This window comes from Trachemys scripta, chromosome 4, assembly GCF_013100865.1.
Source record: "Trachemys scripta elegans isolate TJP31775 chromosome 4, CAS_Tse_1.0, whole genome shotgun sequence".
NCBI classification, from domain to species: domain Eukaryota; kingdom Metazoa; phylum Chordata; order Testudines; family Emydidae; genus Trachemys; species Trachemys scripta.
Window position 1 is genome coordinate 67,251,167 of NC_048301.1, and position 72,089 is coordinate 67,323,255.

The 72,089-nt window shown below is 41.7% G+C and overlaps 3 protein-coding genes across 6 annotated transcripts in view; 1 reads left to right on the forward strand and 2 right to left on the reverse strand.

The window, feature by feature from the left end:
• Positions 1-5,790: 5,790 nt before the first annotated feature.
• Positions 5,791-41,790, reverse strand: SLC39A9 (solute carrier family 39 member 9). The gene is made up of 7 exons (XM_034769328.1): positions 41,022-41,790; positions 32,558-32,666; positions 28,145-28,336; positions 24,116-24,184; positions 21,589-21,674; positions 16,177-16,311; positions 5,791-11,411 (listed from the first exon to the last, which is right to left on the reverse strand). The coding sequence occupies exons 1-7, from the start codon at positions 41,115-41,117 to the stop codon at positions 11,181-11,183; spliced, it is 918 nt and encodes a 305-aa protein (XP_034625219.1). The 5' UTR covers positions 41,118-41,790; the 3' UTR covers positions 5,791-11,180.
• Positions 41,791-41,965: 175 nt separating this feature from the next.
• On the forward strand, positions 41,966-50,315 carry ERH (ERH mRNA splicing and mitosis factor). 2 transcript variants are annotated; one of them, XM_034769329.1, is made up of 4 exons: positions 41,966-42,102; positions 45,044-45,131; positions 46,819-46,939; positions 49,831-50,315. In XM_034769329.1, exons 1-4 carry the CDS (start codon positions 42,034-42,036, stop codon positions 49,931-49,933), a joined length of 381 nt encoding a protein of 126 aa, XP_034625220.1. In that variant the 5' UTR covers positions 41,966-42,033; the 3' UTR covers positions 49,934-50,315. The 2 variants fall into 2 exon arrangements, with proteins under 2 accessions (XP_034625220.1, XP_034625221.1); XM_034769330.1 differs by lacking the exon at positions 41,966-42,102 and adding an exon at positions 42,107-42,233.
• Positions 50,316-69,384: 19,069 nt separating this feature from the next.
• Positions 69,385-72,089, reverse strand: part of GALNT16 (polypeptide N-acetylgalactosaminyltransferase 16) — a 132,311-nt gene continuing 129,606 nt past the window's right edge. For all 3 annotated transcript variants that reach the window (XM_034769332.1, XM_034769331.1, XM_034769333.1), the window contains one exon: positions 69,385-72,089. This exon is cut by the window's right edge. The gene's annotated coding sequence lies outside the window, so the exon portion shown is untranslated.

The window sequence follows — 72,089 nt, forward strand, 5'->3', positions numbered from 1 at the left end:
AATCCTGTCATGCAATTGCACTCAAATGTGTCCAGCTCTCTCTTGAAACTATTTAAGTTGTTTGCTCCCACATCTCCTATTAGGAGGCTGTTCCAGAACCTCATCCCTCTGATGGTTAGAAGCCATTTTGTAATTTCTAGCCTGAATTTGTTCATGGCAAATCTTTATCCATTTGTTCTTATGCCGTTATCCTTTAGCTTAAAAGCTCTTCACCCTCCCTGGTATTTAAATACCCTTACCCCCAATGTATTTATAAAGAGCAATCATATCCCTTCTCAGCCTTCTTTTGGTTAGGCTAAACAAGCCAAGCTCCTTAAGTCTCCTCTCATAAGATAGGCCCTCCAGTCCCGATCATCCTAGTAGCTCTTCCCTGCACCTGTTACAATTTAAATCCATCTTTTTTGAAGGTGGGTGACTGGAACTGTACAGAATATTCCAAATGAGGTCTTATATTAATGCCATTGGGCAAGGCACAGATTTCTCTCTCTCTCTCTACTGGAAATGCCTTACCTGATGCAATCCTAGGATGTATTTGCCTTTTTCACAGCCACATCACATTGTTGGCTTATAGTCATCCTGTGATGGATCTGCACACCCAGGTCTCTCTCCTCTTCCGTTGCTTCGAACTGATGAGACCCCAGCTTGTTGCAGAAATTCTTCTGATTAGAGCCTAAATGCATGACCTTGCGCTGTGTACTATTGAATTTCATCCCATTTCTGTCACTCCCGTCTTCAAGGGCATCCCGATTTTTCTGTGTAATATTCTGATCCTCCTCTGCATTGATGATGCTACCCAACTCTGTACAATCAGCATATTTCATTAGCATGCTCCTACATTATGTGCCAATATAAATAATAAAAATACTGAATGAGATTGATCCCAAGATTGATCCTTGAGGAACTCCACTAGTAACGTCCTTCCAGTCCGATAATTCACCTTTCAGCACAATCCATTGCCTTCTCCCCTTTAGCCAGTTCCTTAATTGCCTTATAACTCTTGTACTGATCTGTATCTTCCCATATGTAACAAATAATTTCCCTAGTACCATGTGGGGTACCGCACAAACTATTTTCCTGAAGTCCAAGCATGTTAGATCTACTGCATTTCTCTTATCTAAAATAAAAAAAATTCTTCTCAAAGAAGGAAATCAGGTTACACTGGCATGATGTACCTTTGGTAAACCCATGTTGCATTACATCCCCTTTACCATTTACCTCCATGAATTTAATTATTCCTTCCTTCACTATTTCTTCTAAATCCTTACACACTCCTGAGGTCAGATTAACAGGCCTGCAGTTGCCCAGATCACTGTCTTCCCCTTTCTTAAACACAGGCAAATTAGCTATTCTCCAGTCACTCCCACCAATTTGGGAATGGTGCTCTCAAGTCAGCTCCTAATAACTCTCAAGTATAACAGACAAACCAGATTAGTGGCAATGGTGTTGGCTAGCACATTAATTGCAACAGTATCTCCTTTTTCTATCCCCAAATTCCAGTAGGCAAATTACGGTGTTCCGTGGACTCCAATTTAGACTGTGTTCCCACTGAAATAATCACTGGATTAACATATTGTGCAAAACACATACTGTACATCTTAACACTTCTCCCTTATTTCACATTGTTTGGCTTTTTAGGTTTATTTTTATATTCTTTATATTTTAGATTTTAGCCATTGTTATCTCACTTTTCATTATGTAGTCCCCGCAAGCCTTAGGCAATCAGGATTTTTTTTTATCATGCCTTCTAATATAGCTGATAGTTAACGAATAGACACCTTAGGCAACAGAGAAAATGCTCCAAAAAGAACGGTAGCACCTGCTGTAATTCTGGCTGGAGGGATATTTTGTTAAGACTTGCACACATCAGTAATACATTTTAATTTGCACATTGACACAAACTAACAGCTCAGCTCATTCTTCCTGCTTTGCACATGCCCTAAGAGCATCTGAAAAAACGCTGATAAAAATACAGCCGTTGCATGAATGTACACACCTTGTACAGTGATTGCCCCCAAAACAAATGTCACATTTACTGTTGTATTTATAGAAAATACGGCAATAAGTTAAACTACTATGGGGTAGTGAATGTTAACTTGTTAGTGGTAACTACTGTAACAAAAAGGTGGTCTCTTCTTGCTCATCTCGCTGTAATGATTTCAACAAGTGGTTAGGTCTTGCATTCCTCAGACATCATTTTTACAAAATACTCTAACAGTACATTTACTACTATATGATGAAGCATCATAAATAATTAAACCTGAGCTACAATTGTTAATTAAAAGAACAAAGTACATTTTGTCAAGCATTTAGCCTGGAGTCCCCTTTTTATTTGTTCACTAGCTAATTTGCAAAAATCAGTAATTCACCTTGGATCTCCCACTGGTGAGTATACAATAGCAATAAATTACTAGTATACATTATTGTACTTAAGTTTGCATGGAGAAATGCCATTTTTCTAACTGAATGAGTCAGCTTTAAATTTTATGCTGAACTAGCAGAAAAGTCAACCATCTCAAACAATTAGTTCAGAGTACTATGGGTTTATTGCTTGCGGTGGAGCGGGGAGTGAAAAATGGTTTTAAAATATGGTAAGTTTTGAAGTTACAGGATCGCAGATAAGGTTGTGTGCAGTAATTGAACCAAAGGGGATATGGGAGGAAAGAAATCCCTCTTTTGTATAGTTATTGCTAAACTTTCTCTGCCCAGGATGATTTTTTTTTAACCCAATTCATGCAAATAATTTTGAAGAGCAGATGCTTTGCCTTTGGAATGCATACAATGAGAGGTGCTTTCAAGGCATTTTCACAATGGAGGCTATGCCTGAACCTCCTACAAGAGCTTAATTTCCCCCCCAATTCTTCTGGAAATGTATGTATTTATATTACACCTATCCCAATGGTGGCTAGGTGCATGAAATAGAAAAGGGGTTTATAAAACTAGTGAAGTAACCCACAAAACACTCACCCCTCGAGCACTTTTTAAAAAAAGGCTTATCAAGTTTGACTCTGTAGGATGGGATTCAAGTTGGGAGTGACTCCTATCATCAGGTCAAGCGAATGCAACCCCGTCCTCTCAATACTGATCTCCGTACAATGCTTCTAATCTGTATCACTGCAATGCAGGTTAAGTGCAGTTACCTTAGACATGGACTTGGATGTTTCGAGGTGCAATTCAAGGTACTGACTAGGCTCTTTTAGTCCTGAATAGTCTAAGAGTCAACTATCTAAGAGGCCACCTAACTTGGTTGCATTACAGCAGTTAAGATCTACTGGGTTGTTCTTCATGATGATGATTTCTGGAGTTTTATTGTCTAAAGGCCAGCAGTGGCATGTTTTTGGTTGAGGACCCCTGGCTGGTGGAACACACTCCAATCTCTCTCCACCTCTCAGAGCCAAGTATGGTGAGCTTTAAGGAACAATGCAAAGTGAATTTGTTTACATGGGACTTTTAAGCACAACAGCAGACAGTTAAGATGGAGACTTTTGCTTGTGAGTTTTAACTGTTACAGAGCTGCCGCAATGGGTGATGTACTAAAAACCAATACATAAATAACATTCAGAACAAACATTATAAAATCTCTTCAGGGACAGGTTTCACTTTTCGAAAAGAAACGCTGACAGATTCTTGGCTATGGACACAGGAGCAGCTACTGTGCAAAACACATGTCAAGTCTCAGCTTGAGCAAGAGGAGGAGAATAGCAGCAGAACAAAGATTGTGAAGGGGAGAGTGTGCATTGTTGGCAGCAGGAATAATATATCATCACCCTACTGGTTGGGAAGAGTCATAAGGACTGAAGGTTCTCTCTGGCTGGTGACAAATGCAATATAAACATTTAGATATATATCCATGTACAACTCTGGAGAAACACTGAAATGTTGCCTCAGTAACATCCTGTAATAGAAAGTCATGTCTTTATTTGGATCCTGGCATGTGGACCTTCAGACCTTATGCACAAAGTCCCTTAGACTTCTATGGGATGTTGCACAGATGTAAGGGTCCTCATGTATGGATCCTGCATTGCAAATTGCAGGCTGCAAATTGTAAAGTCTTCGGGGCAGGGAAAATGTTTTCTATAGAGGCTAACCCACTCAGGGTACTGTAAAACAAATATTAACATTATACAGATTAGCTGTACACAGCATACAAACATTTCATTTTAATTTTGTTACCTTTTCAAAGGGTCACTCGGGTCAAATCTGGCCCCAAACTAAAGTTTGATAAAAACAAGCTGTTAGCCTGAAGGTGTTGGTTGTGACTCCACAGTTAAGGTTGCACTAAGTTTTTCACTTAAAGCAAGGATTCAACCTGTTTTGTATGACGAATATAGTGTTTCCTCCCCCCAAGTTCATAGCATACAATCTGAGGAAGGACTGAATTTTCTAAGGGTCTCCCATTAAATCTGCAAATCTGTAAGAAGTATGTCCTGGTAAAACATCTTTTTTGTACCTTTTTGCTCAAAAAACATATGCCAAAACTTCTCTGACACCACTTCAAACTTCTGACAACCTCTTGGCTGTAGGCCCACAGGTTATTTTCTGTTCGCCTTTATAACTGAAAATATGCACATCAGCAAATATAGTCAAGAGAAACCCCAGGAAGGAGTCTTTTTCAAAATGGTCACAATCTGCCCCTACTTAAGAGGGCTCCTGTTTCCCTACAGTATTGAAAAGAGGAAGTTTAGGCTGCCCTTAGCAGAGATGGCCACTGCCTTCCATTGTTGCTAGTGGGAATGCCAGGAGCCAGAGAGGGATACGGAGGTGCTGTGAAGGCATGTGTGCTGGGGGAAAGAGCATGTGGAGGATAGATGGAAAACTAGGCTGCAGGGGAATGTGGTGTACACAGAGATGGAGAAGATTAGAATGGCAGCTTCTCCACAGCCCAAAGGTGAGGAGAGGCTAAGTAGAGTCCCCTCCAAAAGTCAGCACAGAAGCTTACATTTTGTTCATGCATTTATTGTTGAGTTTTTAAATCTGCAATGCTCACATGCAAATTGGGGGCTCGCTATTTCTCTCTTGAGGCTCAAAAAAATCAGAAACAGGAAAAAGCCAATGTGATTATTAATATTTAAGTCAGTTTTAAGCCAATCATGATTTCAGAGGTGTCTAATTCATGTTTATTGAATACTTGTAGTTGGTAATACTGCTCCTGACACCCACTCTCATTCCCCTCATTGTAATCCCAACTTCTTTCTGGCTAGTGGGAATCTTGGGTGAAGACGCTCTCTGGGGCTGCCCAGTAACAGAGCTCAGACAGTCTGCCTCTCACCAGCTTTCTCTTGTAGCTTTAATTTCTGTGGCTATGAGCCCCACAGAAATGCCTATACAATAGAACCTCATAATTATGAACACGTTGGGAAGGGAGGTTGTTTGTAACTCTGAACAGAATGTTATGGTTCTAAAAGTTTACAACTGAACATTGACTCAATACAGCTTTGAAACTTTACTATGTAGAAGAAAAATGCTGCTTTTAACCATCTTAATTTAAATGAAACAAAGTTTTCTTACCTTGTCAAATCTTTTTTTAAAAACTTCCCCCCCCTTTTTTTTAGTAGTTTACGTTTATCACAGCACTGTAATTTATTTGCCTTTTTTTTTTGTCTCTGCTGCTGCCTAAATGTGTACTTCCAGTTCCAAATGAGGTGTGTGGTTGACTGATCAGTTCGTAACTCCGAGGTTCTACTGTACATAAAAATAAAATGCACTAGTCTTCAGCACTATCTTGAAGTGCCTCTGCTCTTCACATGGTCTCTAAGAAAACCTCATATGATAAATGAGAAGCCAACTCTTAAGCACTGCACCTAATAAAAATTTAATATAATAAAACAAATAAAAAAACCAACAACATTATTTTTTTTTAACCATTCACAATTAAAGTGGAAAAAAACAAAAAATTATAAGGCAGCCATTCATGGAATGATTTCATGTGTACAAATGGTTTTGAAAAGACATTAAAATTACAGCTCAGAATGCTGAGTCACTTCAACTGCAGTAACCAGGCAATTTTAATCCCTGGAAAGCCTGAGCTGCTGGAAGATGTAACCAAAGGAAAATGAGAAAAGCGGATATTTTAAAAAGTTCAAATCTGAAATTCATGGGACGGGTTCCCCACAAGTCCACAGACAAAAGAAACCAAACTTCTCCTCCCAGATTTCCTGAGGATGATCAAGGAGACAACGCAGAAGAGAGAAACAGCAACATAGTTATTCTGTAGCCTTTCCATGTTATTCTGAGTATAGTTGACAATAAGGGCACAAGTCAGCCACTGTCAAGAAATCCTACAAGACAATCACCAGCCTCTACAGTAGTTCCTGAACAAATATTGTTGTTCTCCTGGGTCTCTTGGCTAATGTTAAGGTTTTACGATATTCCACGCAGGAGTGCTCTTTGAAGCTCAGATGTAGACACTAGGTTCTCGTGCTTAATACATGGTCAACTTACAATACACGGAATAGCCATCAAAACATCTTTACCCTGGTGTGTCTGCCCTGCCACTCTCACATCTGTAAATATAAATGAGGCTCGTGTATCTCAGTTGTCATCAGGTACTGAAAAAATATTTTGCCTTTATTATGAGGAACAAGAATGAAATCAGAACAGTCAATGAAATAGCTGAACTCATTGGGATTAACACAGATGTAACCTTAATTGATTCTTAGTATCAACTCAACCATCGGAACTGATAAATTGGCTGATGTGGAGAGTTCTGGTTTGGGGGTAGGATTTGGAAAAAGAAGGGAAAAATGCAAGCCGATCAGTTACAGTGTTGTCTGGGTATACCTATTTTCCACCCCCATTACAACTGAAAGCCTATATAAGGATGGACATTACAGACAAAAATGGAAGAGTAATGAAGAATTTATTTGCAATTAAGTTTTCTGAGGAATGGAAACTGACAAGAGATGGCCCTGACTACATGTGATAATTGATTTTATTGTGGCAGATAAAGAGGGAGGATGGAGGTATGATCAGAGATGTTTTCACCCCAACTCGTATTTAACTGAAATCTTATGTTGAAAGAAAATAATCTGCTATGGGGAATTACAATTAGGATAGATTTGGTCACTTGAGGCAAAAAACAGTTACTCATCTTCTCGTAACTGTTGTTCTTCGAGATGTGTTGTTCATATCTATTCTAATCAGGTGTACAATGGTCATGGGGGTTGTAATGAGCTGAAGGCACCGCCGGCAGTGGTACCACTGACAGAAGCGCCGGCATTGCCATTGCTCCCTACAGCTCCGGCACCGACCCTCCTGTTAGCACCACCGCCGCCAACTACAGCTTCAATTCCACTGGAGATGACGATATTGGCACCACCGGAACCAGCAACTTCAGCACCTGCCTCGGCACCGATATTTCTGCCTCCAGCAAGCCCGACATCCTTGCACCCCTCGGTCCATCTTGTGTTGCCTTGCCTTTAATAAAGACGATTGAAGAGACGACCAAAACCCTGTGGCAGAGCCCCGCTTCAACAACAAGGTCTGGTTCCTCCACCACCGCCTCCGCCTGTATGCCCAGGTTCTGGGCAGCATGGCTGAAGAGCTGCTGGAGTGCCCCGTTATCTTCCAGAGCTGGGGTCGTCTACGTCCCTGCCACCGCTTCATCCAGAGAGGATGAGGAGGAAAGGCCTGGTAGCAGACCCTGCTCGCTCCCTTCAGTGCCCTGTGGGTCTCGCGACATGCGGTATTCCACAGCATGCGGTGCCGGGCCCGCTGGAGGCAGAAATATCAGTGCCGAGGCAGGTGCTGGTTCCAGCAGTGCCGATATCGTCGATGCCGGTGGAATTGAAGCTGTAGCCGTCGGCGGTACCACTGACAGGAGGGTTGGTGCTAGAGCTGTAAGGGGCAACAGCGGTGCTGGCGCTTCTGTGGCAGTGGCCGCTGCCAGCGGTACTGGCATTGCCTGCGGCTCATTACAACCCCCGTGGCCATTATACGCCTGATTGGAATGGACGTGAACAAGCACTGAAAACTTTACATTCTGCTACATTCACAACAAAACTTTACATTCCGCTATGCATCTCTCTGATAACCCCCAATTCCCTTGTTAACTGCGGCAGTCTCAGCCTTATAAGTTTAAACAACAGTTCAACAGATATATATCATTAAGGCAGCCAAAAAAAACAAAGCTAGTTCTAAGTGGACAGGAAAAAACATAAATCTTATGCCACTTAGTCAAACTGCAAAGTGAAAATTGCACATTACTGGGCCTTCTGTCCCCATTTTGTTTGTAGACATTTTAATTTGTGAACCCTTTTCGGATTCTTGCAGTGTTATATCTTGGCCAATAATGCTTAATGCTCTGGCCTCTCAAGCTTAGTTTGTACAATACTAAACCAAGCATTATCATCACTGGCAATTGCCCCAGAAGTTGGAGACTTGATCTTATGACGTGCCCATGGCAAGAAATCTGACAAAACCCTCTTAGCAATGCCAACAGGAAGATGATTATCACTATAGTAAACCTGCCAGAATCTATGTCAGCAGGGGAGAGAGATTTGGTCAAATGTCTCCTCAATAAGCAATGGTCCATAGAGAAAGGTTCTGGCTGAATATTGCAGCCTGGCAGGAAAAGATGGTAAATGGGACGGTAAAAGTGGATGTATAGGTTTCTGACCATTACAGTGACTTGACATGAAGTGATGGCTGATGCTGAACCACAGATGTTGAAAGATAACCATAAGCACGTGCTGGGGAAAAATGGAAGTAAACTTAAAGTGTGCTTCTACCCCCAAAATATAACTGCAGAAGTGTCACCAGGGAGGTTCTATTTTCAGCCAATGACTACAGATCAGATTTGCTCAGTTTACAAATAGAATTGGTGTTTTTCCATAACTGCCAGCCCTGCAAATTTACCAAGAGGTCTAAGAGCAGGATTCTTTGTACCTTATATGTTGCCTGTCACCACCACCTGTCAAAAAGGTTCTACAAGCTCAATTATGCCCTCAGTGCCACTTGTGCACCATCACTGCCTTCAGTGGATTTACACAGGTTTGTCAGTTGCAAACAGTTCCATAACTGTGGTGGTACACAGAGAACAGAATCCAGCTCTCTAGCTGAGCTGTGTTTGTTTTTCAGAGTTAACGGTATAAAAGTAGATTTGTATTGGTCTCTTGAGAAACTAGGCATGACTAAATACATAGAGGGAATAGATCTAGTCAGTTAGGTGGTGCTATTTTTGCTATTGCTTTTCAGAACACAACAGCTTTTTAAAGACCTAGTTTCATGTACCATGGTTTAGGTCTAATATTTTATCTACCTTAAAATAATTAGTCTTGTGGGAAGGTCTTCTACATTCTAATAATTCTGCATTGATTTTCAAATCCACCTTTCTAACGGTAAAAAAAAAAAAGCAGTCACCACTGTTAAAATCTGATAGTGGATTACTGTTTTTGTGCTGCTATAAAGCCACTGAATAGAGTGATCACTAATTAAACTAACAAATCCTGTTCCAAGACCCATGCTGATACCCACTGCTGAGCTAGAAGATAATGATGTAATGAAGTAAAGAAGTCACAGCCATGATGGCCTGTGTACCATAAGAAACAGATGGCGAGGGAAGAAGGAAGCTCTCTCTTTCACAAGGAGACAATAAGTTCCTTGAGAAAGCAGTGATTTCAAGCTTTGAAGATTTGTTTCAAACAATGAAAATGACTAAACAAAAACATTTTGGCAATATTATATATAAGAAGTGCAGATAGATTCTGAGTAGGGCTTAAAATGGATGCAGCATAAAAGCAATTTTTGTAAAACAAGAGTTGTGTTTTCAATCTGTACATGTCAACTGTTCTGAATTTGTATGCACTACTGTTATTAAAATGTACCATTTCTTGCATAATTAAACAAAAACACTGCCTGACAAGAGAAGGCATGTCTTGATAAGGAGAGAATCTTTTATCATCCAGCTGCAATGGCACTGAGTCCCAGAAGAACATCACTACAACCAACCATAATCAAGAGATGGTGGATTGCAAAATTCCCAAAGGAGAAAGGTATGATTTTAATAGGTTCTCAACAAAAACAAAATGCTTCTTGCTTGTTGGTATGAAGATTTAGCAGAGCAGTTAACTAGTTTAGACACACTGTGCACCTGCCAATATGCACAGAGTATGAGTATTTAACCAGAGATCTTGTTTTGTTAACCTTAATATTTTTTATTTAATGAAAGAAAAAAACTAACCACTAGTTTCAGCCCTTTGTAAATGAGCTAGTATAGTTCTCTGGTCCCTCAAAATCCATTTCCATCAGATCTCCACTCAGAGCCCTGAACAGTTTGATTTAAAAAGACACTGTGTATTTGTCTCTCAAGGATAGTAGCAGTGCAGCCCTGGTGCCAGATTCCTAACTGCCTCTACAGTTTTGGTTGCTACTCTTTATGGACATAATGGGAGATCTGCTTCCAATGTGTGCTTTGTTTCTGTTTTTTGTTAAATAATGTAACAAGCCATTGCATAAACCAAGTAAAAACAGAATATTTCCTTGTTTCTAGGACTTCCTTGTTTCCTTTGTGTTAATCCAGGGAATGCAATGCAAAAGTCATCTCCACTTACTTAACTAGCTGAATTCTGACATCCTAGACTTCCTCTAATCTTTGTCCAATAATGTTTCTTCCAATCCACAGTTCTTTCCTTTTGCAACAAGTGCATTAACCAGAATTTTGAGTACTGCATCTTTACAGCAAGGTTTATGGCATTGATATTACATGGATCAGTCACATATGTCAGGATAACATAAAAAAATTGTAGGGGAGGTTCCCCTATTCTACTGGTAAGAAGATTTCCACATATTAAAAGGCATCCATCCATTGTTTTATTCTCAGCTGTTAACGCTGAGTTGCAGAATACTTTGGTGATTGCAATTTCATGATGAGCCATTAAATTCTTCCCCACTCACCTTTCTTAAAATTCAAAGTCCATCTTCCCTGAGAATAGGGGCCAGAAATCAAAATTAAAATATCAAATGTCTTCAGAAAAGAAAATTACACAGAATTTATGTCCGGCTGCCAAAGTACATTTTGCTACACTAAAAGCTTTTCCAGAATTCTTCATGTTGGAATCAAGCTTCCCTCTGAACTCCACAGGGCAGATGGGGTGGATGATGGGGTACGAGAGACAACGATGAAAAGAGCAGCTGACATTTACTGCTCACACCAGATCAAGGAGAAGAACAGTGACTTTGAACCTTTAGTGCTGGTGCCCAATGGACAAAACTAGAGGAATAAGGCAGCCAAGGACCAGGGCTGCCACCTCCAGACGGCTGAGTCCTTTCCCACCTGTTGATTCAGGTTTGTGGCTATGCCCCATTCCTCCCACCTCTGGGAGGACGTGCACTGTGGCAACATAAAGGAAAGTCCCAGCAGAGAAAAGCATGGCAACTCCAGTGGCGTTGACTTCTGAAAGGGCTTCTTTGCTGCTCTGTGAAAGAGAAAAAGGAGGGGGGAAGAGTGAAAATGAATCCAAACTACAACAGATTCAACAAATAAATAAAAACTCCTTAACATTCCAGCTTTATTATGATTTGGTCAACAATCATTCTTTCAAAGTGACTATCTTTAAAAAAAAAAAATAAAAAAATGATACCACACTCGTGTGAAAATGTTTTAATGACTTATACTTTCAAGTAGCATCTGACATTATAAGATTAGAGAAATTAAATATCTTTTTTCCAGTTTACTTTGTGCATTTGGCAGTACTGTGTGTATAGTAAACTGAACTGTTTCTCATGTATAGTCAGTTACCCCTTTGTGTGAGTCTTTCACACAGCAACAGAGGAGCAAAATATACTTCTTAAAATAGGAAAATTAAATTGTAAACCCACAAAATTTGGCGCACACACAGTGAAGTTATTTTTTTTTTTTTAAATGACTAGATTTCAAGATTACCTCAAGTCTTTAAAGGCCTGGTTCTCTTCCCACTGGGTCAATGTGAGTTTTGCTCTCATTTCAATGAGATCAGATTTCAGGTCATAGATGCCCACCCAGCTGTATTTACATTGTAAGCACAGCGAGCACTGTGCATGTTCCAGGGGTTCTATACAAAATTATTACAAACCTGGGATGTATCTAACATGTTAAGAATGATCAAGAATCCTTCTATTCATTTTATTTCAGTATGTCTCTCCATTTATAGAAGAGGTTCTGCCACACCATGATTAGGATCACACTACACATAACCATAGGGAATACAATGCAAAATTTGTCCATTCATTTTTAAGGACCTTCTTTGGTCAAGTTCCCATTTATCTCTGATCTTATTTCCTGGTATAGTCTCAACCTATCCCTCTGACACAGAAGAGGAAGCCAACGTTGGCCAAGCAGAGGTTGATTCTTTGCATCTGCAACTGCACTAGCTCCATAATTATTTCTGCCTCCCCAATTCCCCATTCTTCTAAAATGTTGCTCAAAACTCAGCTCTTAGCCTGCCTAAAACCAATGACCCATCAACAAAGATCCCTCCCTGGTGTTTTTTATTAACAAACCCATTAAACCTCTCACCATCTACTGTGTAAATGGTGTTGTTGCTAGCATGGTTCCTTTCTAGTTTCTCTCTCCCAGGCTATTTACTCAAAGTCTCTCCCTGTCCTTTTTTCTAGAATCCTTTTCTACAACTTCATAGCGCATCATCTATGCAACCTACAGCACTTACAGCAATGGATTTGTTACAGAAAGGTGACAGTAGATAGGAACATTCAGATTGGGACAGGTGTGATAAGCACATGTGCAATGACCTGGTTGACAGCTCACTGTTTGTAGACAACCTAGATGAGGTGGGGTTTGAGCTGTGCTTTTTACAAATATAGATGGGAACTCAATAAGGCAAAAAGGCTATTTTAGAGAGAGAGTATAAAATTCAGCACCTGACACAGGAGGGATGATCAAAACTGACAGAGCAAAGATTGAAAAGTGAAGGAGCCCTTGAACACGAGGAGAGCAAACTGTAGTGGAAGGGGAACAAGTGGAGACCTTTCAGAATTAGAGATGATGCGATGGCACACATACAGGCAAGAAGGCATGCCACAATGTTCTGAATGGACCTGAATATGAAATCACCTAGGCGTGACATGACAGAAAAATATACCAAATGCTTAGAAAAAAAATCTTGGTGAGAAACAGCATATAATCCTAAATAGACATGTCACTTTGTGGTATGCACAGAACATAAGTCTCCTTTCACATCTCACATATGGATAGCACTACCATTTTTATCCCTTGATTTCTGATTAGTTCTCATTACAATTTTAACACTGGATTAGGGAACAGATTTATGCATCCTAACCCTTCTATTTTAGCCAGAGCTTGAATCACCAAGTGTTTCCTTCACATTTCTTCAACAGAGACTTCAATTCCAAATTGCACAGTCTTTACCTTTTTACTCACTGCAAGAAATGTCAGGCTCGATATTAGGCCAGTTTCTTAGGTCATTATATTAACTATACTGAACAACTGGAGGATGGAAGTTCTGAAATATCTATAGCACTAAGAACTTTGCTGAAGGTTCTACACTTGGCGCATTTTGAGTCTCCACTTAGTCCCTGCATATTGAGCTATATTTTAGGCTGGGCTTGGTGACAGATCTCTGAAGACAAATACAATACACTAACCAAATCAGCCTCCCACAGCCAACCCTCTATAGATAAGTTAACAGGCACTTATATAAAGACTGTCACACATGTGTACACTAGTGCAGTGGTTCTCAACCAGGGGTAGGCGCACCCCTGGGGGTGCACAGAGGTCTTCCGGGGGGAAAAACAACTAATCTAGGTATTTGCCTAGTTTAAACAGGCTACATAAAAAACACCAGCAAAGTCACAACAAACTACAATTTCATACAATGACTTGTTTATACTGCTCTATATACTATACACTGAAAGCTTCAGTTTATATTCTAATTGATTTATTTTAAATTATTGTAAAAATAAGTACACTTTTTTCAGTAATAGTGTGCTGTGACAGTTTTGTATTTTTATGTCTGATTTTGTAAGCAAGTCAGTGAGGTGAAACTTGGGGGTACACAAGACAAATCCGACTCCTGAAAGGGGTACAGTTGTCTGGAAAGGTTGAGAGCCACTGCACTGGTACATTTAAATATATTTACTACAAACTAGTTAAGATGAACAAATGAGGCTTAGCCTAATGAGTAGCTTATTGGGTGTTCATTCTAGGCAGATGTTGAGGTTTTCCTAGGGGAGGCTGTATGATCACTAACAGTGCATCATTTATTGTTGGTGTTGCAAGGGAGGGGGAGGGGGAGGGATAGCTCAGTGGTTTGAGCATTGGCCTGCTAAACCCAGGGCTGTGAGTTCAATCCTTGAGGGGGCCACTTAGGGATCTGGGGCAAAAATCAGTACTTGGTCCTGCTAGTGAAGGCTGGGGGCTGGACTTGATGACCTTTCAAGGTCCCTTCCAGTTCTAGGAGATAGGATATCTCCATTAATTTAATTTAAGTCTGTTTTCTTGGAAAACCTTTTGATTTTTCAAAGGAACACCTGGTCTGTCTCAATCAGAGTTCACACTACACACACAGTACATCCTGCATATACACAACTCTACAATCAGGATTTTCTTAAGTAAATAAATATGAAATGTTTTTAGAAATGTTTAGGTACAGATCACTTTGAATGTTTGGACTGCTATAGTCAAGAATCCAAACCTTGAGGGTGGGCAAGTTGTCCAGTGGTCGTATCAGTGCACTTGGGAGTTGCGATTCCTAGTTTTCCTGTTCCTGGCTTTACTAGCAACTCAGCCTGTTTTCCTATGCTTGATTTACAGGACAGTTGTGAGATTTAATGACTTATGTTTTTAAAGGACATGGATTGTCTTGGATGAAAAGCATCATGTAAATGTGAAGCAATAGCAAAGTCCCAGGGATTCTGTCATGATCTGGTCCCAAGTTCTTCAGCAAGGCCTTTACTTTGAATGGCACGCCAATGCTGAATTAAGTGATACTTGATAATGCTGCAAAATTTACAGTGTGTGTTCAAAACCTGAGATTTTTTTTAATCTTACTAGAAGTACAGTGTCCCTTGTGATATTATATTTTAATATTAAATACTGTATATTGTATGCTTCACCTAAAGTTTTGATGTGCTGCAGATTTTTGTAGTGACAATATAAGAAGTTGTCAAGGGGGAAAACTGGAAGCTTTGGGCAGCATTTGGGGCCTTTGTCACCGCAGAAGGAAAGGGAGAGGCAGGGCCGGCTCCAGGCACCAGCCCACCAAGCATGTGCTTGGGGTGGCGCCTGGAGGGGGGCAGTGCGGCGGGGCGCTCTGGCCGCCAGGGAGAGCGGAGCGCCCCAGCCGGGCTCACCGCCCTCCCCCCGGCGCTCCGGCTGGTCGGGGATTGCGGGCCCACGGCCGGGTTCAGCGCCCTCCCCTGCCGCGCTGGGGGGGGGCGGAGGGTGGGGCGGCGGGTGGCTTTTTTGCCTAGGGCGGCAAAAAAGCCAGAGCCGGCCCTGGGGAGAGGACTTCAGTTTGAGCTCCCAGGAACTGTTTGAGCCTTTGGGCACCAAGGAGGGGATGCATTTCTTCTTTCCCTCTTCCTAGAGACTGAGGTAACAGTTTGTCCCTCAAGGACCTGGGGCTTGAACTCCCGACCCCTTAACAGTGATAGCCACACCACTGCCCCAATATCTTCCACTGAATCCAGTACAGATGGATACGCACAACAACTAAATATTTCCACTAAAATTATCAGCACTGTAACCGTTAATGTTAAGATTTAAATTATCATCATGTTTCAGAGGTAAAACCACTTCAAGGAGAACGGAGACACATCCCCACATGTCAGAGCTACTGTTTCAACTTGCAGACTCAGGAGGTCAACAAAGCATCCATTTGTATTTGTCAGGTTAGTTTCTTAAAGTGAAACTTACAGGGCAACTTAGCTTCTTAAAATGAAAGCTTAGATTCTCCAGCACAATTGTCTGGCAGATTCAACTGCCACAGAATTGTGGAAAAGTATTATTTGTTTAGTTAAAACAAACAGAAGCTTCCTTTTTTGAGAATTTTGTTCATAAATTTGCAACTACATGGCGGGAAGGTCCCAGCTACAGCGGATAGTATGGAAAAATGTATTGGCGGTGGGTGAAGCAGTTTGGAGTTCTACAAGCCCAGTAAGGAGTTCCATGCCCCTCAAGCCCAATTGCTAAGCTCCCGGCAAAATTAAATCCCAAACATTTACCTTGCTTAGCCCCAAGTATGTCACCATTGACAAAACAGGTGCTGCCAATGCAAAGACCAGCAAGTGCTTTCTGATTCGATTCCGTTCCAGCCCAGCATGCATTAGAAAGGAAACCAGGCCAAAGGCAGCTGGTGCCTGTAAAAGAACAATAGTCAATGCAATATCAGCTTGGCTAGGATTCCCTGTAATTTAAGATATCCAAAGGCAAAAAAAAATTGTGGTAAATATGTATTATTCCTACTAACTATATTGAAGTGGAATATTCCCAACCAGAGTGCAGGGATGCTCTACAGTTACTGACCTAGAACGGTTATGCCACTCTCTGCATTCTTTTTGGTTCTGGTTATCTTATTTCCATAATCACTGGATGGTTATTTCATAACAACAATACAGCATATGAATCCACGTACTATTATTGAATGCCAGGATTTTCATTACTGTACTGATTTGATTGGTAACTATAACCCTTTTGTTCTGACTCGCTTTGGTAATCAAAATTTGTTCTGATCAACTTTTGTAATCAGAATTTTTAGGCTACCTGCAAGAAACAAATATGCCTCCTAAGTGACTTTTCTTCAACTGAGGGAGGAAAAATTCCAGCATTTACATGAAAGAAGAAAAAATGCCATCAAAACAAAGAAAAAGGGGCTGTCAAACTGTCAGTAAAAGATTAACAATCTTTTTGATTTATTTCCCTCCTTCAGGCCCAATTCTGATCCAACTAAAATCAATGAGAGCTTTGCTACTGACTTCAGTGGAAGCAAGACCAGACACTTCTTCCCCTCTCCCATCAATCCAGTCCCTTCCGTACAAGCCACAAGAACTATCAGATTCGTGATTACATCGGGACAATCGCAATCTTCCCTTCCCAATTTAGTTTTGAAACACAATGTAAATTAAAATATATTGCAGCTGCCTGCCTGCAGGAGAAGCTTGCTGATCTTTAGGAAGGGAAATACAGGCGGGGAAAGAAGATATGTGTGTGTGTGGGGGGGGAGGAAGTAGCAGTAATTGTGGAAGGGATAAAGAAGAGAAAAAAATTCAATTTTAAAAAAAATTCTTTCAGCATTTCATGGACAACCCACTTTTAAAAAGTTTTCCTCTTTCATTTAAAAAATATTTACTGTACACTTTTAAAATATTGTTAATAATAATTTAAAATGTCAGAATAATAAGTGTTCACTTCCCCTTTACTTGGTAATAACCAGATCCTGACCTATAAAACACTGTGGCCTTTGGCCACAGTGTTGTCATCCCAGAACATGGTTACCATGTATATCACTTATTATACAAGTGAAAACACAGCAGACCTGATTTTTCAAACACTTTACGTATGCATCTACACAGACAAAAGGTCTGAACAAACTGAATGACTAATTACTGTGAATGGCAGTAGGTTGCAATAACTGCACATACAAATTAGGTGTGCAACTGTGTGCTTGAGGTATTTGAAAACTAGATCCAATAAATCTTTTCCATACCATGTACAAATAAGGTCTGAACAAATACATGTTTAATTTAGTATTAATGGGAAACTGAAAGGCTATTGCCCCAACTTTGGAGTTTGGTGTTTCTTCTTTATTGCAGAAGACATATCAAAACACTTATTACAGTGTAAGGAACTGAATTCAATTTTGCTTCGCATGTCTGCGATGCTATAACCCTATCAACCTCAGCATTACCCTTTAATGATGAAAAATGACTGCAGACCTCTTAATATGTTACTCCTGGGAGAATTCTGCACAGAATTAATGTCCCCCGCAGAATAATTGATTCACGCGCCCCTTCCAGGCAGCAGTCCCGAGCAGGTGCGTTTGATTTGGGCATCAGGAACAGCCGGGGGAGACATAAATCACTGCCATGGGGGGGGGAGACTGGGCGTGCATGCAAGACTCTGTCCCTCCTGGTTGCCATCATGGTGTGCCCAGAGCCGGAAATGGGGAGAGCGGGGGATGCCCTGGCCGGTGGCTCCTACCCTGTGCTGGGCTCCAGTTGCTAGTCCCTTTTATGTCCCCCCGCAGCCTAGCCGGATTTCCTCTTCCCCTGCATGGAGTGGCTGGGGATGGGTCAGCCCACCACCAAGAACCGCCCCAAGCTGCAGACGGCTACACACACACTTCCTGCCCCCATGGCTCCCCAGTCATGGGGGGGTGGGGAGTGTCACTGTACAGGTAGTTGCCCCCATCCACTCAACCCCAGATGCTCCCCCACCCCTCTGCATCCTGACCCCCACACCTGCACCTATACCACCCCTGAGCTCCCCGCACTCAAGCCCCTACCCTGACAAGCCCCATCCCCCCTGCACCTGAACCATCCCGCCAAGTCCCCAGCACCCAGACCCCCACCCCACTAAGCCCCAACCACCTACACCTGGACCCCCACCATGCACCCAGACCTCCCGGCCATGCCCTATCCCCACGACACCCAGACCACCCCTACTGAGCTCCAACCACCTTCACCTGGACGCCCCCGCAGAGTTCAATTCCCCCTGCACCCGGAATCCCCCCAAGGAGTCCCTGTGAATCCAGATCCCCCCACACACCTGGATCCCCCACTGAGCTGCCTGCACCCGGACTATCCCACACAGAACCCTCTCATCTCACACCTAGATCCCCCCCACACTAAGCCCCTCCACACTTAGATCCTGCCGGACAGAGCCTGCTTCCCCTACACCCGGATCGGGCAGCAGCGCTGGGCATGTGTGCGAGTGAGACTCTGTCCCTCTTGCTCACTATCACGGTGTGCCGGCATGGAGGGGCAGTGCTACATGGTGTTTCTGTGGCAGACCCAGCCCTTGTGCTGTGTCAGGGTGGAGTGCAGCCTTACCACTGCATCCGTGTCCCGGGGAGGGGATGGGGGCAGCAGGATCCCCCACCTCCATGTAGCCAGTAGCCTGCGCTCGCCACTGCCATGCTGGAGCCTTCACACCCATTGCCCTTCTAATCTATTGTCTGCAACAATTTTAATTCTAGTCCAGTGACTATATGGTGACATGCTGAGTACTCCTTAACCATGCCATTCACTAAGGCCCCAATCTGGCGAAGCATTAGTTTCACTGGGGATACTCAGGTGCTGAACTTTATGGACATATTTAAGTGCTGTGCCAAATCATGGCCTAACTTCACTCCTAGGGAGGTACTGCCCTTTAGGGTATGTTTACACAGCAAAGAAAAACCAGGCGCTGGTCCATGCCAACCAACTTGGGCTCACAGGTCTTGGGCGTGATGGGCTGTTCCATTGTTGTGTAGACTTCTGGGCTGGAGTTGGAGCCCGGGCTCTAGGACCCTGCAGGGTGGGAGGGTAGGGTTGCCAACTTTCTATTTGCAGAAAACCGAACCCCTTGCCCCGCTCTCTGCCCCAAGGCCCTGCCCCTTCTCTGAGGTCATCCCCCCACTCACTCTATCCCCCCTCCCCCCGTCGCTTGCTCTCCCCCACCCTCACTCACTCACTCATTGTCACCAGGCTGGGGTGGTGAGGGCTCCAGCTGGGGGTGCAGGCTCTGGAGTGGGGCCAGGGATGAGGGATTTGGAGTGTGGGAGGGGGCTCCGGGCTGAGGCAGGGAGTTGAAGTGTGGGAGGGGGTATGGGTTTCCTGGGTGAGGCCAGAAATGAGGGGTTCAGTGTGCGGGAGGAGGCTCCGGGCTGGAGCAGGAAGGTAGGGTGCGGGCTCCGGGAGGGAGTTTGGGTGTGGCAGGGGGCTCCAGGCTGGGGCCAAGGGATTCGGAATGCAGGAGGGGTTTTGGCATGCAGGCTCTGGGCGGCACTGACCTCAGGTGGCTCCCAGGAAGTGGCCAGCATGTCCCTCCAGCTCCTAGGTGGAGGGGTCAGGGGGCTCCACACGCTGCCCCTGCCCGTAGGCACCACCCCCGCACCTCCCATTGGCCGCAGTTCCTGGCCAATGGGAGCTGCGAGCTGGCGCTCAGGGCGGGGGCTGCACACGGAGCCCCCATGGCCGCCCCTTCGCCTAGGAGCTGGACGGACATGTCAGCCTATTCCTGGGAGCCAGGCAGAGAGTCTGCCTGCCCTGCTGCACCACCAACCAGACTTTTAATGGCCTGGTCAGCGGCACTGACTGAAGCTGCCCTTTTCGAGAGGGTGTTCTGGTCTGAGGGATGGTCTAGACAAATTTGGTCCAGCCATGCAGGCAGGGGACTGGACTCGATGACCTCTTGAGGTCCCTTCCAGTCCTAGAATCTATGAACCTGGCAACCCAATGGAAGGGTCCCAGAGCTCTGGCTCTAGTCTGAGCCCAGAAAAGTCTGCACAGCAATTAAACAGCCCCCAAACCTGAGCTCTGTGAGCCTGAGTTGGCTGGCATGGGCCAGCCGTGGGTTTTTCTTTGCTGTGTAACATACCCTTAAAGTCTTCTGTGCTTGACATACATGGAAATATTATTGTTGTCTGTTCTGTGGAGCCATATTGATGTGCTAATACACCTAGTAAGGAATCTATTTGACAAAAAACATTTCCTGGATCTTTTTTGTTGCCTGTATTGTTACAGACACACTTGCTGACAGGTATTATGAAATAAATTACCAAAATAATTGAAAATAGTATGATAATATTATGATATTTTGACAAATAAAATATGCAGCATTTTAAAATATTGTGCACAGAATTTTTTACTTTTTGGCACAGAATTTCCCCAGGAGTAATAATATGTATATATTGTTCCCACAGTGCTGAGAACCAAACATACATATAGAAATGAATCCTAGCAGGAGGAAACAGTTTTCCGTACTTTAGCATAACATACATAAGTGCCCCTTGCCATATCCCCAGGGCTTCTTCAAGTATCCCTAGGGGCTGGTCTACACTACCACTTACGTCAATGTAATTTATGTCGCTCAGGGGTGTGAAAAAGCCATGCAAGTTACATTGACTTAAAGCGGTGTCCACACAGCGCTATGTTGTTGGCGGGAGATGCTCTCCGGCTGAGATAGCTTCCACGTCTCGTTGAGGTGGAGTAATTATGCCAACAGGAGAGCACTCTCCCGTCAGCATAGAGCATCTTCACCAGACATGCTGCAGCAGCGCAGCTGCTACTATAGCAGTGTGGCTGCTACATTTCCTCCAGTGAATATACTGTTCTCCTTTCTCTCTCTCCCCCATTTTTGTAGGTCATAGTCAGTTGTTTGGGCAGCAGGGGGTTGGGTTTGTCAATGAACAGCTGAAATGCATCCTCCCACACCCAAACTGACTGGATATAGCTTCCTTTGATACCCATAACCACCCAATATTATACTTGTGTTCTCCAATCCCTTATTTTGTATTACCACCTGATCACTTCACTGCAGCTCCACATACTGAGGTTAACTCAAGCAAGAAACCCAAATAATTAACTCCTACATGCAGTAGAAACTGATTTTTTTTTTTTTAAAGAAAAAAGTATGAATTTATGATCTGGACTTACCTTGTGTAACATAATTGCAACAAACACTATTAACTGGACACTGGTCTGAGAAGTGGAAGCTGCTGCACCCAATGCAACACCGTCAGCTTAATGGGTAGAAAGCCAAAAGAGCGCATAAGAGTTCACTGATTATTCATACACACCACAAGGTTTACTTATTTTTCCATTGGCTACCAATATAAAATTGTGTATTGCTTTAAAATAATTTCCCTTACTTACAAAACCCTTAATACTGACCCAACTGCTCTCTGACTTGCTTCCCCCTTCCTTTCCTGAGCCACTCTGAGGTTTGAGGGCAAAATCCTAGCCCTAGTGAAGTCAAGGGGAGTTTTGCCACTGACTTCAATAGCACAAGGATTTCACACGGAGTCTGCTCAGTCTTTGGTATGTCCTAATATAAAACTGGAATAATTCAGGGAACAGAGATTTAGTAACTAATTTCAAAAGTTATGGAATGTGTTTCCTATCTAAACTTAAAGCTGAAAATCAGTTTTAATCTTTACAAATTTACAAAGAATTCTAGTTATTACTTTTGGAATTGTGAAATGCCTAAATGTTACATAAACACTGTTTTACTGTGAAAAAAATCAAAAGAGAAACACACAAATCAGTTAATTGGCTATTCATAAAAAAATTCTCTTTTTATATAAAACACATGCATTAACAAAACAACATTTTTTGGTTAAAATCTGTTTCATGACGTACATTTACACAGTACCTTTTATCAACAAAAACATTTGTGTATATGTATACATTTATATTACACACACACACACACACACACACACACACACAGAAGTGTAGAGGATTACTTCATGAGAGTTTGAGCTAGACAAATTATATATAAACAATAAAGTAAATGAATGAGTTAAACAGATCATCCCAAATGAGTGTGAATCAAAACCTTAACACTGTATGACACACAAATATTTTGTTTATAAAATATATTTTTAGAGGAAAAACTGCTTTGAAGAAGTTTTAGAGAAATTTTAAATTGATACTATTTTTCACAACATCCCCCTCTCCCATCTGTAAAAGTTAATTATCTTAAGACCATGAATCCAAACTGTAAAGGTCTTGGAAAGACAGGGGGAAAAGTATTAACCAATACATTTTAGAAACTTCTAAAAATTACTTAAGTAGCTTTTTATATACATATATATAAATGTATGACGACGACCAATATCTTCCAACCTACCAGGAGTAGAATTAAGTGTTGCCATTTCATTGGCAAGGAGTGTTTGTTGTATGAGAACATACCTACATTTCCAGTGGTTAAATGCACCATTTTCTAATCCCAGTGGCCTGCAAGATATTGGACCTAGAACCAGTCATGGGTCCAGCACTGAATACTGCCCATCCTGCATGCAAGTCATTCCCCTCCACCAAATATGGATTCCCTCCCCACAAAATTCCACCTTTCTTCCCACTTCCCCCAAAGTGACTGCTCTATGAAAGTTTCTCAGAGGTTTGGAATTTTAGAAGTGGTCCCAGCGGAGACGGATTAGTGGGCATATTGAAGATGAGTTCAATATAAACAAATTGCTAAATCTAACTTGCATTTAAGTGGTAAAATCCCTGGAACAAGAAGTATCTTTTTTATTAAATATGTTTACAGTGCCTAACCCGTTGTGCACTATTGAAATCCAAATAAGTGAATAAATAATTCATTACAAAGATTTCAACCCCACATGTATAACATAACAAATATTTGTATGTATTGCTTCATCCATCACTGATCAGCAGCCACCACTGGAATTGGAGCGGCAGATGGTTAACAATGCACCACAAGTCTTCAGGAAAAGAAATGAAGAAAAATATTGTATCTAATTAAGACTCCCAGGAACATTTTCGGGAGGCAGAATACTATTTTCATATTAGGATTTAATCAAGCCAATCACTCGGCTTTTGTTTTAAAATGAAACAGAAGATGCAAAAAATCCAAGGCTTTCAAAATAGCCTTCATTTTACAGTAAAAGTAATTTACTAAATACATCAAAAAGGGACTCACCAGATCCTAAATGACTGACCAAACATACTATAATACTGTTACAGCTGCAGTTATAATAGACAAATTGGTGTCCCCTGCCCCTTAAAAATTTTGGATGAAGTGTTATTTTGTATTGCTAACACTTACCCCTCAACTATTTATACATTTTAAAAATTCTCTATGCTGTTTCTTAGCATCTAGAGTAGTTTCTCTCCTACAAAATTAAAAATCAGGTTTACTGTGATTAAGATTTCTAAAAACCTCCCTAAATCCTTTTCATCTGAATCATATCTAGACATATATCCCAGTCCGTGTGGATTTTTTCAAACCATTTTTACACAATGTTCAGTTAGCTTACTTAGGAAAAGATGGAAAATGTGCTTCTAAATACATAAAAAATCCCCACAGTGCTAACTTTTTTGGTGAATATACAATAATTATTGCAATTTAAAATTCAAAAGGTTTATTTAAGTTAGACAGGAAAAATGACAGTGACAGAAGATTGCCCCTTACAGATCTTACAGTTATTCAGCCTACCTGCAGCATGGACCACTAGTCCCAGTGTAGTAGTGATTTTGGAATTGCCTGACCTTGCTGCTTCTGGGTCTAAAATAATCATAAGGAAATTAAGCATTAGACAATATAAGATATCAACAAACATATGAATCATGCTGGAAGAAAACATATTACAAACACCGAGGCATAATTTCTCAGCTGTGACCCATTTTTAAACAGTTAAGCAATTACCAGAGGTTTCCCAGGCAAACTAGTCAAGATATCATATACTACCCTTCAGAATTTAAGGGAACATTGACAAGGGGATGCAACAGTCATCTTCCCTCATCTTTTTGAAACTAAACTGTAGTGTGAGATTCTTTACCTTCCCCAGCTCAGCCCAGAAAGGTAGCTTTAAGCCACCTTTGTACTCAGGATTCTGGGCTACTCCAAGGGCTACTGCATCTCCCAGCCTAAATAAGAGCAGCCAAGAGTTGCTCTAATTTACGTCAGCCTCCCAAATGCTGACTCTGGGCTATTCCACAGTCTGATGCACCACAGAATGCCCACACTATCATGTGCTATCCAGGCCTCCTCCCTCCCACTATGCCCCCAGAGCTGGGGCTTATAGGAAGGCCCTGCTATGGCAGTGACTGGACTATGGGCAACTCCCTGCTGGCTCCTTGTGAGCTGTTTATGAACTCTATATGCTGTCCTATGGACTGAAGCAGATGGCAGAATCCTCCCATACTCTTTAATGTAGAAAGAGAACATCATGCGTAACTGCTTAGGATTGAAGGCAGACGATGGGCCATTCATGTCTGTAATTGTTTGATAACTACTTTTATCTCACCATCTATTTGTAAACTAACTTCTTCTGGAGAAATAAAAAAAACCCCACTCCTCTACAGAAGGGGAATTGATCAGTGAAATTTTTTTCCAGTGGGCTGTGAACTACTGTTACAAACATAAAAATATCTAATCCTTTAAATTTCAAGTGGTCAGACAACTTTAACTATATTGCTACTTGACTCTGCTACCTGAACTGGAAGCCCATTCCATCTATTCACACTTTCAAGTTCACTCTCACCCTTCAAGTTCAAGAGACAAAGTGAATGAGGTAATTCTTTTATTGGACCAACTTCTGTTGGTGATAGTAGACGTTTTCTAAAGCTTGTCTTTCACTGACAGATGTTGGTCCAATAAAAGATATTATCTAACCCGTCTCTCTAAAGCCCTGGGACCAACACGACTACAACATCCCTTCAAGCTCTTTTGTCATTTAATTCCTCTTAATTTAAACCTATGTCCTTAGTTCTGGACTATCCACCAAACCCAAACAGATGATCACATTTAAAGGTTATACCCCATTCTAACCTCTATATCTATCGTAGTTTAAGGGAACAGAAAATCTAGTCAACTAAGATAACATTAATGGGTAATTAATACCACTGGTTCAAGGTTCAAGTCAGGAAAAGGATTCTTATAAATCCCTAACTATTCCAGCAACACTTGCAGTTACTCTGTTATATTTCATGTGGGAGATAAAGCAAAGGCTCAGAAAAATTGCTCCCTATATTGTTCAGTTTTTGAGTCTGTGCATCTTAATAGGTCAAAGACACAAGGAAGCCCATTTTCTCCTAACCAGGAAAGAGAAAAAAAAAAAAGTGTTGTAAAATGTAGAAACAAGGATTTTAATACAAGTTGCTCTACGGAGTTTCTTGCTAACCTATTTGCCAAGCCTCCATTTGAGAAGCTAAGCGAATAAGATAACAGAGTCAGTACACAGACATGAGCATCTGCGGGGAAGACTTTCAATCAAGGTGAGAAGTCTATGTGTAGAGAAAGGGAAAGACAGAAAAGCGAGAGAATGTGATAAAGAGTATGAAATACTTACATTAACAAAATCTAAACATAAGCACATTGCTGAACACTGACAAGAAATAAGGATGTAAGTGAAGTATGATAGAATGATCATTTCAACAGTATTTTGAACTACATTTTATTCGAAAGGTTTTTATAGGCACTTAGAGGAGAGAAAAGTGATCAGGAACAGTCAGCATGGATTCACCAAGGGCAAGTCATGCCTGACTAACCTAATTGCCTTCTATGAGGAGATAACTGGGTCTGTGGATGAGGGGAAAGCAGTGGATTTGTTATTCCTTGACTTTAGCAAAGCTGTGATACGGTCTCCCACAGTATTCTTGCCAGCAAGTTAAAGAAGTATGGGTTGGGTGAATGGACTATAAGGTGGATAGAAAGCTGGCTAGATCATCAGGCTCAACGGGTAGTGATCAATGGCTCCATGTCTAGTTGGCAGCCGGTTTCAAGCGGAGGGCCCCAAGGGTCAGTCCTGGGGCCGGTTTTGTTCAATATCTTCATTAATGATCTGGAGGATGGTGTGGACTGCACGCTCAGCAAGTTTGCAGATGACACTAAACTGGGAGGAGTGGTAGATACGCTGGAGGGTAGGGATAGGATACAGAGGGACCTAGACAAATTAGAGGATTGGGCCAAAAGAAATCTGATGAGGTTCAACAAGGACAAGTGCAGAGTCCGGCACTTAGGAAGGAAGAATCCCATGCACTGTTACAGACTAGGGACCGAGTGGCTAGGCAGCAGTTCTGCAGAAAAGGACCTAGGGGTTATGGTGGACGAGAAGCTGGATATGAGTCAACAGTGCGCCCTTGTTGCCAAGAAGGCTAACGGCATTTTGGGCTGTATAAGTAGAGGCATTGCCAGCAGATCAAGGGACGTGATCATTCCCCTCTATTCGACATTGGTGAGGCCTCACCTGGAGTACTGTGTCCAGTTTTGGGCCCCACACTACAAGAAGGATGTGGAAAAATTGGAGAGAGTCCAGCGGAGGGCAACAAAAATGATTAGGGGTCTGGAGCACATGACTTATGAGGAGAGGCTGAGGGAACTGGGATTGTTTAGTCTGCAGAAGAGAAGAACGAGGGGGAATTTGATAGCTGCTTTCAACTACCTGAAAGGGGGTTCCAAAGAGGATTGATCTAGACTGTTCTCAGTGGTACCAGATGACAGAACAAGGAGTAATGGTCTCAAGTTGCAGTGGGGGAGGTTTAGATTGGATCTTAGGAAAAACTTTTTCACGAGGAGGGTGGTGAAGCACTGGAATGGGTTACCTAGGGAGGTGGTGGAATCTCCTTCCTTAGAGGTTTTTAAGGTCAGGCTTGACAAAGCCCTGGCTGGGATGATTTAGTTGGGATTAGGTCCTGCTTTGAGCAAGGGGTTGGACTAGATGACCTCTGAGATCCCTTCCAACCCTGATATTCTATGAATAAAATTTCACATTAAAAGTACAAATATTTATTGGCTTAGTTTTCAGGAAAGATTACCTACATTTTGTTCTGCTGTACACAGAAAACCAGCATGCACTTACCGGGAAACTACTGAGGAAGATTACCAGTGAAAGTCACCATAGCCCTTATCATGCTTGGTGGTCCATGTGAAGTCCACTGAAGTCTACAGGGCTCTATGTGGTTGCAACAGTCAATCTGTGCAGATCACAATGCAGGACTGGGGCCTTTCTTCCATGAAAATTTACAGCCTGAACTAAGCCAAAATTTTGTTCTTTGAAATGTATAATTCTAAGCAAGACAATAAAATAACTAATGAAGTTAAGACTCTGACTCTTCAGTTTTGGATTTTTGCTATGTCAGTGGAATACTCTATTTGTCATATATTAAAACCTACACTGCTTAAAGCCTTTACACACAATGCTGTTGGTCATCTATTATTTCTAAGCAGACTTTCTCTGTCAGCATGGCACAGTCCACACACTTGAGCATTATTAAGCAAATATTCACATTATGCTGGCTTCCAGCACTGACAGTAACACTGCTTTATTATTTCACATAACAGACCATGTTTACATTTATGTTTGTAGAATATCAAGCTAAATAGAGCCCTCATCCTGACTGGGCACTACTGTATTAAAAATACATAATAAATAATCATATTCTGAAAATACACCTTGTTAATTCATTCTGGTTGCTGCACTAGCTCCAAGGCAAGTGCCAGTCTGGCAGGAGAGGCTTTACTTACCATCTGTAGAGTGCACGTGGGAGCTGCCTATCTGGTCCACCAAAAGCATGAAGACAAAACCAAGGACAAGGGAAACACCAATGTACGCGTGTAATTTTGAATGGTCATGGCCATGCTCATGCTCAGCTGTTATTTCTGCTGCTTTCTCAGATTCAATCACATTTTGAGTCTCACTGGCCTGATGGTGCTTCCCTAAAGCAGATAAACAGGTTGATTAGGAAGATCCCAAAGGTGATGTTCTAATATTTTCTAATCCTTCACGGAAAGCTTTCTTCATACCTGGTCTTAACAATATAAAGCAGGAAAGAAAAATAGATTTAGATTTTTTTGTTTTGTTTTTAATGTCCTAGTTTATCCCACTTTGGGGACCAACACTACTACTGTTGTAACTGAAATCAGTATATTTGAAAATGTAGAAAACATCCAAAAATATTTAAATTGTATTTTCTTAATTGCGCGATAAATATTTTTAATCACTTGACAGCCCTACTTAAAATCTATCTTTCTGTAGTTAGTAAACCTGTTTTATATTTTACCTAAAAAAGTGTGTTTTGGTTGAAGTGCTTGGGAAATCTCAGCTCAGTTTACAAAAGGCTAGTGTGTATCCATTCCACATTGAGGGAGTGGCAAACTATTTAACGAACTTACACTGGCCAGGCTTCTCACCAGTGCAAGACAATTTAGTTCTTGGGTGCAAAGCTGGGGAGCTGAGGGGAATTGGCTGGACCCTCCCTATTGATGGTTCATGAGTGGCTGGGAGATCATTCATGTAACACAGTTGAGTGTGTCCCCACCTGTGGATGTCCGTGTAAGTGCAGTGCTTACCAGAGCATGACTTCAGCATCAGTGTGAGAAGCTGCCCAGGTTGGTGGGTTTGAAGGGCTGAGTGGTCCCTCAATCCAGGTTGCACTCCGGGGACCCCATCACAACATTTCAAGTTATAGTATAGCCCCAAGTATAGAAGTCAGACTTTACTAAAACATGCATTTAACCATACTTAAAAGCCCCAAGTATATTCAGAAAAATTAAGCTGTTTCAGTTTCTCGATAATATGACCCCAGTCATCGCAGCTGCCCTTTCGTTGTTTAGGTGGGAAAAAAAAAAACAATAACGGAAGCATGGTGACTAGTTTGAGCAAAGTTGTGGGGGGGGGGGGGTGTCAGAAGTTCTGGGTTTTGTTCCTGACTACAACGTGACCTCAGGCATGTCATTTAACCTCTTTGCGTCTCAGCTAACTCATCTATAAAAATACTGTACACACTGAATCTCTAAAAAGTACTTTAGAGATAGCAAAACAGGTGCAGCTATCTTGCCAAATCAGTGACTGAGTCAGAAGCCCTGAGATATATTCCTGACTCCCAGTCCCCATTCTAGCCTCTAAATAGAACTTGCTGCCTCCATCACAAAAGAGGGTTACTACTTATGAGTGTGTTTGCTAGGTTTACTTAGTATTTGTAAAGCACTTCAAGATCCTCGTAGGAAAAGGTGCAACAGAAGTGCTAAGTATGATATTGAGCTGGACCCAACCTTTGTCTCTTTTAACATTATAATTATTTTGTAAGGTTTTTTCCCCCCAGAAGACATAATTAATGTATATTCAGAGGGGTGACTCCATATTTTCATGAAAACTCTTACGGGGAATTTATTTTAAAATGAATTTAAATGAAGCATTTTGCAATGCTTCAATGCCCTACAAAATGTAGCATGGTGACTTTGAACAGAGAGGTGTCTGTGGCACACAAGACATTCTACAGACTCCTGAAGAAACAGTTTGCTGTGGATGATGAAATTGCTGGGTAAGTCTGGGGTGGGTTTTTTTTTTTTTTTTTTTTTTTTTTTTGGTTCAAACACTTTTGTTTTCTATTATGAGGACTTCTGGCTTAATTAAATACTAATGGCCTCTTGAGGACAGCAGCCACTGTTAGAGACATCTGGGACAACCCTAGCAAAATATAATGATGTCTCACTGCTACTCTTTTTATGAATTAAATGGACCTTTCAACAGATCACTTCAGGGGGAGGGAGTGGAACACTATGTGCAAATGTTCAGTTATACTCTGTGCACAGATCATTTAATTTGCAATTAAAGGGACACTGTCCAGTTTATGGCTGTTTTTTACACTCTTCCTACATCTCCGTCTGGTCCTTTTGCACTGCTCAGGCACTACTCTTGTATGAGTCTCTCACTTTTGTCTTTGTGCCTTCTCTTATGCTGTCCCCTAAGCTTAGAACTGTCTCCCTGATTTTGCATGCCACTAAAACACCCTTTCTTCTTTCAATCTTCCTTAAAAGCACTGTTTCCAGAAGGCCTTCAAACAATAACCCAAAAACAAAATTTAAACCAGCTTTAAGGGGAAACCGACTAAGTTTAACTTTCTGGTACTTATACACTAGCACAAGGTAGCAAAGTTTGTGTTGCAACACTGCAGAGGAAAGTGTATTGATTAAGCAAACTTTCCACTGGAATTTTAAAAGATGTAATGGAAAACATGTTATTTGCTTTGGTTCTGTAAGCCTCTCAGGCTTTTACAAAAGCTTCATTAGAGCCAAATATAACGTGACTGTGTCTCTTTAAAAATAGTCTTAGGTATGAACAGACAATTGGAATAAAGAAGAGAAGACAGTCCATTTCTTAATCTAGCACTTCAATAAGTTTTAGATAGAGGACAAAGGCAAAACAATTAAATTTTAGGCCTGCTAGACATCAATGAGTGAAGAAAAACAAGTCAGATAAGATTCTTATGCTTAATTCTGAATGTCTTATTTTGTAAGTGGACCCTTTATCTTTTATAACAACCTTCATGGCAGAGTCTATATAAGTGGATGCAGCTCTCTACAACTTTATTTTCACATATAATACACACATTTTACGCAGTAATATTAGGATTAACTCATTTTTCCTTGATTTATTAGTTCTAGTTCTCTTCGACTTGTCCTACAAAGGTAGACAAAGGATCAAAGTTTGAGTTATACTGAAGAGACCTAAATTCTGGGCCGAAATCACTATCTGAAAAAAATAACTCTCAATGTTACTTAAATAATTTCTTTACAGCTAGATTGGCTTTGTTCAAGGTATTTCGTGTTAGAAATTTAGTTTAAGATACCATTAATGTATACTGTAAGTTTCCCAGTTATGTATTTTACTTCAATATGGATGGATGAATATGCATGAACTGCTGTGTAAATAGGAAGAGACAGAATTTTTCAAATGCCTCTTATTTACATGATAGTTTAATGGGTCAGATCATCTCACGGAAGGTGTCAAGCCTGGGCAATAAACCGACCAAAAATTTAACGAGAAAAGTAGAAGTGCTCCCAATAACGTTGTCTGCTGCTATGCTAATCATAACAAAGATTAAAATGGAATGGATCACAAATCCTCAACTGAAGTGCAGTATAGTGAGATGCTACAATAAACATACAGATTGGAAAGTGTATGAACACATGAATAAATAGAACCTTGCAATAACAAAACTATGTTTATTAAATATGAATAATTTTAAGTTACATGAAAGACACTAGACAAGCCTAAAATACACAGACTATAAAGTAGGCTAAATAAGTGCAAATGGTAAAAATGAAAAATATATTCTCCTCCAAAGCATGTAAAAGGAAAGCACAGATATATAAAGAAAAAACCCAAACTTACTATAGTGGCATATAGCAGTGGTTCCCACCCACTGATATGCAATAGCAGTACTAGTACTTCAAACACGTTTGAAAGTCCTCTAGAGTCCCCTCTCCCACATCTTGACATTTCTTTGTATTAGGACCCAGTGCGTTGCTGCCACCCACCTTTGACTGAATTACTGACCTTGAATCTACTCAAAACCTGTGTCATACCATTGGAAAAGCATCTGAAGCTCCAATGAGGATTAGAATGCACTCGAATGGGAGATGATGGGCATTACCTGCTATAACTAAGGAATGGTATAACTGGTACAGTTATCCAAGACATTTGGGCTTCAGGTATACCCTATACCTATGTCTCTCTAAGACATGTTCTTTCACTTTAAAAAAATCAGTTGGCATCAAACAATTTTGCTAATTAGTTTAACAGGCAATTTTGGCCTGTTAAACTAATTAGCAAAATTGTTTGACGCCAACTGAGCTTAGAAAGTTCTTCGGCTACAAGGGAGTGAGATTCTTTTGCAAGATAAAATATACGGAGCTCTATAAAACACCACTGATAGTGATTGCAATAACCAAAAGGGAACTAAACCACAGAAAGCAGCAGCTTATAAACACAAATTAAATCTCTTTCAAAGGCAATTCCCATTGTTTGAGGTTTCAGCAAGAGATTAACTTTAATTATTCTCAGAGTAAGATACTCTACTTGTGCCTTTCTGGTTTATCAACTGTCTTGCACAAGGACATATATCAGGCTTTTTTTTTTTTTTTTTTTCTCCTCACCCTCCAAAATGTCTTCATAAAGTGCATGTACTCCTTCAGGCACAATTACCGCCAAGGCAGTTCCGCAGAGGAGCCCAGCACCCAGAACTGTCACCAGCTTTAACCTTTCCTGCAAGCAAGCATAAAACAAGTAACACTCTTTAGTAATGAACAAAAAACTCTCCTATCCCCCAACAAAAACCAGAAACTTTAACATTTGGAATCAATATTTTTGCTCAAGAGTGTTGAAAAGACCAGTAGCATGAGAAATTACAACTCCTGATCCACAGATCAAAGTAGGATGGATGCAATGCATGTTTCCCTTGCAATGTTTTAGAGATCACTTTAACCCAGTGTTAAGTGAGATTTGTTGTCCACAGACTCACTTCTGAGCTTTTTCTGCATACACTGCCAAACACTATTTAACACACACTACTTACTTTACGCTGGAGTAAACTTACTTCATGCAGTCCTGCTCAACAACTCAGTGCTTGATAAGATTTGTTACTTTGAATTACAAAGTAGGGTGGATAGAAGACCATGCTTTTTTAAAAAAAATATAATTGAATTATTTTATTTAAATACATTTTTCTCTTTAAAACTAAACCTATTTAAAATTAAATTTGAAATGACGATAGCTGATATTAAGGCCTAATTTTACCATAATCTATTAAAATAATTTAGATTAAATAAAAAACTAATATTCAAGAAGTATGTTTGCTGCTGAAGTATTAAAGAAAGACAAACCACTGAATTGGTTGAAGTCATTGGCTAAGCACCTGGAACCAGTCTGTTGAAGTGTTAAACCAACTTTTGACAGAACTAGCCTCTTCTGCAGGTGCAGAGAGAGTATTTTCATCATATCAGCTTATTAAACTAAAAGTTCAGTTCAATGGCTAATTCATTCAATGTTAAGAACATAACTGGGAGTTGAAAAGCAAGAGAGCTTGTGAATACAAATGAGATGCAAGAGGGTGAGATCTACTAGTTCTAAAATCTTGAAGGATGTGATGACCAGAAATAATCATTTTAATTCACTAACTACAGATAATTTAGTTTAACAAATCAGTTTGTTTTAAATAAAAAAGTTTATCAAAATGTTTTGTATGTATTCATCGTATTTACAGTAGTTTTATTTAATAAAAACAAAAATCAAAATGCTGGTTTTGTGCATTTTAACTGAATTCCAATTTCCATCCAAATGCAGATTGACACAAATCACAAGTACAAAATTAATCATCTAGTAAAGAAGAAATGTAACTTTCACTATTTTCTAATGTAATAAAAATATAAAAATTAAAAATCTGAATAAATGTATGCTAAGCTATGTAATTGGTTAAATAAGCATGCAGAGATATACTGTATCCTCCTGGATAGCAAAAGAGAGGACCAAATTTTGTGTGAAGGTTATATTTAGTTGCAAACCAACATATTTTAATGCTTACCAATCAATGAGAATCAACCTTTCTTTAGGAAAATCATAAAAAGTACAAATGCAAATCAAGATTAAAATTGATTATTTAAATCAAAATTTCCTGCTTGCTGATTTAAATCATGATTAGAAGCAGTGATTGATATCAATCTACCTTGTCAGAAATACACAATGGGTTAAAATTTGCCAGTCATCATTTAGGATTCCCGCCCACCCCCTTCCCAAAAGTGAGGTCTATTAGACTACAGTACAGTCCCCCAAGATAGCGGTAACAGATTAATAGGTTACTATCCCTTCTCTAATTTCTATGGTTGATTTAGAAAAAGTTCACTATTTTTCATGTAATGCCTGATAGATTCCAAAGTAGTACAAAAAGAGAGATTATAAAAAAGAAGGGAAAAAATGATCTACAAAACTTTACAATATAGGTTTTCATTCCAGAAACTGAATTTCTTAACTTTACATTCCTAAAGGTTAATAAACAGTTGGAATAGGAATGTGTATTGTCAGCATCTCTAACTCAGACAATTTTGAGCAGGAAATGAAAATGAAAGATGTCCTCTTCTTTGATAAATAAGGGCAGCTGAGAATCAATGAAATGGGAAATACCTGCAGTAGAAAGGACTATTTTACTTGACAGTGAAGATTACTCTGAACCTCAGCTGCCAGATCCACTGAGGTGAATACTGTTTAAGCATATATGACTTTTGAAGGATGCCCACCAGCAGCCCAATTTTGACAGATTCAGGTTTATACTTTCAGAGCCATTCAAGCAAGGCCATTTTGAGGTGTCCCCCTACAAATGGTAATCCTTATTTTTGTCCACTGTAAAAATCCAAATGTTTGTCCTACGAAGCCAAAATCTACTCTGCGATGTTAAAACCAATAAATAATGTAGTATTAATACAGTGTACTACAACTTGTTGATCATTGCTCTTTAATGAGGCTAGATTATAGAAACAGAGTCAAAAATTCCCTTTGTAACTTATTTTTTGAATTATAGTAGCACCTAGAATCCCTGATCAGGATCGGGAGCCCAACTGTAGTAGACCAGGGTGTCAAATAAACACCTGGCCAGCCAGGTGTATTTATGAAGCCTGCAGGATACATCCAGACTGTGCAGAAACTCAGCTTTCATTTAAAAAACAAAGGAAATTTCTAGATTTCATGGCTGCAGAGATAACTTTCTAAAAATAAACAAAGTGATAAAGTGATATCTGTCTGAATCCACAGTTTGAAACAACAATGTAGGGGAAAGTCCTCTGTTCAATATTAATCTGGAGTGTCAACATTAACTATTAATTGCTGATCATTTTAATAGATGGATTGGGGAAGGAGCTGGGATTGAAAGCCATGGTGGAGGCAACTGGAGGTTGCTATAGGCAAGGAAAGGCAGAGGAAAGAACAGAGAAGCCTCACAAAAACAAGGAAGAGGGAGAGAAAGAGGATGGAGGATAAGGAAGGAAACAAACAAAGCTCAGGAATAGCAGCGGGCCTAAAAGGGAGCACCAATGTGTGATGAATGTAACAACAAGGCACTAAACAGCTAATAAAAATAAGCATTTGTTTAATTACTACATGAAGGCCACATGCTCCCTTTGAACTCTGTGCAAGCCTCCCATTGACAAGGGTGGGCATTGTGCTGTGAATTATTAGGAATATATAGCCCGGCATTTCTCTCTGCCCATTGATCATAGCTGTATAAGGGGATTTGCCCTCCTCATCTCCAAATGAGTTTCACACCTTGTGCTAACCACAGTACAAAGAGTAAAAAAATGGTCCTAACACCAAAAAACTTCCAATCTAAATGACAAGAGAGGCAACCCAGAAAGAATGGGGAAGGTAGACGAGGGAAATAGTTATTATGTAGCCCAGACACATGCACGGCTAAATGGCTGATAGTTATATTAAAAAAAAAAAAAAAAAAAAAAGAAATCTCAGAGGCACCTTCTGGCCATCTACCTAGCTTATCAACAACCTCGCTAGCAGCTTCCCCAGACACTGTGCTAAAGAGAAGTCCTGAGGACATATTTGAATGAGGACAGAGTAGGGTCTTTATGAACTAATTCAGAATGTATTCCATGCATGAGTGGCAGCATATTAAAAAAAAGCCCAAAAGTCTTCATGGGAGAAGTGGACAAATGGATAACCCAAGCTGACACTGACAGTCAACTGGACACCATACAAATCAAGAGAGGATAAATTAGGAGGTGTTAAATTGTGAAGGGTAAGACTAACAATCTGAAGTCAATATTTGATGGGCAGCGAAGAGGGAAATCAGTGGGTGATTTCAGAGAAGGGAGCCAGATGAACAGAATGATGACCCAGGAAGATTAGTAGCTATATTTTAAATGGAGCTGAGGGATGCAAACTAGGTATAAGGAAAGCCACAGAGAAGGTGGTTTCTATAGCCAAGGCAGTAGATGAATAGGGCTTGGATGAAAGTTTTAGCAGCATGGGCAGAAAGAAAAGGGTAGGATTTTAGAGATTTTATAGAGGGAGATAAGGCAGGATTTGAACACTGCCTACATGTGCAGGTTTAGAGATGATGGAGATGAAGATGACACCTAGGTTGTAGGACTGTTGCTGGTGAATAAACCAATGTGCAATATAGTTTGTTTACCAATAGATGATACTGGTTCTGAATAGCAGTGGTAACAGTAACAAAAACAAATGTATGTCACTCAGATATATAGGGAGTGCAGCAGCAGCCAAAAAAAGCTAACAATGTTAGGAACCATTAGGAAAGGGATAGTTAATAAGACAGTAAATATCATAATGCCTCTATATCAGGGGTAGGCAACCTATGGCATGCGTGCCAAAGGCAGCACGCAAGCTGATTTTCAGTGGCACTCTCACTGCCCGGGTCCTGGCCACCTGCATTTTAATTTAATTTTAAATGAAGCTTCTTAAACATTTTAAAAACCTTATTTACTTTACATACAACAAAAGTTTAGTTATATATTATAGACTTATAGAAAGAGACCTTCTAAAAACATTAAAATATATTACTGGCACACGAAACCCTAAATTAGAGTGAATAAATGAAGACTCGGCACACCAATTCTGAAAGGTTGCCGACCCCTGCTCCATGGTAAGCCCCATATCTTGAATACTATGTGCAGACCTGATTGCCCCGTCTCAAAAAAATATATATTAGAAATGGAAAAAGTACAGAGAAGGGCAACAAAAATGATTAGGGGTTTGGAACAGCCTCCGTATAAAGAGAGATTAAAAAGACCGGGACTTTTCAGCTTGAAAAAGAGATGACTAAGAGGGAATATAGAGGTCTATAAAATCTTGACTGGTGTGGAGAAAGTGAATAAGGAAATGTTATTTACTCCTTCATGTAACACAAGAACCAGGGATCATCCAATGAAATCAATAAGCAACAGGTTTAAAACAAACAAAAGGAAGTACTTCTTCACACAGTGCAGTCAACCTGTGGAACTCATTGCCAGAGGATACTGTGAAGGCCGAAATAATATTAGGGTTCAAAAAAGAACTAGATAAATTAATGGAACATAGATCCATCAATAGCTATTAGCCAGGATGGTAGGGATGCAACAGTATGTTCTGAGTGTGCCCTAACCTCTGTTTGTCAGAAGCTGGGAGTGGACGACGGACGGGATGGATCACTTGATTATTACCTGTTGTTTATTCCCCCTGAAGCACCTGGCATTTGAGCCACTGTCGGAAGACAGGTTAGTGGGCCAGATGGACCATTGGTCCAAACCAATATGGCCGTTCTTGTGTGTTGAGCAAGAAGTTGTCCTTACTACACTTTCCTGACTACAACTGTGCTTTAAAGGCCCCTCTCCAGCAACACTCCATCAGACAAACTGACTGGATTTTAAAAAAATGGAACAAGTGAAAATTACTATTGATGGACCCATACAAAAAAAACCCTAAAACCTTGCCAGGGCTTAAACTTTTCATATTAAAAAAATGAATATGAACTCTACTGAAGGATTAAAACTGGAGTAAGTAGTGAAATTCCTGTTTTACAAGCATCTAATGTTTCACATTACAGAAGGGATTCAATCCCCAAGGTAGGTTTAAACAGAAGTCACGTAAATCATTAAAAGGGTTTATTTAAAGGAAAGCTTGAATTATGAAGCTGTATTAGTCAAAGATAACAACTGAGCTCTCAGAAGCACCAGTACACAATTTATGTCAGCTTGATTTTAAAAAAAAAAAAAAGGTGTTTGATCAGGAGATGCATAAATGCAGAATGTCGCCAACTGTTCTATGCTACTTCTTCTAAGATTTACCTTGGCATTTATACTGATCTGAAAGTCTGATTAGAAGGATTAAATAAAAATTTCAATGGAATATTTAAAGGTATTCTACTCTCTACACAACTACAAAGATGTCGCTGCAAAAGTTTAGTTTTTCTTAAACAATTAGCAAACTGCAGTGAAAAAGCAGTCACCATCATCCTAATTTGATATATAACAAGGCCAAGTGCTAGTTTATGATGAAACTATTAACTTATTTGTTTAAAATATACTCATCAGCTAGTCAGAGGTCAAAGTGAAAAAAAATAACAGAGAACAAGTAATTTAATGAAAATTAATAATGTAATTATAGTGACACCTCACAACACAAACATGCTTCAATCAGAATCATTAGATTAGCCACATTGGGGCTTAATCTACACACACTAATTTACACTGCTTTAGATAAACTAATGGAAACCTCTGTGTAGACACACATTTTAAGAGTGACTTATATAATTTAGCTTAAACATGTTTCTGAGGCCTAGTCTACACTTAAAATTCTGATAGGCATAGATAGTTACGTCGCTCCCTCGGGGGATAATGACATAGCTATGCCAACCCAAGCCCTACGGCTAGTTCGACAGCAGACTGCTTTTTTGGACCTACCTACCACCACTGGGGGCAGTGGATTACCTCCAACAACAGAAAAAACCTTTCCATTGCTGAAGCAGGGGTCCACTATGGTGCTACAGTGGGAGAGCTATAGCACCAGTAGCTGAGACATGGCCTAATTGACTTAAACTAAACTGAAATAAGATGGGTGTAAAATGAAATAATGTCCACACAGCCTTTTGCACGAGTTCACCTAAATCAGTTTTTTTTAAACACACCTTAAGCTAAACTGGTGCGACTTTACATATAGACAAGCCTTAGGATTAATATTATGACAATTAAAGTGTTTTCTACATGGTCAAAATTTTTAACACGATTACGTTGATTTAACTGTGCTTAGACACTATGGTGATGGAGCCAATATCAGATACTGTACAGAAAGAACTGTTTGAGCGTTAAACCCTAATATAATCCAATATGAAATACACCAGTTCAAAACCTGCACAGAACAAGAGAACCATAAAATCCACACTGTTTTCTTGCACAGTCACAAGAGTGTCTTCATGTCAGCCAAGTTAAAAAGAACTTGGGTCTAAATTGACTTGTCCTTATTTGAAAATTAATTAGGTAAACAGATTTTCAGTTAGGAAAACAATTCATTAAGTCACCCCTGAAACAAACTGCTTCAAACTCCATAGTTATACAGACTTTGGAACCTTCTTTTGAGACTGTCTGCACCCAGATCTCACAACATTCTAAGCAAAGGTAATTTCACTCCTAAACTAATCTAGTTTAGAACCCCAGGATTACAATTTGGAATTAAACCTTGAACAAAGGTAAATAAACTTACTATTTTTGCACACCAGGTTAGTGCATATTCCAGAAATGCCAAGTTCTTGTAACAAGCAAACCAAGAAAAATTGGAAAAGGGTTTACTAGTTAAACCATTATTGCTAATGCATAAGATGCAATCTTGCTAATGAAACTATGAGATGGCCATAATTCCCATTGAGACATTTTCTCAACAAACTTTCAATATCACATTCATTTCTAAACTCCCCTTTTCATTTACTGATTCCATTATTACAATCACAAACAAAAAAGTGTAATGCCACTGATATACATATCTAAAGCAAAAAGGGAACTAGGAGCCAAGCATTAAATATTTAATTACAGGAAGAAATCTGTTAGGGCCTAAAGTGTGTTTTATTTAATAAAAGAAGTTTCTCCCGCTCCTCCAGAAGATACTCCATCTTAATGTCTCTATGACAGTCTTCATTCATGTACACCCCCACATCAACATTGTGTCCTTAATGTGCCTAATCAAGGATAAGACTCCTAACGCTATATTATACTTATATTGTAAACTCTTTGTGGCAGGAACTTTTGTTGTTTGTAAAACACTTAACACAATGGGTCCCCAGTCCTAACTGGGGGTTCTGAGTGCTACCCCAATATAAAAACAACTATTTGGGGGACTGGGAGAGGTAAGGTCACTGTTGAACAGTGCGGAACTGTGAAGATATGAGGCTCAGCTCATAAGAGGTGAGAGAACAGTGGGTTATTAAGTCACCCCATCTCCCTCAAATACTACAGTTATGTGGACCATATAAGTATCCAAATAGATTACATAATGCTCAGAAGATTTTTGTGAGCTCTAGAAGTCACACCCAATTTTCTCTGGGCACAGGGAAAGCAACCATGGTGGTGGTTTTGGAATATTATTGTGGAAAATTAAAGAAGGAAACATTGAGTTTTGTAGAGAATTTTTCTTATTATTTGTATTGTTTTTAGACGCCTCAACCCAGACACTGTGCAGACATATAGTAAAAACCAGTCACTGCCTTCAAGAGTTTATAATCTAAAACCATTCTGAAAAAGGAACATCAAGCTTCTGCCACCTCTTTCCTACTGATGCAGAGTCTTTGTTCTACTTCGGCAATGAGAGGATCTGCAGTTCCGAATTAATTGCAGGATTCATTTTAAAGCAACTTTAAAATACCTTTTACACTCATCACAGATTCTGTGCTGCGCTGTTGAATAAAATTTAATATTTCACTCAATGTTTCTTTTGAAAGCTCCCTAATTTAAACTGTTACTGGTAACTAGACAGCAGTAGTCCCAAGGGGACGAGCTAGACGATTTGATGGGGTCTGTCTCTCTCATTCACAAGATTCTTGCATGACAAGGGAGGGACAATCTGGTGGAACCTGCTTACCTCTGAAAAATTAACTGCCAAGGGGATAATCCCCGCCACATAACAGCCAACCAGCATAGCCAGAGACAGCAGACTGATGGAGATGAAATCATCCATGTTGTTGCTTTTTGTCCACTCGCTTAAAGTGAAATTTAACTTTTCCAGCTTTTACTGCATGTAGTTTTTCAACTTGTGCAGGTGTTGCAGCTCCAGCAGAATCATAAAGGTCAGAGGCGCCTCTTCCCCGGTGGTGCCACAAACTCCCTCCCTCCCCCAAGAGCTACGTGTGAGAGAGACACCCCACTTTCCTGACCCTGATTACTGGGATACCACGATTCACTCCCTCTCGCCAGCTCCCCTGTCAAGGGCCACAGGGGATTAAGCCACCCCGGGGGAGCGGAAAGGCCCTTTCTCTCCCACAGCCTGGGGGCAGGGGACACCTTTCCGCCCGGGTGAGAGAAGGGCCCACCCCACTCACAGACTATACCAGCCCCAGGTGCAACAGAAAGGCCGCTCGCCCCGAAACACAGGGCCAGTCAGCAGCTCCCTGGAGGGAGCCTGGCCCTTCCTACCAGCCCCAGGGAGACGCCGGCAGCGCCTTCGCCTTCCCCTGCTGGCCCCTGGTCTCGGCGGACGGGGAGGGGAGGGAAGCGGAGCGGTTCAGCGAGGAGCTCAGGCTTCAGGCTTCCCTTTGCGCCCGGCGTCCCCCGCGGCTGCCATGGAGGCCAAGTGGCAGCTCCGCAACCAGACACTTCCCCTTCCAGCGAACAGCTTCCAGGTTAGCGGCCTGAGCCTCTCCTGGGGGCTGGGGCGGAACGGAGCGTCTTTCTCACGTGACTCACTTTCTGTCGCCACTTCCCGCCCGATTCCAAGATGGCGGACAAATAATCACTAAGGGGCCATCTTGGAAGGGGTGAGAGGCACAAGGGCGCTGATAGGATACGGTGCCCCTATCAAAGATGACTGCTAAAGTCTCAAAGAACGGCGCCGTTATGCCCCGCCCAGCATACGCAACGCCGGCGAACGCTTTGCCATGTGGTTTTCTCGCGAGAGTTTCTTTATAGCACTGGCGGCGCTCTGGTCTGGTTCCGTGATGTCTATGGTAGGGAGCTAGGGGCTGGTTGGCGGTTGGTGGAGTGTTTCCGGTTAGCGCGGGGGATTGCGGGTGACCGTTGGGAACTGTTAGTTCGGGACCGTCACAGTCGGCGGGGCTGTGGAGAACGAGTCGCCATGGTGAGGAGGGGAAGTTCCCGGCGTGCGGGGAGGAACCGGGTCGGTCGGGCCGCGCCATAGTGGCGGCGGGAATGAGTCTGCTGAGGGCGACGTAGCGCTGCGGCCTGGCGGAGTCCCCAGCCGCGTGTCTCCTCCCGCCCCCCTCTCCAGGGCTGGGGACCGAGCGGGATACAGACCCCGCCCCTTGCCTACCGCACGAGCTCCGCGGGGAGAGGGGCGGGGGCGAGTCTGGCTCGCGCGGGGCAGGATCACGGGGGACCCTCGCGCGGACCCCGAGAGCTTTGTTTTTTTCCCATCCGCGGTGGAGGAGGGGCCCTGCTTCCCCAACGGGCATCTCCAGCCCTCGGCTGCTCCTTGCGCAGGGAGGGGCGAAGGCCCGTGCGGGGCCCGTGCTTCTCTACGCGGGTAGATTCCGTTCCCACAGCACGTGTCTGCCCTGGCAGCTGCCACTGGGGCAGGAGGGTTAGCCTTAGGGGTGAGCGGGCTGCACGCTCCGTGACTGGGCGTGTGGCTTTGTCTGGGTCTCTCTGCTGCACACGTGGGGCCTAGGCGGGTTCTTCGCGATGCGTTTTCAGCTTGTTTCTACACCAGAAATTCTAGGTCTGTTTAGGCTGGAAAAGTCTGTCATGACGGGAGAACTAGTGTAAATAAAACCCCCAAAGGGAGTGAAAGGCCTGTATACATCACACGCGTGGAGTGGGGAGTCAAGTCCAACTTTTACAAAATCTTTTATTCAAAGAGCTGCTTCCTTGAATTTGTGGAACATAATGCCATTAAACAGGTGTGGGTTTTTTTATTTAAATGTTTCCTTGTAGCACTTGGAATCCAGAGCCCTCTTTATATGTTAGGAAATGAAAGTGAAATTGATATATATGGCTTCACTGGTTAAAGTGAGTGAAATGCAAAAAGAGCTGATAATCCTAGTGCTGTGTTACTTTCATGTGAAAGTGAACTACACTGAAGGAAGCCTACTGATATCAATGCTTTGATAGCTGGCTAACAGCTGCCTGTGAAGAGGAAATAGTTGAAGCACTTCTGTAAGGGCTAATGCTACTGTGACATTCTTTTAAGTGAAGTTCTTGAGCCAATTCAAGCAAACCACTACTTCTGGCTGGCAGTAGGAGTAACTTAAAACCCTAAAAATATCTGCTACATACCACCTGCATTCACTTGATTGTACTTATATCGGTGCCCAGTCCCTGTCCTTTTTCCATCCCCAGCTTCCCCTATGTCCACTGTTTACTATGGGTGCAGTATCTTAGGCATGTTGCTGAGAGCTAATATACAGTTGGTAGAAGTCTTTCTGCATGGGTACTGAGTAGATGCTGAGGTCTGAGCCTTAGTACTTTGGCTTTCTGCACTTCGTTAAACATGTTTTGCATGTAATATCCACAGATGGTAATTAAAGCCATTTTTAAAAGACCTGACAAGAACATAGTTGGACTTGCTATAACAGATCAGATGAAAGTTCCATCTTGTCCAATACCGTGTCTGAAAGATGACAGTCATCAGGTGCTTTAGAGAAAGGTGCAAGGAGCTAGAAAGTCCTAGAAATTAAAATACATCCATCCTTGAATAGCTAACTACAGACTATAATTGTGGAACTTTGTGTTCACTTAAAAAGAACAGGAGTACTTGTGGCACCTTAGAGACTAACAAATTTATTAGAGCATAAGCTTTCGTGGACTACAGCCCACTGTTTCACTCTATTTGCATCCGAAGAAGTGGGCTGTACTCCACGAAAGTTAATGCTCTAATAAATTTGTTAGTCTCTAAGGTGCCACAAGTACTCCTGTTCTTTTTGTGGATACAGACTAACACGGCTGCTACTCTGAAACCTGTCTTTGTGTTCACTTGTAACTGATAGTGAATACTCAATCTCATGTTTCGTGTACTGGCTTTTCACCTTGAGGTGAGAGTTGCAATGTTAGTGAAATGAAAGTTTGATTCCACCCTGGTTTTCCATCATGTAGGATATTAAAACCAATAACTGCCAGCATTTATAATGGAATAAGCAAAACAATATAATCTCAATATAGTAGTGTGGGTTTTTTTTTTTTTTTTTTTTAGTTCTAATTTCTTTTGTTATGCTGGTGTTGTATTTACAAGGGAAGAACCTGGGCATTGCATACTATTTCTTGAATGCAGTCAATGTTTTTGAGTGTGAAATAATACGAGATTGTTATTCAAGAGAAAAACACGTGTGCATTGACATGTCTCAGGATTAATGTAACTGTGATTAGAAGAAAAAATTGCTGGCCAAAACAGTGCCACAAGGCAGCCCTCTTTTCAGTTTCTAATTCATGGTATAATGCAGGGGTCAGCAACGTTCGGCACGCGGCTCGCCAGGGTAAGCACCCTGGCTGGCCGGGCCAGTTTTATTTACCTGCTGACACGGCAGGTTCGGACGATCGCCGCCCCCATTGGCCCAGGACGGTGAACCGTGGCCAGTGGGGGCTGCGAGCGGCCGAACCTGCCGCGTCAGCAGGTAAATAAAACTGGCCCGGCCCGCCAGGGTGCTTACCCTGGCAAGCCGCATGCCGAACGTTGCCGACCCCTGGTATAATGGGACATTTGTTTTCTGTACTACAGGCCTCATAGGATTTTTTTAAGAGAGAAATGCAAAGCCATTTTAAGACTGCTACTCTGATTCTCCTTTAGACAGTAAGATTTATATAAGTATATAGATCTGATTACTAGAAATACAGCTGAATTTGTGTCTCATGGGTTGGTCTTCTAAACTTCAGTTTAGTGTTCATGGGTTTTAATGTGTATTTCTAAGTCTGAGTCACTGTCTTGTTTTTGTGCAGTCTCACACAATTTTGCTTGTTCAGCCTACCAAGAGGCCAGAAGGGAGAACATATGCTGACTATGAATCGGTGAATGAGTGCATGGAGGGTAAGTATTGTTGCCTTTGGGATGAAGATGGTTTAGACGATCTCTTCTTGTTAAGGGCAGTTTAGTTTGATTATTTTTTTCCAAACTTTCACCTGCTGAGAGAATCCATTCTCAACACGTTTTCCTTAAATTGAAAAGGTATAAAAATAACTTACTCAAAAATGCCGTATTGGTGTAACAGTTTGCTGCAAGACTCAAGTTCACATGGGGCGAAAGAGTTATTTCAAAAAGACTCCTCATTACTTCACACATCTTCTTCCTGTATTTATTCAGAGTCCTATTCTGACTTTACTGACTAAGGTCCTGAAACTGCAATGAGAGGTGCACTGTACAAGTGGTCTGCCTGTGTGCATCTCATTGCAGGATCAGATCCCAATTTTCTAACTACTAATTTGTTATCCCTCCAAAGCAAATAGTAGATAATGTTTTCACCCCTCAGCTCATATATGAGCGGTAATCTAGATCCCATTGTTCTGCACATAATCAACTGGATAAATACTAACTGCAAACTCTTCTACTAGGAATGTGTGAGCCAGAAAGAAACCAGTTTGACTTTCAGACATACACTAGTTTGCAGCTAGATGGAAGAAAATGTTTTCATTTGTAAATTGGCCTGATTTTATATGGATTCACTGGTGGCCTCCTCATGAGCGGGGCTAAGCACACTCATCTCTCATTCAAGTCAATAGAATGAGTGTTCAGCACTTCAGGACCAGGCTCTGAGAGACATAGAACCTCACTGTTCAGACTGCATAACCACACATGAAGCAATTTGGGTGTTTAATTTAGCATTACACTTTAGCACAATGCAAAGAAGATCTGACTGTGGGTTAACATTTAAAAAATGTGGTATATCACGTTAGTTCTTATACTCTCTAACATCAAGAATATCTTATTGTACCAACTGCATTAAAGTTTTCTGCAGCTAGACAATTCTTTACTCACCAAAAAAAATTCTAAAAGACTTTTTCTTCCAAGATGGGAAATGTTGATTTGCTGCTTAGAGGAATCTTAAATTAACTTATAAAATATTTAACTCATGTGGGTTTTTATGAAAGTGCGATAATCACATTTTCATCCCTGCTGTAATCTGATCTCTTTACATTTGGAAAAGAGTGACTTTCTGCCTGTTGTAATGCATGAAAGTCCATTGCTCCATTTGAGAATATATACTTCCTTGCTTGATGTCTGATCCTGTTGCACAGCAGGCATGTGTACAGCTCTGTTGCTAGGATTTGTCAACTTAACTGCTGGTTTAGAACCGGCAATGAGATCATTCTAAACTTTTGCCCTGTATACTCAATAAAAAAAACAAGTATATTGTACATTTTTGTAAAATTATGCCTTGAACCAAGTGTAGATTTAAAATCCAGAAGACTGTTCTCACTACTTCATAAGTCAAGGTGTAAATAATAGTGACCCATTTCCCACGTCAATGTGTTCTGGGTGCTATACAAACAATTATGAGAACTAATCAACAATGTAAAATTGAAATAAAATATTAAAGCTGAGTGGTATTGTCGATTAAAACAATTCTATAGCATCTGCATGTTCCCATTCCAAATGTGCTTCTATAAACTTTACTGTTGCCTGTAACTTGAATACCAGAAGGAACTTATGGCAAACTGAAACCAATAGCCTTTTAATGCCATTATTGATGGTACTGAAAGTTCTTATCTCTCTGCAGGAGTTTGTAAAATGTATGAAGAACATCTGAAGAGAATGAATCCCAACAGCCCATCCATTACGTATGACATCAGCCAGTTGTTTGATTTTATTGATGACCTGGCAGACCTCAGCTGTCTTGTGTAAGTACTGTTCTGTTGTATGGAAGGTAGTACTTCAAACACCCATCTTATTTTGCGGATGAAGGGATGGCTTCCCTCCCATTTTGGGAAAACAGGTGTTTTAAAGGTTACAAGGAATTACTTATAAGCTTATGTACAAAATCAGTGATGTAATGCTTTACAGTATTGTAGTATTGTTCATTCTCCCCCTGTACCTATCAGTTGCTGATGAGAAATGTGTGTTATTTCTGTTTAAAATGCCCTTTATATTCTGTGTGGTATAACGAGCAGTGTTGGTGAGGCAGTGATGTTCCATAAAACAGACTGACATTCCATATCACCCTTAGCAAGAGTTGCATTGGGACATAACATTTGTCTGAGAGTAAGTACGCATAGCTTTGAAGTTGACAGTTCCATTTCATATCTTATTCACAATAATGTTTATAACAGTTTAGATATTTGTACCCAAACACAAATCTTACTCCACTGAGGACCGTATTGGCAACATGCTAGGGAGCCTACATGCTGCACCTAACTTTCCTAAAGTGGAGTACGCTGTAGTCAGTTCATATGGATCAAGACAGAGCATTGCATGTTAGAAATACAGGGTGGAATTTAACAACAACAACAAAAATCACCTAAGGGTCTTAGGAACACAAGTCCCATTGACTCTCAGTAACAGTTGTGCTCTTAAGTCGCCTAGAAAATCTCACCTGTAAGTCTCCAGGGTTCTCATCTGTATATAAAAGATGAGGGCAACTCAAGATGGCATTGTAAGTTCTGCATGCTTTCCTACACCTGAATAGGTGACTAGACTCATTTCCCCTACTGTTCTGCTCTGGAAAATACAATTTTAAATTTCAACACTTCTAGCAATTCACAACTGGTCTTCATACCATAAATATTCAGCTAATTTTTGACTTGCATCCTTAAATTGTTTTTAGAAATAAGACAAGAAGTCTAATATTCAGTTATACAATCTTTTTCTGTTTATTCAACTGACCTGGGCACAACTGCTTTTCATAATCAGAGTAGAAGTTAACTGTAAAAGGGTTGTCAAAGTACTGGATGACTGCTGTAGGAAGTTGCACCTGTGTGCAGATCTGTAAGTCTTCTATAAAACTTGATCCAGCAGTGAAGTTATTTTTAATAAGTGACTAGCTCTCTCATACAATTACTTGTTTTTGCCACATATTATTTTGAGAAATCAGAAAAGAGCCTGCAGGGGATTCCTTACCCCTTCAGATTCATTAGCCAAAGTCATTGATGAGAAGGATGAAAAGATCACTTAATACTAGTTTCTGAAGTTTTATCTTGTCCTTGAGTTCTCCCCCTACCGTGCTTGATCCCCAGCTACAGCAGTATTTGGGTGGTGCAGGGTTGACCAATCATGCTATGTTTTGTTTTCCTCCCTGACAGATTAATGATAGGATCCTTGTTTTTAAAAAGGTGCCTCTGTTTTCTAATACAATATTACGTTTTTTTAATCAGGAGCCTAGTCAAACCTAGTAAAGCCAAAGTGTGTTTGAGCTAAATTCTGTTTTAGCTTGTAGTTTCCCACCAGATGGCATACTTAGCATGTAATGTACTATGCTCAGTTTGTGGCTGCACAGATCCCTATGCGGCTTGATATCTGATCTTTCAATGCAGCTTTAGTTACTGATTCTTAAAGATACATTTAGTGCTCTCTGAGAATTAATAAAAAAGTATCTTGGACTGAATCAAATGGCATTACAGATCTTAATTTTTGGCCCATCCAAGGCTTAATGCTAATGATCCCTTTCTTGTTCTTGTCATATGGGTAGAAAGGATTGTGTTCAAAGACGTTCTGTTAATTCTGTTACACCACAATTATCCAGGTCAGGCACTGTACATTTCAAAAGGCACATGCCAGATTTAAGAATTAAAACTGGCCATGAGGGGACAAATCTTAGTACTATATCTACACAGATAGCTAACGATGTATCGGCTTGTTGAGTTGCTTTTGCTATAAGTAGGTAAGACTGGCAGAAGTGGAAGCAGTACTTTAATATAATTGTTTCCTGCATCTGTCAAGAGCTTGGTGATGAACTACAGTGTCCTGAGTTACTTTATGCAATAAATGAGCTCAAATAAATTTGTAATCCCTGACTTGTAAAGAGAGAATGAATGTGTGAGAGCTTAGTTCATAGCCTTCTTTTTTGGGGAGTGTGCTTGTTCTGGGATGTAAACCCTCACTGCCAGTTGATATGTGAATGGGTTGCTGGCTGAAGCTGCTTCCTTATTCTTTTGGCTTTGATCTTTTGTTAGGGAGAATGAAGAGAACACTTAGGAGCGCTATAAAGCCTCACGTGACTGGAAGATCTTTGTTTTTAAAAAAACTTCTTTAAAGATTCTAAGCACAAGTAGAAAATCTGTAGTCTTAAATTCCAGATTTCTCACTTTGAACATTAATACCTTGCCCGCTGTTTCTTAAATTCAAGGAGGACCAGCATTTCAATTCTTAAAAAATGTTTCATGACTTCTGTAAAATTTTCAAATTCTAAGGTGCTTTAAAACCCTTTTTAAAGGCTTTCTCTGTTCACTTTCCACTTTCTGTAGATGGAGGAAAATCATTTTCCTGAATTTTAATGTAAAAGAGAGAGAGAATGTGACCTAGTAGTTACTGGTGCTTGAAACATCTGGGTTCTGTTCCATGCTTTTCCACTGATTTACTGTGTAACTTGATCAAGGTCACTTTAGGTAAAATTTCCACTCAGTCAAATGGAAGCATGATCAGGCTTCAGCTATATCTGTCTGTGAAACATGGATAATTACTTTGCTATCTGACACACTTGGTGAGCTTTACAAACAGTTGTTAAGCCTCTTCTGACATGTAAAATTGAAGGACAAAGCAATGTTACATTAACCGTTCGGTTTTTTTCTTTCCCTAGTTACCGTGCTGACACTCAGACATACCAACCCTACAATAAAGACTGGATAAAGGAGAAGATCTACGTCCTCCTCCGCAGGCAGGCTCAGCAAGCAAGCAAATAATGGGGCAGCCTCATTATGGGGTTTGGGGAGGGCTTGGACAACAGGTGTGTACAGTAGTAGAAGTTTTGTATTATAGTCATCCTGTTGTCATCTTGTTAAATTCTAGTCAGGACTGAATGTATTGTTAGCGACGCAAGGATTTTGTTCAGTTTGAAACCCTCTTTTTAGTGTAAATGAAGAAGAAAATGTAACATCTTTGGTAGGGATTTAACTTTGTTTCTCTCTGGTTAGCTAACAATCCTACTTTTGTTCAACCCCCTAGGGCTGTTCATATGCTTTGCCAGATTCACTGTATGTGCCCTTCCGCGGGATATCCAACTATTAGTTATGTCATTGAGACAAAAGACTTAGTGGAAAATAAAATGAATACTCTTTAGTTAAATAATGTGTGTGCTGGACTTCTTATCTGACTCCTAAAGCACTTTAGAGTAATTTAAATCTACTGGTCAGTGTGCTGTATAACAGGGATTGGAAGACTTATGTGGACTGAACTATGAAAGATTTTCTGTTGCATAGTGTATAGCTTCATATGAGCAAACTTTTTCCTAAGTGCTGCAAAACAACAAGGTCGGTAAACAAAGCTGATGTGTCTCTTGGACTGAGTGCTTATCTCTTTATGAGAGAGCCCGGAATTTATACTTATTGCTGGTGAAAATCTTTCCACTTACGGAGTATAAAAGGAAAAGGTTTGTTAGTATGAAGCTATGTGGTATGCAAGAGAAAATCTTTGAAACACCCGCTGAACAATCTGGAAGGAGTGCATTTTGGTTAAAGTAATGCACAATTTAAAAGGTCAACTAAAATTCTTAAATACTTTACTTAGTGGGTCATGTGGTGACAAAGAACATCATGTTTATAGTGGTGTTGCCAGAGCCACTCTTACATTTATACTAGAACTGGCAGTTCAAGATCGTGGGGCTCTGATTGCCATGAATGGGCTCACCTTTATCTGTTGAAAGGTGCACATTTAATGTGTTTATAAGCATAGTAAACTATCTAGGAAACAAACAGTGCTTGAACATTCTGCTCAGTATACTAATATAGTTAGAGAGATAAGTGTTCTTTTGAGGTCCCAAAAATGTATTTTAAGAGTTCTGCTTTGGAAGTCTGTTCTTCAGGGATGCTGCATAGTATGTAGCTTTCTTTAAGGTGATTCCAGTGGATTTTTTTTTTTTTTTTTTTTTAAATTGGGCTTGTCCTTTCTTGCTACTTTGTGGGTAACGAGCCTGAAATCTTTTTTTAAGGTGGCTTTTTTTCCTACAGCTTTCTTTAAACTTAGAATAATCAGGAATGTCAAGTCTGGTCTTCCTTGATCTTGTTGGACTAGTGGGAGCTCTAACACTTCAACTGAAGGGGTGAAGGTGTTGGGTCTGTAACATATTAGAGAAAAGGCATTTTTGCTAAATAGTGACTATAAATACCTTCCCCTCTCAATTGTTTAGCTTTCAGTCTTTGCTCTCATGAGAGCAACATTGCACTAGTTTTGAAGTCATTTCTTCCAGCATAGATAGGACGTGAATGTGTAATGTGAAAAATTTGGAAGGAAAACCTTTTAGGCCCATATACACAATGAATAAGTACAAAAAACAAAAAAGCCCTTTTTCCTTTTGCAGGTCACTTTGAGAAAACACATATTGGGGCCTAACTATGATAGCTAAAGAGTGATTGCTCACCGGAGAAACAAAATAAAGTTAATTCACACACAACTTGTTTTCTATCCTTTCCAAAGACTATGGCTTCTTCAGCATGAGGAGTCAGCTACAGAGATAAAAATCAAACAATAAAATAGTTCCTGCTCTGCTCTTCTCTACATTCTTGCTTTTTTGGGGCTAGATTCATCCCTGTGCTGGTGCAGAGCCAGACAATGGGAAGTGGTTTGTGCCGCCCAGATCCTGGGTTTGCTGGGACTGGTTTGGGCTCGGATGCTGGCTAGGGCTGCTGTAACAACTCCATGACCATTTCTACTCTAGAACATCCTCTGAGCCAGGGACAACTGTGGGAACAGAGGGATGCAGAGCCAGAGACCCCTTGTGCCAGGAGTATTCCCTGGGGGTCATTGAGCCACTGTAGATAGCAAAGTGGCTGCAGAACGGGGGTGAATTCTCCCCCCAAATCCCAGCTTTCTCTGACTGATCTAAAATTCTCTTGAGTCCCTTGCTCTTGAAACAAGCTGCTGGCTTGGGAAGCCGAAGAGCAAGTTTTATGCTATTATGATATAGTAATAGTATTCTCAATGTAATCTCAGAGCTGCCTCCTACAATCATCTGTTCACAAAACAAAGCATTTTAAATCTTTGGCCTATTAGCACTTCAACTGCTTAACTGTACAGCTGACTGGAGAACATCTTTGGAGTTGAAAAACTACTGCTACAACTTCTGCTATGAATTGCTAAAAGGATTATCAAGAAAGTCTTCTTCCAACTACATAAAACTGATTGCTGCTTCAAAGCTATGATGGGAGAAATAAGGTCTCTAGGCTCTTGGAGATGCAGGAAGTTCAGGTGCAGTATAGTCTGCACAATTTGCAAAAAAGCCACTTTGTTTTTTCTCCTACACACTTAACAGCTTTGGGAAGTTGTTCTGCAGCTCTTAGTTCTTTTCCCCATAGCAACAATATTTTGTATCAGTTCAGACCCTACCACTACAGTTGTGCACTTGATGGGGGTGGAATAACTCCACTGCTACTCTGCATGGTTTGAGGGATCAGTGCCCAGAGCAGTCTAAACTAACAACTAACACCCTATCTGTACTAATATTGGGAAGATCCTCTGGGGAGACTCTTCAAATCATTCATTAATGCTTTCTAGCAGGTAATGTTTAACTTCTGATATCAATATTCTTACCATACTCTGTTTAAGGGTAGAATGTAAACTAGTGATGCAGTCTCCCATCTCCTGCCACCGTGCAATACCCTCTTGATTCATGTAGTTTACATCATGTTTTTGTGGCAAATTCAGCTCAGATTTTTGTATCGACCCAAGTAGACATTTTGTAGATCAGGAACTGTTGCAAGTTTTGTCCTCAGTCCTGCTGCAGAGGCTACAGCAGCATCTGACTAAGAAAGTGCACTGAGAGGATTGGTCACCATAATTAGTAAACATTGCTTTTGCATGTTTGTCTATATTTAGCATGTCCTTTTGATTGATCTCCAGAAATCATATTTGTTCCTTGTCAGTGTCTTCCTCACATCGGCTCTCTAGTCTTGTTTACATTTTACAGCTATATTATTCCAAAAACTCATTTTGTCATTGTACAGTACTGCATGCTTAACTAAAGTTGTAGAGGAACTTCTGTATTCACAAATGCTTTTCAAAGCACAGCCAGTAATTTTGCCTTGCCTGAATTGCTAGTCTGAGATCTGGAAAAAGCACAACTTGTTACCTCTAATGTTATGTCCTCATTCAGATGTGCTGCCTCAAGGATTCTGTTACTGTCTCAAACTTCAAAAAGGAATAAGTACTGTAGTCCTGGATTTTGCTTCATTAATTAGCTTTCAGTGGGCAATTCTGAATAGGTGTTCAGTATCTTTAATGTTTGACTGTAGCAACCATAACCTTAAAGATCACTGTTGCATATCACAGAAATTTATGAAGATGGGACAAATTTGATTTGTACTCCATTCAACTATCTTGCAATTGATTTTTCTGCTTTATTTGACAAAACTACTTTTTAAAATCATTTGATTTGAACAAATCAATGTTTGTCACATTTTCTACAGTATATTGCTGAGTACAGTGACAGGAAAGTAAACATCCATTTAATGGAGAATGGTGTGCTGCCCTAAAGGAGTGTGGAGAATGGATAGTCTGGAGGGGCCTACAAGTTCTGCAACACAAAGAATGACATGCTAACATAATGCTCTCATTGATTTAAACAAGGGAATATTAAGTAAACAAGCCTTTCCTCAGCCTTGTAAGATAAGGGCTAATTTGTTTTTATAGGTGAGGAAACCTGAGGCACAGAGTGGGGAAGTTGTCCAGGGAAGGGTAGTGTTGACTAGTGGCTAAAGCACAGGAGTGGGACTTGAGACCTGGGTTCTATTCCCAGGTCTGTCACTGGCCTGCTGGGTGACCTTGGACAAGTCACTTCACCTCTGTGCCTCTGTTTCCCCATCTGTAAAATGGGGATAATGATACGTGCTTTCATAAAGCACCTTATCCATGGTTGAAGAGCTAGTTAATAAACTCAGATGGAAATCTGTGGCAGGGATAAGATGGCTCTGAGATCCATTTACCGTGTTGCATCTCCTAATCATCTGTAGTGGAGGACAAAGGGTTTGTTACAAAAGTTCACACATTTGAGAATAGTTTTATCAACTTCCCACCAGCCTGTATGTTATGCAGCCTATGGTCCTTGAAATTGTGTTTGTGTAATTACATGAAATGCAATACTTATGCTCTTCGTGGGTGAAATGTAGACTCAGCAGTAAAACTCAGTTCTCCTTTAGCATGACCATTTACTTCACTGACAGCAAGTTTAATAGACTGGGTATTCCTACTTCTAAAGAGTAAGTGTGTACTGGTATGGCTGCTTCAGATGCTTTACAGAATGCCCAAGAAGTGGTAGATTGCGCACACCTTTCAGTGTTGTATTAATGATGCTTTACTTAATCAGCAATCCATTGATCACTTTGATCAATAGGGGGACAGAATATTGTCAGTCACTTTAGCTACATCTTTGCCATAGTTCCAAATTTTGCTGCCTGCAGAAAGCCTTAAGCCTGCTCATAAACCAGGTCATTCAACATAGAACTCAAGTTACTATATGCTAAAATTTCTCAGAAATAAATGGGCTCTGAATGTCTTATACTAAAGAGTTAAATGCCACCTAGCTTCCCCCTTCACATTGCAGTAGTGCAGAGTGTAGGCAGCATACCAAAGTCTTTTGAAGAGGTAAAGATGACCTGCAAAGAAAACAAAATTGGGTTTTTCCCCTTTTTGTGAGGGATAAAGAAAACAAAATAAAAAAAATTAAATTTGGAATATCGTGGAAGACTTTATAGTAAGTGAAGAGGTTGTGAAATTGCCATCACAAGTTTCACAAGATTGAAAGCAGAGCAACTGAGGTGAAGGGAGTTGTTGCCAGTCTGCTTTACTTTTAACTCCAATGCCTAACATTTGGAGAAAGGAAGCCTTTGTTAAAGTTTCAACATTACATCTTCCAAGGAGAGAGCTTGTAATACATGCACCTCAAGAAAACCTCCAGCAACATCATGCTGGACCATTCCTGACAGTTCTAAGGTTGGGGAGGGGTGGGGGAGGCAGAAAAATTAAAAATAGCTTTCCAACCTTCTTTACACATCACAAGGAAGCAAAAAAGGCACAATCTAATTTTATAAACAGCACTTGCATCACCTCATTAACTAGAGCTACACAGAGACCATTTCTATGATGCTACTAGCAACATGGGCACTGAACATGGAATCTTCTGACAAGCAAAATTACTGTGAAATGAGAAAAAAAATAATACTTCTGTTTTCAGCCATTTTGAATTAGACAAAGTATATCAGTTACTTATCATCAAGGCCTTTGTTTTCAGTTATTACTGATTTTTACCAAAAATGTCCCTGGTATGGTGCAAGCTATTAGCTGTTACTGCTTTTCACCCTAAGTTTGGAGCCTATGCTACCTAGGACTTGTGGAATTTATACTGAAGCACCTTATATCAAGTCAACAGTTTACTGTTGGTATATTAAAAAAGAAAAGTTTTATTTGTAAGGGGGCTTAGAGAAATGTTTCATGAACTCATAGGGGGCATGCAGTGTTTGTATGTTCAATTTAAGTTCCAACAGCAAACCACATTAAATTATTTGTTACAGTATCACAGGGCTCCAACATGTTTGGGTACCATCTAGTGGTGCTGTGTATTAGGCAGCTAAATACAGTTAAATAAATAAAGCACAGTACTAAACTTTTATTTTTTCTCTATTTGTTACTTTTTTTTTGTCCTCCCCCCTCAATATTTACCCAAAAATGCTGGTTAATTTTTTGCACCAATTTTCATCCATTTAATTTTTCACTGAAATTCCCTAGACATTTTAAACAAAATGAAAATGAAGGGCCTTGCTTATAATCCACATTAAATTATAACTTTTCAGGTCCAGCACAAATCTCTGCAGTACAATCACACTCAGAGCCTTGCTGGACAAATAAATGCAATCCAATAGCCCATCAAGAAAACTCTGATAGACAATGAAAGGCAGTGGTTGCTGGGATACAAATGTAATGTAATTTCAGGCTCTAGTTTCCTCAACCATTACGGAGCCATCATTGTATCTGTTGGAGCCCACGATTGCAGGGTCTGCTGACCCAGTAGAATGGTGGAAGCATAAAGATATCTGGTTTCTCAATCTTGCTGTTTTTGCAGGATCTTTTCCTGCAGTGTCACTAACTAATGTAAGAGCACGTTCACTTCTGCTGAGACTAGTAACAGTGGGAACTGTGGGTGCTTATCCTCTCAGAAAATCCACTTATTCAGATGCTTAACTTTAAGCAAGATATGAAAATTTTGACCTCAGTGCATCTTTCTAAAATACATAGTTTTACTTCCTACAGCTAGTCTAAGAATGATCACTTGAAATAGAAATTGATTTTAAAGTATTGCTACCAGTCCTATAAAGTTTTTTCACACAATATCTTGTCTGCTGTAATTTTATTTAGCATTGGATGAATAGTAATAGCTGCTGTTTGAGCGAACATCAAAGAAGTGGATTTATCACTTGTCCTGAGTGGAAATATTTGGTTTTGCATATTATGAGTGACAGCTTTTATCATGACCCGTTAATCATTTCATCTGCACTGTATCTGAAAATCACTGAAGTTAATTAAATGCCCATCTGGAGATGTCGCAAGGAAACATGGGGCATCAGCAATTAGTGCTCTCATTACTGTAATCTGAATTATGCTTGTGTGACCAGGTTAGCTAGCTGAGTTTTGGGCACTACTCCAGTTTATAGGCGCTCTTTCTTCTTTTTAAATCGTGCTCAGTTTGAGTCTGACAAATACAACAAGCTATACTTCATATCCCAGCTCATTGCTAGAGCATCAGCAGGGGTTTACCTAGCAATATGAAGTTAGTACATATGCTAGTTAGTCCCATCATGCCACCTCCTGCACTATCCGCATAATCTAAAATAAACCTGCTATTCTATACCGTGGTCCTTATTTTTCTATCCAAAGCAAAAACACCTGGAGAACAAACACAGCATTTTTGTGTGTGTGTGTGTGTGTATGTGTGTGCGTGCACGCACTGAGCTCTGCAGTGCAAGCAGGGAAGAAAAAGGAATGGCCAAGAAACCTTGCCCCAAACTCTAGGCACCCAGGACTATTCTTTGGGTTCGGTTCAATTCCTATCACACACAGAATGGCATCGCTGCTGTTGATTAGCAGGCGACCACCAGGCCTGAGTAGCATTAACTCAGGGGTGGCCAACCTGTGGCTCCGGAGCCACATGGGGCTCTTCAGAAGTGAATATGTGGCTCCTTGTATAGGCATTGACTCCGGGGCTGGAGGTACCGGCGCCAACTTTCCAATATGCCAGGAGGGTGCTCACTGCTCAACCCCTGGCTTTGCCACAGGCCCTGCCCCCACTCCACCCCTTCCCGCACCGTCCCCTGAGCCTGCCATGACCTCTCTCCTCCCCTCTCCCAGCCTCCTGCAGGCCCCAAAACAGCTGATCAGGAGGTGTGGGGAGGGAGGGGGAGGTGCTGATTGGCGGGGCTGCTAGTGGGTGGGAGGCGCTGGGAGCGGGGGAGCTGATGGGGGGCTGCTGATGTATTACTGTGGCTCTTTGGCAATGTACATGGGTAAATTCTGGCTCCTTCTCAGACTCAGGTTGGCCACCCCTGCATTAACTAATCCTTGTTACTTCACATGAGCCACTTAAGTAGGGACATAGCCCTTCAAGTGACTTTTCCTGCCTGACACTCCTTGGCCGTTCCTCCATTTTTCACTAGACTGATGGCTTCCACAGATGTTTCACAGAGACAATAAAGTCCATAGATAGGTTTGGTGGGAGTAAAGCAGAATTATTGCACACAATGTAGCTGCCTCTTCTCTGCTCATTTTCCTCATAGTTTTTTCACTGGTTTGATTTCTTTCTGCATCAGGTGGTGAAAGGGAGCATTGGGGCCGATGTGATCACTAATTGAGTGGGTGCAGTTAGAGATCAAGTAGCATTTGCTAATAGGCCGGAGAAAGACAAAAAAATAATCCCTCCCTCCCTCAAGTCTTCAATAGTACTGTAAGTGGTACCACAGATAAGTGGCATTAAGTGGTTTTTAAAGTGTCTGCGCTATTAATGTGGCAGCTCAGTTTTCTGTCCAGCAAACGAAAGGCAATTAATTAAAAGGAATTCATGGCTCTTTGAAGTTTAATACTTGCACTCTCTCAAGTTCTCTCCAGCTGGAATTGGCTGGGCTTTGGCAGTTGCTTGTTGCTAATATTTTGACTCCTATGTCTAGGGAATTTAAACTCTATTATGGAAACATCATCTGGGTCCATGTAATGAATGGTGAGACTCAGAGAGATGCATCTTGCCCACTTAGAAGTGAAAGCACAGAGAAAATTGATCTGCATCTTAAAACCTTTTAAAGATTTCCAGCTTTCTGAGTCTGTTTGATCATTTGCTCATTGCTAGGAAACACATTGCACCTCTACTGCAGTTTCCCTTTCTTTATACTGCTAGAAGTAGGGGTAGATTAAGACATGATCAGCTGACATGGGCCCTGTCCTATGAAAGAAGCCCTGAATATACACCCCGCCACCACACACACACATACATACATACATCTTTTGCGTTGTTTTTGTCAGTACCCACTCTACCTTCCTACATCTTTCTCCAGCAGTTCCTCCCCACCCCCATGTGAGCAAGCGCTGGAGCTCTGGGTTTTTATTATTGAGACAGTAATATGGGGAGATTCTGAACTTGTTTGAAGGTTACAGATGATAGCATTACAAACACAGTTATGGGAATGCAAGATAACAGAAGTGTCCCATGAACTCAGCTGATTCAGATAAAAGCTTCAGCCATCTCATGGAGTAGCTAGACTAGGATGAAAACCACAACTACTTTGTTTCAATGCCTTGCCCCTGGGTAATCAAGCACACTTTACTCAACTAAATAAACCTTTGGAGTGTGGTATATGAAGATATATGGAAGGAGCATGGCTAGTGATATGACTTGAAGCCAAATGATCTAGGTTCTATTCCCAGTTCTTCCACAGACATGCTATGTGACCTCAGGCAAGTCACAAACTCTGTTTTTCAGTTTTCCTATCCATAGGAGGGGATAAAAATAATGTCCTATGTCACGGGGGGAGTGGAGACTTGATTAGTAATGCCCTTTGAGAGCGTTAGACACAAGATGGTCTAGAAGTGCAAAGCATTACTTTTTAGCAGGAGCAGTCAAGACTATTTTTGATCCACCCAGGGCAGTTTTAGCCTTTCTTTGTCCCTGGTAAACACAGAGGAATGAAAAGCCTCTTCGATTTAGTGAAGCTTTGGTGATTTGTACTTCCAGGCTACCACAACTGAACTTCAGTGTGCTGCATGCAGGGGCTTTAGGATATACATATTAGGATGGAACTTCTGGAAGCCCATATTTTGAAACTCTGCCCTTTGCTTGTATAGTGGACAATTTTGTACATGAACACCTGCCTGTGCACGTTGAGCATGATGGCACATGCAAGAGATCGGTTTTGCACATGTAAATTCTGTCACTTGAGTGTGTAAGTACTTATGCTTTAAAAATGTGTGTACGAGACTTTGTGTGTGAAAAGCTGCATTCGTACAACTGGAGGCAGAATTGTGTAATCCCTTTGAAAAAAATTGGTCCTCCATGTTATGATTGGTGGCAAAGCGCCATCAAAATCTCGCACCAGTTGTGAATTCACCCCAATATGGGTTATTCAGGTAATGCACAGGTCAGTGTAGATGTTTTCCTCTAAGTTTTATGTCCAATTATTGAAAAGGGTGTGGGTATATATTTATTACAACATAGTGTGTCCCTAAGGGGGCCTTACTGTAATTTATCTACAGCTGTGGTCCTGAACCTCGGATCATGCTCCCCAGCCATGTAGGTCATCAATAGTAGCCATGGTAGGAAGTTCACAATCTCAACCCCATTCCTTGTCTCTGGTCTTCTGCTGGAGCAACTGCCTCAGCCACTTACAACCTGGTCTTCCTGAGAAGTGCTCCTTGAGCCAATACATTTATTCTCTGTGGTGTCCCTGGAAATACTCAGAGAACATGTCTAAGGGATTCTGGGTGCACCTGAGGAGGACTGGTTACGAGCCCTGATGAGTGTTACAATCTGCAAAAGGAGAAGATCTAGAGTAACTGTAGCTCAAATTTTTGATGAGGGGTTGCAATGTCAGTCACAGACTGTTCTTCACACCACACCAGTTCTTCCTGTTTAGAGAAGCATTTTGAGTTGCTGACATGTAAACAGAAAGGGGGTGTGGATGTGGGTTTTGACAGTAGGTTTTGTTTTGCAGAGTGCCTACAGTGGAAATGAATTCGCCTCCTATTTGGAAATGGCACTGCATAGCTGGAGGGGTTGATAACAGAACATAGTTTCTTTTACCTTTAGGTATCCAGTTCAAATCTGGTATAGGCTGATACCTGTTTGGTGGTAGTTTTAGTCCTTGTTCCTGATGAACAGGTGCCACCAGGGCTAACTGACATAATTCTTGGTCATCTTAGCACAGACATCAAATTACTCTCCCACCATTGGATCAGGGCTGGGGTAACTTGCGAGGCAGCACAAGGAAGTTTGCATTGGTGCTACTTGTGCCATGTCTGTTTTACAGGACGAGATTCCTGAATTCCTCAGAGAACCCTTTTCCCTATTAATGGATTCCATTATTACAACAGGGGGCCTCAATTATGATTGCCCTATGATCTCACGGCGCAGCCAGCAGAGCCATCTCCTGGGGATGTTCCCTGATATAGGGGGCTGCCTGGCTGGGATAGAGCCAAATAACAGCTCTGCCTCAACTCCACAGCAGTCCCACCTACAGGGAGTGTGTTAGAGGCATTCCCGAGGAAAGGAGACATGATCAAAGTATTGCTGCACTCTGGCTATTCCTGGCAGCCACAATGGCCCATGGTGGCCACAGGCAGCTAAGTGCATATTAGGGCAGTCCCCAGTGCCCAAACCTGTGTCTATACTGGCCTATGAAAGGGGAGATCCACCCCCTTGCACTGAGTTCATCTCTGGCACCAGGATGAATTGGGCCCAAGTCAATCTGGCACCTTTCACTAAAAATAATTAACTTTGATGAATAAGAGCAGGGCTGGGAGACAAAATACAAGACAATTTGGAGGAAATGAACATTTTCAAACAGCCTTTCTTTGAAGAGTAAAGGTTGGTGCCCAAGTGACTTTCCTAGCATTTCAAGAAAGGTTCAGAATTTCACAGATGCCTGGCAAACCCAAGCCAAGAAAGTTTCGTTTACACAGAGGTGATGTGTGACACATTAAATGTTGCTAATGAGCATCAGGTGTTTTGCAGGGGAAAATGACTCCTTGTCTTATGTATAGTAATTATTTTAAAGATCTATTTAGCATTTAGATTGCTTAGGAGGGAAAAAGCTTCCAGCAACTGCTTGCCTTGAAAAATGCTCTGGTAATAAATGGATCTCCCTGAACATTGCTTTCATCTACCTAAACAGAAAACAGAGATGACACTTTAACTTGGGATAATTAGAAGGACATAATTGGGTTGTCTTTGTCAATGGCATTATAACATACAGCCGCTACATTTAAAATAAACAACAAAAACCATGCAATAGTGTGTTTAAGCAAGGTAATAATTCCTGCATTAAACACTTTAAGTCATTTGAGGGGGCTCTGAAGAACCAACTTGAATGCGTGCTTTGTAATTTTATGCAAAGGGTAAACACTTCAGCATGGTTTTGTACACAGCTACGGCTGTCAAATTTTTAACATCCTTTTCAGCCATTAATATTTCTGGATTGATACTCTCAGATTGCACAAGCCAGTACTCGGATGGGAGACCTCCAAGGCAAACCCCAGGTGCTCCAAGAAGTGGTACCGGCTAGTCAGTAGGGGAAGCTCTTGTGTCCCAGCCTGGTGTTAGGGGGTGTTGTGCCAGTCAAGGTGCAGTCTTTCCAATGAGATAGAAGACAAAGGTCTTTTTGTTCTGTCTGCACAGTGCCTAGCACAATGGGGTCCCAGCCACTACAGCAATACAAATAATAAATGTAAATCGGTCTCTACTGGTTGGTACCTTTGCTGTTAATTGCTGGTTCTAAGGCACTCAGACACCATTGTGAGGGTTGCATAAGCTGCTTCTCTATTTACTATTTGTACAATGCCAGCCATATGCTAGGTGCTGTTTCATTTCTATGACAGATTCTGCTGTAGCACAGTTATCTTTCAGTGTGGACTCTGTGTGCACCTATATAGCTGTACAAAATTGCCAAGAACATTTACCAGCCCAGGATCAAGATTTACATGCCTGCCCTTTTCCATAATAATCTATAATAATCAAAAGCAAGTGAGTAGAATTTTCCAAGGCTGTGTAGGTGGGAGTTTGTATGGATGAGTGTGTGTACATACACACTACACATACACACTACAGCTGGGTGAATAACTGATTTTTCTGTTAGCCTAGAGTTCAGGTGGAACCAAAAACGATCTTTTTTGAAGTTTTTGGCTAATCAAAACAGTCAGAAAATTTTTGTTTCAGGTCAACCCAAAATATTTTTTTTCTACTGAAAAATGAAACGTTTTATTTTTGGCATTTTAAACCTTCTTGACAAAAGCCCAGGGAAAGCAGAGCTAGAATGACTAGCCAGAGGGGAGGAGATGATGGCAACCCCCTTCTCCAGAGTAACCTGGTGATTCAGGCACTTGGGTGGGCAGGGAGGAGACCTGGTTCCAGTATCTGCTCCCGAATTGGAATCTGAATCTCCACACCCCAGGTGAGAGGTCTAACCACTGGTCTATTCTCTTAAGGGGGCAGGGGAAGGGGGAGGCACACTACCATCACTGTCTCCTCTGTTTTGTGAAGGGCACCTTAATCCCCTTGTGAATCTAGCCTGAAAAAATCAAAACGTTTCCAAAGCTATTCACGTTGACATTTTCCACCTTTTTCATTTCAACCAAAACAATTCACTAAAAATTGACAAAAATTCAAGAACTGGTTCAGTCAATCCAAATCTGCATTTTTCAACCAAAATATTTAACCCCAGCTCTAACACACACACCTACTTTGGCTTGATAATATGGTTCCAAACCCAATTTAAAAAGATTCTTAAGTATGCCAGGCAGATAACCTTGATGAACAACTGGGAGCAGCATGTCTTGCATCTCAGAGGGCTATGATGCGGCTGCATGCTGGGATCTGCTCCAGGAGACCATCTTAAAACTGTTCAGTGTCAGATGGAGAGGCAAAGCCAAGTAGCCAACTGTCAAGCTGAGCAAGTCCAGCAGTCTGTTGCCCTGCAAAAGCTTGGTTGTTCCCCAAGGTATATTTATTAGTGCGGTGGTTTTAGTTCACCAGAGACTGACGAATGACCACTGGGGGCAGACCTGCATTCTCCCCAAAGCAGGAAGAAAAATAGCCTTTGTCCCAGATGCCCATGTGAAGAGAATACAAAATCTGTCACTTTTCGTTGAAGTAGAGCTCTGCGTAAGCTTGCTTGTCTCTTTCCCCAACAGAAGTTGGTCCACTAAAAGGTATTACCTCCCCCACCTTGCCTTTCACTCATTTTCTAATGCCAGAGGTCAGCACTTTCTCCTGCAGCCTTGTTTGAGACAACCACTTGTATTTGCCTTCTACAGGAAGCAGGCTTTATAGCAGGTGCTGGAAGCACTGTGGTCAGCACTATAGGCACAGACAAGCTAAAGCCTGTGGGCCATGTAATTTTTCTGCGACAGCAGACAACAGGACAATCATTAGCCATGTGATTTATGGTGCTGCAAGTCCCCGAGGCTGCCACAGAAAAACCATTCACATTTTAAAGTTACCTCAGGAACAGAAATACAATAAAAATCAAGGCCCTCCCTATACTGTGCAGAGTGCATATTGCTCTCTTAAAGGGGTATGTGCAGATCTCTGTATTATCCATAAATCGATCCATTCAATGACTTCCTCTTAGGGGTTTCCCCTTTAATCAAATGATGCCAACAAGCGTCTACCCTCAAGAGTCAGTTTCTCTGTGGTCAGCATCCTCCTTCATCCATATCACCTGGGACTCTGGTACATGTTTTCTTTACTAGCCACAAAGTGGGAGCCCACCACACTAGATTGCTCACTTGCAACATGCTTTTAGCTAGGGCAAAATTTAAAAAAAAACCCTCAAAAATAGGGAAAACATAATTGAGGCTTACAGTAACTGCTTGTGTATGCAGCAGGGTGTCTAACCGCCTGCCCTACACCTGGAGTCAAGACTAGATAGGAATCACTTTATCTTGTATTGAGCAATAATCTTGCAAAAGATCAAGCACTGTGATACAAGTTATCTGGTCCTCTGTACTTCTTATGCAATTGTCCTATTTTCTTGAAACTTAAGAGGATTCCCCAATATTACACTGATAGATTTATGCTCACATTTTAAGTCATTCATTGCAAGTAGGGTTGGTTTATACGACGACCAATTTTGGTAACCCAGCTATTGAAGGAACAGATGAGTGGGACAGATAGAAGAGAGAAGCAGGACTAGGGAAAAGCTGTGTGAAGTCAGGAAAGACTCATGAGGCTGGAGAGACACCTGTCGTAGCCTAAGACAGCATGGAGGACAAATGAATCAATGTGCCAGCAGCTGATCTGAAGAGCAAGAATATCAGAAGGTTGGAACAAAGGTTGTGAGAGCACAAGACAGCACTAAGAACAAGAGGAGTCATGGGCCAGCCAGCAGTTGAAGTGAGGTGGAGGAAAGCCTCGGGCACTTAGAAAGAGGGCCCTCACTGAGATCCTGCTGCCAAACTGAGGTTGGAAAAGACTCAGGAGCCTAATGAGAAGGGTGTGGGGACCTGAGGGAACTCTGGTGGCTGGAGAAACCAGCCTCCAAGTGGTGGTAGGTAAAAGAGGCCTTGGGAAGAGCAAGTGGAGAGAAAGCCCTAGGGACTGGAGGCAGCAAAAAGGTGAGAGGGATTTGTGTGTATGTGTTTTTAGGTTGGAGGAAAAATTATGCCCTGGTCACTCATTTTTGTTAATTTTATGAGAGGATCCCTTTATGCCTAGGTCAGCTCATGTGCAAGTAGATACAGTCTGTATTTATACTGGCTTAGCTCAGTGTTAGATGGCAGTAAGTGTTTTGCACTGGTTTCCATGGAAATGTTAACCATAGCAGCTGGTATCCATTGAAATAGTTATTAAACAGTCCCCCCCCCCCAGTGGATTATTTTGTTGTCTTTTCTCCCATGGTGTCTGCACTGAGGGATATTGACAGAGTTGGGTTTATTCTGCTTTTTTGCATTATACAGTACCAAGCAGAAATCACAGATGCCATTCAAAGAAAGGACAGTTCTGACCCAAAGATTTGCCGGTTACCAAGTGCTACTTTGAATGTTTCCCAGAGTGACTTCCAGTGTAGGAAGGAGGTTGTCTCACTCTTAGTTTCTCAGCTGTTGTGGCCACACTGCTTACTTGCTGGTAAGATACAGATGCCTATGGATTAATTTGTCAGAAAAGTGACAATGAGCTTGATTCTCTCCTGTGCCCAGACTCCACTCAGTGCAGCCGTAGGGTGGAGGCTGCCAGGGAACCAGGTACAGCCCCTTGATTTTCTGCCTGCCCAGCCCCAGCATGTTCTAAGTTGGGTCACAGCTATCACATCCCTAGGGGGCCTTACAAAAGTGGAGTGGAGTAGAGCCCTCCCACCCTGGGGTGGGGAAGCTGGTACAGGAGCAATACTCCATTGCCAGCAGTGCCTGTGCTACAGTGGTCTATGTGCCTAACCCCTCTCTACAAGGAGGAGGGAACCATCCTCCCTCATTCCCCAGCTCAGACACAGCCAGTTTAGCCCTTGGGAAAGCTATGCCTGTTTCCTTGGATAGGGCCTGTTAAAACCCTTCAGGCTCAGTGAATGTTTGCTCAGCTTCCTGGGTTCTAAAGAGCTTGCAGACCTCAGGACACATGTGGAGGAGTTGGGCTAATATCCTGCAGCACAGCCAAGACCTGGAGTTCCCATTGCATTTCAAAACACCTTCATTTCCTGTTCAACACACCTGTGTAATATCAAATACAAGATGTAATACCTGCCAGCCTGAGAAGGGACTGCTGGGTCTTCTCACCTGTGCTGAGTTCCAGGGAAGCATGAGACCAGTTCCCTCTTTCAGGCAGTCACTTCCACCATTGACATAGGGCCAGAACCACCCAGGTGTAGCATCAGGCAGCTCTGATTAAGCCCTGATTCTAAACCCAAAATTTCAAAATGGAAGCTCTGGCTGAGCTATTCAGGGAAGCTGGTGATGGGAAGAGGAATCCTGTAAAATTACTTCTGTAAGAAACTGGGGAATCAAACTGCATGAAAAGGCCCGAGCAGCTAATGTGTGTCTCTAAGCAGATCCACAGGGGTAAGTGTTGTCTCCCCTCCCCCAAACCAGGGGCAGAAGGATGGCCTGGTAAGGGGAGGCTCATAGCCTTAGGTGGAAGGATCTGGGTGGCAAGGGGAGATAGTCTAAGGAGGAGAGGCTCTGCAAAAATACAGTACATGGAAGGTTTTTGCTGATGTAGTATCTTAATGTTAACTGCTCTCCACAACTTCTGTGCTACAGGAAAGAAAGGGTGCTCTCTCTCTTTCCTAGCCTGTTAAAAGGGACTTGCTACGCTATTTGTGACTAGTTTTCTTTAGAGTGGTAGCCGTGTTAGTCTGTATCAGCAAAAAGAACAGGAGTACTTGTGGCACCTTAGAGACTAACATTTATTTGCGCATAAGCTTTTGTGGGCTAAAACCCATTTCATCAGATGCATTAAGTGGAAAATACAGTAGGAAGCTATATATATACACAGAGAATATGAAAAAATGGGTGTTGCCATACCAACTGTAACGAGTAATTAATTAAGGTAACTATTAGGCGAGCTATTATCAGCAGGAGAAAAATAAGTATTTTCCACTGCATGCATCTGATGAAGTGGGTTTTAGCCCACAAAAACTTATGCTCAAATAAATTTGTTAGTCTCTAAGGTACCACAAGTACTCCTAGTTCTCTTTAGTTGCCAGGAGCACCCTATAAATCGCTAAGTCAACTCCCACAGTGTTTCTTTTGAAGTGCCCTGGGACTCCGGGCAAAGGATTCTGGGATGCATCTGCGGAGGAGCAGTTAAAAGTGCCAGAATGTAGCTAAACAGCAAGGGGAGTAGAGAAGGAACCCCTGCTTTACAGAAAGCAAAGAAAATAAAGAGGCTGAACGCTTGTTTCAAAGTGGATTTTATTCCAGGCATTTAAATAGACAAGTTCTGGCACATGCTTTGGTTAAGAAAAGGAAAAACAAACCTGTGTTTCACATAAACTACATTTGGCAAAGAAAACTTTTTAACCAAGTGAAAGAAAATAAACCCTTTGAAATTGATTTCTGTACAGCTGTGGTTTCAGCTCCTGTTAAATAAACTCTAATCACCCCACACATGAAATTACACTGGATGATCTGATTTAATAAGAGCTTTCTTAAGGACATTCTCTTCTGTTAATCTGAAAGCTCTTCCTCATAGTCTAGATGTCTGTCCAAAGTCAATAGGCAAAACAACAACACTACTTGTTCTGATTGTTTTTACAAAGTGAGGGCCAAACTGTGAGGTCTTTACTCAGTTTTTACCAGCCAAAACTCCCACTGAAGTCAGTGGGAGCTTTGACTGAGAAAGGCCTTCAAGATATGGCACTAATGGAATTGGACTAGCAGAAGCAGCACCCTGTGTGGAAAGGGTGCTGATCATATCCCTCATGTAAGATCTATCAGGGAATACATTTCTAACAGATTTAGAGAAGTCCTCAACTGCTTTGGGATGATGGCTGGTTCGTTTGAAAGGGAAAGAAGTAGCACTCTGTGCTGGTTCCTTATCAAGGATCATGAAAATCAAACAGGAGATCTGCAAACTATTGATTACTTCTAAAGTAAATCACTGAAGTTGTGTGAGGGGGTTGTGTTTTGGAATTCAGCCTTCTGTTAGCATGCAGTGCTGCAGGTACTCCATGGCCTGACACCCAGAGCAGACAATGAGGAAATTACCTGGGGTTGATTTTTGCATGGAATATTTATTGGTAAATGGAGCTGTTGAACCAGGACTGACCTTTAGTCAAACAGCAACCTTGGATGATTCAGAATGTGCAGGCTCCATACATACAGGGCCAGGGCTGGCTCCAGTATTTCTGCCGCCCCCAAATTGCCGCAGGTGCTGCCCCTCTCCCTTGGCCGCCCCAAGCACCTGCTTGTTAAGCTGGTGCCTGGAGCCAGTCCTGCATAGGGCTCAGTACCCAGAGCCAGTAGCAACATTTCTTCAGAGGGCCTCATCACAAAGAGGAACCCTATGCAATTGTTTTGTTTGAGGAGGTGAAGTTAGAGCTGGCTTTAGCCCCCAATGGAGTTACCAGACAAATTCTTAAAAGGGAACTGCAAGGAAGACAGCACTTCTCTCTCTTTCTCACACGTAAGGCTATGGACAGACTAACACTTATGTTGGCATAACTTATGTCACTCAGGGATGTGAATAAGCTGCTAGCAAGGAATCTTAACCTGCAGGGTGGGAAAATAGGGAAGCTCAGGGGGTCCCCCTAGGAAATATTTTGACAAAAAGCTGCAGTCTGGAACCATTTGAACACACACAGAAATTACCAGCCACTTCCTGCTCTTCTTCCTCTCAATCTTTCTTCATTTTAGTTTTGTCAGCCAGGTAAGTTAGATTTCTCTGCCCTTCCTCCTGCTCCCCACTGGCTGTTGTGGAAGTAGCACCTCCTGCCTGTGACTGGGATGGGATGTGAAGGACTTTCTCTTTTTCAGAGTGCCTGTCTGTTCCATGTTCTCTCTCTCTCTCTCTCTTTGTTTTCCCCTCTTATTTGCTATCATTTCCTCTCCTTCTGTTCTCTCTGCCTCCTCTCCCCATGCTGCCTCTTCCCAGGGCCATCCTTAGGCATACGCGGCTGCATCGGGCACTCAAAAACTTGGGGCACCATTCCCCTTGCTGGCCGTGGCTGGAATCCTCTCTTCTCCATCCCCTCCCCCACGCTGAGCTGGTGGGCTTCTCCCTGCCCCCTCCCTCACTCGCTTCTCAGCCTCCGGCTCTGCCACCCCAGCCCCAGGGAGCTCAGAGCGGCGCAGCCCACCGCTGCCCAGAGCGGAGTCCCTCCCTGGATCCTGCCTGCCTGTGCCGCTTGGTCTCTGGTGGGGGCCGGGCTGGGGACAGGACAGGAAAAGCTTTCCTAACACACACACACACACACACAGGCTCTCACACCCACCCACCCACACACACACACACACAGGCTCTCACACCCACATACACTCTGCCACTCACGAGTCACAGTCCCCCAATACAGACTCTCTCTCTCTCTCACACACACAGTCTCACACTGCCCACACACACATTCTGTCACCCAGTCCCCCAACACACAGTCACACACACTGTTTCTCTCACACGCACTGGCTCTCTCTCATACACACTCACTGTCACGCGCACACACACACTTGTGTTGTTGTTGTTGTTATTACTGCTTGGTATTTCCTGTCAAAATGCAGCTGGTGAGCCAGGATTGGTGAGGGGCTGCAGGAGAGCCGTGGGCTATGGCAAGATGCAACCCCCACATGACCGCGTGAAACCTGCCTTGAGCCACTGCCGCAGCGTCTGCTGCATATGAAGCTCGGTGTGTGTCAGCAATGGGAGGGCGGGGGAGGAGGTTTCTGGGGGTCTGTGGGCGGGGGTGGTGGCTGTGCCCCCTCATCACACTGGGGTCAGCAGCACCAGCTGGGGACCACCTTCAGTGGATCATAGGGCCCCATAAATCCTAAGGATGGCCCTGCCTCTTCCTCTTTCTCCCTGTATTCGTTCTCTCTTTCTCTGTCCCTAAGACCTTGCTCTTCTTCATCCTTCTGATGTGCACTTGCATGGCACTGAAGCATCTCTGCAGGACACAGGAGGAGAAGGTAGCACTACACCTGGACTCCGCCCAGCACTCCCTCCTCCCATACAGGTAGTGCAGCACCAAATGGAACTTGCCCCGTCTGGGAGTAGGGAATGGCCGCCTGAGTTTTCATTCGCCACGCATGTCACTCACCAGCTTCATCTAAGGACATTACCAAGATGGCTAGCTACACTGAAATGAAATATCAGCCAAAGAATGTTATCCTGAACCAGCAAGGACTTCCAGTTTTCAATAAGGTGGAAAAACAAAACAAAAAAGCTAAATGAAGGATAAACACTTTGCACCTCCTGAGCACCTGTCATCTGAGAATCTTAAAGCACTTTATGAACACTAATGAATTCATTCACATGGCACCCATATGAAATAGGTTCTGTATTTCTTCCCCATTTTTAAAATAGAGAAACTGAAGTGTAGAGATATTAAGTGACTTGCTTAAAGTCACACAGTTTGGCAGAGCCAGAAAAGAACCCAAAAGTTCAGACTCTACTGCTCAGGTATGGATTCTGCCACCTGTCTGGATGACAAACTTCTTTTTTTAAACCGAAGAATAACAGTAAATGACGAATCCTCTTGTTTTCACATGAGCACTCTTATTCACATGCAGATACAGGTACAAAGAGCTACCATTGTCCAAACAGTGTGCAAATAAATCGTTTGTGAATAGAGAATTAATAAGAAGACACAGATATGGTCAAAGCAAACAGCTGTTTAGAATTTAAAGAAACACACTCATTGTTTTGCTATATTTTCCCGGTTCTAGTGGTGGTTGTGAGGATTACAAAATCCAACAGCAATACAAAGGGTGTAATAGGCTTGTCAAATAAAACAATTTTTTCCCCCCAGATGTAACCCACCTCCTGCAACTCTGGGAACTCAAATATGATGCACAACTGGGGGGTTCCCAGAAAACAAAAAGGGACTAGCTAGAAAGAGAAAGTGAAACATGCTGTTCTATTTGTAGAAAGCAAACAGCATAAGTAAGAAAAATCTACTAAATTTTTAATGTTTCCCCTATTTTGATAACCTCAGGTATATAATACAGACAGATTGTTCTCGATATACGGATTTGTATCCTGATGCTATATCTTTAGGAGACATTTGGTCTCCTGGATGAAGAAGGGAAAGGCTCAGCTCTGCTAACTCCTTCACAACTTGGGATACACAAGTATTCCCGGTACCAGGCCTTTCCGCACCATATTCAGTTAAGTAAAAGAAGAACTGGAGGCCTTTATGAGCACACTTTGTTTGGCAGTGAAGGGGTTAGGCATGGCAGATTGTGATGAGCAGAGCCCCTTTGTGCCAATAGCAGAGGGGTGAATTCTTGCGCTCTCTCTCCACCTATGCATGATGGATGAAAATGGAAAGGGTTGGGGTGTGAGTCACCAAACACTTGGAGTGTATGCATCCCCCATTTAGAAGTGAGAGAGAGCACAAGGAAATGCCTTAGTGTGAGCACTAATAGAACGGGGATTGGGTTCAGAAAAGGGAAGGTGGGTGGGTGAAAAGGTTGGTCTTCTCAGCTGGGAAGAGCTAACGAAAGAAGAGCAGCAAAATCCTCAAATCTTTTAGCTGCCTGTCTTTGAGAGAGGGTGAAGGTTAGTAAAGGGAGAGCTGTTACCCCAGGCTGCATTCACATGGGCAGCACATGCGCACACACAGGTTGCTATTTCACTGCGCTCCTTCGGCATAACCTACAGTTAGAACATGGTAATTACCCAGGGGGTTGCGTTCTCTCTTTGTTAGTGCATCCCAGCGAGGAAAGGCAGAAGGAAACAATACAGGTTCCCTCCAACCCCTCCCTCCCAACATTGCTTGGCCTGTCCTCACAGAATACACCAACACACACTGTCAGTGCAGTGCCATGGAATGCCTTTAGGGTGGGGCTTAACGGACATTTCCTAGCAGTTGTAGCATCAGATCTATCAGTCTCAGAGTAACCTCCAGCAACCTCCTATATCCCAGAGTTTAGCCAATCATTTTCTGAATGTCAGGTCAACTCATAGCAGAATAACACTGAGGGAGGAAGGACATGCACAGGCTAGAGCCTGGCTAT

Bases quoted from the DNA above. Each gene is read 5' to 3' on its own strand.
- ERH (XM_034769329.1), top strand. From the start codon at position 42,034: ATGTGGTTTTCTCGCGAGAGTTTCTTTATAGCACTGGCGGCGCTCTGG. The intron at 42,103-45,043 runs GTAGGGAGCTAG...GTTTTTGTGCAG, and splicing joins CTGGTTCCGTGATGTCTATG to TCTCACACAATTTTGCTTGT. The intron at 45,132-46,818 runs GTAAGTATTGTT...ATCTCTCTGCAG, and splicing joins GGTGAATGAGTGCATGGAGG to GAGTTTGTAAAATGTATGAA.
- SLC39A9 (XM_034769328.1), bottom strand. From the start codon at position 41,117: ATGGATGATTTCATCTCCATCAGTCTGCTGTCTCTGGCTATGCTGGTT. The intron at 32,667-41,021 runs GTAAGCAGGTTC...GCTTGCTTGCAG, and splicing joins TGGCAGTTAATTTTTCAGAG to GAAAGGTTAAAGCTGGTGAC. The intron at 28,337-32,557 runs GTGAGGAGAAAA...TATCTGCTTTAG, and splicing joins TTATGAAGACATTTTGGAGG to GGAAGCACCATCAGGCCAGT.